Source organism: Octopus sinensis, linkage group LG19 (assembly GCF_006345805.1).
Source record: "Octopus sinensis linkage group LG19, ASM634580v1, whole genome shotgun sequence".
Lineage (NCBI taxonomy): Eukaryota > Metazoa > Mollusca > Cephalopoda > Octopoda > Octopodidae > Octopus > Octopus sinensis.
The window spans coordinates 28,585,117-28,657,205 of record NC_043015.1 but is presented as its reverse complement, the minus strand read 5'-3'; the positions used below and the strand labels follow the sequence as shown (position 1 = coordinate 28,657,205).

General features: G+C 36.4%; 7 protein-coding genes and 1 pseudogene across 10 annotated transcripts in view; all 8 read left to right on the top strand.

Moving 5' to 3' along the window:
* The window catches only part of LOC115221998 (leukocyte elastase inhibitor), a 42,151-nt gene extending 31,472 nt beyond the window's left edge, over positions 1 to 10,679 (top strand). Inside the window, exon 3 of the mRNA XM_029792109.2 lies at positions 9,025 to 10,679. Coding sequence (XP_029647969.1) covers positions 9,025 to 10,196 — 1,172 coding nt within the window. The 3' untranslated portion in view covers positions 10,197 to 10,679. The remainder of the gene's footprint in view (positions 1 to 9,024) is intronic.
* Positions 1,277 to 2,836, top strand: LOC115222002 (leukocyte elastase inhibitor-like). Its single transcript, XM_036511188.1, has one exon. It carries the CDS (start codon positions 1,294 to 1,296, stop codon positions 2,446 to 2,448), a length of 1,155 nt encoding a protein of 384 aa, XP_036367081.1. The 5' UTR covers positions 1,277 to 1,293; the 3' UTR covers positions 2,449 to 2,836.
* On the top strand, positions 3,660 to 5,795 carry LOC115222003 (leukocyte elastase inhibitor-like). Its single transcript, XM_029792113.2, has 2 exons — positions 3,660 to 3,872; positions 4,290 to 5,795. The coding sequence occupies exons 1-2, from the start codon at positions 3,807 to 3,809 to the stop codon at positions 5,457 to 5,459; spliced, it is 1,236 nt and encodes a 411-aa protein (XP_029647973.2). The 5' UTR covers positions 3,660 to 3,806; the 3' UTR covers positions 5,460 to 5,795.
* A 5,164-nt stretch (positions 10,680 to 15,843) lies between the features above and the next one.
* LOC115222000 (leukocyte elastase inhibitor-like) lies at positions 15,844 to 20,913 on the top strand. 2 transcript variants are annotated; one of them, XM_029792111.2, is made up of 2 exons: positions 15,844 to 16,024; positions 19,356 to 20,913. In XM_029792111.2, exon 2 carries the CDS (start codon positions 19,373 to 19,375, stop codon positions 20,534 to 20,536), a length of 1,164 nt encoding a protein of 387 aa, XP_029647971.1. In that variant the 5' UTR covers positions 15,844 to 16,024; positions 19,356 to 19,372; the 3' UTR covers positions 20,537 to 20,913. The 2 variants fall into 2 exon arrangements, with proteins under 2 accessions (XP_029647971.1, XP_029647972.1); XM_029792112.1 differs by lacking the exon at positions 15,844 to 16,024 and adding an exon at positions 17,987 to 18,005.
* Positions 20,914 to 32,119: 11,206 nt separating this feature from the next.
* Positions 32,120 to 41,203, top strand: LOC115222028 (leukocyte elastase inhibitor-like). Its single transcript, XM_036511189.1, has 2 exons — positions 32,120 to 32,659; positions 40,614 to 41,203. Exons 1-2 carry the CDS (start codon positions 32,158 to 32,160, stop codon positions 41,201 to 41,203), a joined length of 1,092 nt encoding a protein of 363 aa, XP_036367082.1. The 5' UTR covers positions 32,120 to 32,157.
* A 5,937-nt stretch (positions 41,204 to 47,140) lies between these two features.
* LOC118767122 lies at positions 47,141 to 54,202 on the top strand (annotated as a pseudogene).
* Positions 54,203 to 59,291: 5,089 nt separating this feature from the next.
* Positions 59,292 to 60,851, top strand: LOC115222027 (leukocyte elastase inhibitor-like). Its single transcript, XM_029792138.2, has one exon. It carries the CDS (start codon positions 59,307 to 59,309, stop codon positions 60,468 to 60,470), a length of 1,164 nt encoding a protein of 387 aa, XP_029647998.2. The 5' UTR covers positions 59,292 to 59,306; the 3' UTR covers positions 60,471 to 60,851.
* Positions 60,852 to 68,060: 7,209 nt separating this feature from the next.
* LOC115222373 (leukocyte elastase inhibitor-like) overlaps positions 68,061 to 72,089 on the top strand; it is a 5,056-nt gene continuing 1,027 nt past the window's right edge. The window contains exons 1-3 of one of the 3 annotated variants that reach the window (XM_036511184.1): positions 68,061 to 68,223; positions 70,049 to 70,206; positions 71,558 to 72,089. The exon at positions 71,558 to 72,089 is cut by the window's right edge and continues 1,027 nt beyond it. In XM_036511184.1, the coding sequence (XP_036367077.1) occupies positions 71,575 to 72,089 (515 nt within the window). In that variant the 5' untranslated portion in view covers positions 68,061 to 68,223; positions 70,049 to 70,206; positions 71,558 to 71,574. Of the gene's footprint in view, positions 68,224 to 70,048; positions 70,214 to 71,557 lie in introns of all 3 variants that reach the window. The other 2 variants (XM_029792581.2, XM_029792582.2) reach the window with 2 other exon arrangements.

Sequence of the window (72,089 nt, the reverse complement as noted above, 5' to 3'; positions counted from 1 at the left end):
ATGTACCATATTCATACCATGCATATGTGTGGTTACGTTACAAACTCTCTGATTAATTATGTATTAAGTTTGGCATTCTGAAGGTAGCAATGACAATGTCTGATATATTTTCCGAAATGTTATACCTTTAATTAGACCGAGAATCAGTAAAGAGATTTAATTTAATTGTAGGGGTAAATCAATTACAGCAACACAAGTGCTCAATTGGTACTTATTTTTCCAACCCCAAAAGAATGACAATGTCAACACCAGAATGTAAAGATGGACAAAGTGCTACTAAGTATTTTGCCCAGCATACTAACAATTCTAGCATCTCGTTGCCTTACAACATGGTAATTAATATTAATTCTTCCTTTTTCAATATTTGTCATGAAGTCTACCTTTTCAATATCCGAAAAGAAATATTTTGCAATAATGTTCTTTTAGTCTTCTGAAATACGAAATTTTTCATTGGCACTAAAACAATTAACTGAATTCAATGCAATAAGTTCATCTGAGTGTTTCAAAAGTGAAAAATATTCTTTAAAACCCCAAATTACAGGATCTGTATTTAAAGTTATTTTCAAATTGTTTGACAGAGTTTTGTCTTGCTCCAGAATAAACCATTGATAAAACGGTAGCAACATTGAATGGTGACATGAAAACATTTTCAATGGTTCCTATAGACAAAGCTTGAAAAAGAATGTTTGTACAGTAATCAACTGAAGAAGCGAGGTTACCGATGTCTTGTTTCTTTGCTGAGTCCATATTGTATTCCCTGGCATCTGAAGAATATACAATATGAAGAGATGAAATGCAGAAGAATTTCCTGAAAAACAGTTTCTGTTTAATATTTCAAGAGAGTGTAAAACACACTAATGTGATCTAAGAATTCTGTATGAAAATGGTCTGAAATGATTTATGCAAAAACCCAAATTTTATTGTTTCCTTACTGTATTCTAAATGTAATACATAATGTTCAAATCTATTTTGAAAATAATCACCGTATTTAAACTAAAACATTTCAACATCATTTTAAGGTATGTTCCAAATGCAAGATAAAGAATGGAAGGAAGAAATGGTTATATTATTAAATCTTATAAATTTTTTATTATTTTAAAATCTATTTAAATCATATTGAGTGTTACCGTACGAAATATGTTCATGTAAAAGTTAAATTTAAAGTTTGATCAGAAGAGATTTCAGACATTGCTTTCATAGATGTCTTCTACAATATACTGAAATGTTTGCCAGAATTTATTTTGTATATTTTCTCTTCATATTCTATATTCTCTAGACACTATCGTATACAATATGGACTCAGCAAAGAAACAAGACATTGGTAACCTTGCTGCTTCAATTGATTATTTTACAAACAGTCTTTATCAAGCTGTGGCTACAGGAACCAATGAAAATGTCTTCATGTCACCATTCAGTGTTGCTACAGTTTTATCAATGGTTTATTTGGGAGCAAGACAAAACTCTGCCAAACAGTTTGAAAATGTTTTGATGATAACATCAAATCCAGATTCTGTAGCTTTGGCTTTTAAAGAATATTTTTCACTTTTGAAAACATCAGATAAACTTGTCACATTCAATTCAGTGAATCGTTTGTATGCCAGTGAAATATTCCCTTTTTCAGAAGACTACAAGAACAACATGGTAAAATATTTCTTTTCAGATATTGAAAATGTAGACTTCATAACAAATGCTGAGAAGACAAGAAGAACTATTAATGATTGGGTAAAGAATAACACAAATAACAAAATTACCGATCTGTTACCAAGTGGAAGTTTGACACCTCAATCAATTCTAGTTCTTATTAATGCTGTATACTTCAAAGGAACGTGGGCTGAAAAATTCCCAGAACAAGCAACATCATCTAGAAAGTTTTATTTAAGCTCTGACAAGACTGTATCTCATGATTTTATGTATAAATCTGAAGATTTTAATACAAAAATAAGCGACAACTATAAAGTGGTTGAGTTACCTTATATAGGGAAAGCATTTAGTATGTTTGTAATTCTTCCCAATGACATCAATGGTCTTGCTGCTTTAGAGAAGGAGATTAATGCTGAATTTCTCAAAGATATTATAGACAGAAAAGGATTTCAAACGATGCTTCTAGAATTAAATATGCCAAAATTTCGTTTAGAGAGTAGTTTTCAGTTGGGTGATGTTTTGAAAAAGCTTGGACTCCCTGATATTTTTGATCCTCTAAAAGCTGATTTATCTGGAATGACTGGTGGTGAGAAGAATATTTATGCCAGTGAAATGTTTCATAAAGCATTTGTTGATGTTAATGAAGAAGGAACGGAAGCTGCTGCTGCAACTGGAATGGTCATGACGTTAATGTCAGCACAAATTGGTATGGATTTTGATGTCAATCACCCATTCACATTTTTAATTGTTGATAACCGAACTAAAATGATCCATTTCATTGGTAAAGTAACAAATCCTACAACATAAGATGATATTGCCCTGTCAAAGATTTCCCTCTTACGGAATACTACATTGTATTATGTGGAGAATGTAACTGAGCAAATATTTTTAGAATCGTTTTTTTAGTAAAATGACTGAGGACATTACAGTTGTAATCGTGTAGAACCAAGGTCATATCTATTCATTTATATATTATAATACCATATTAATCTAAATCAATATTATGAATTTGTACTTGCCATACATTGACAGAAAAATGTTTCACTTTTTAACGTGTCTTTTCTTAGCAAGCTTATTATTTTAAGAATATACTTATTGTTGCCTGTAAACATTATTTACTTGTTAAATAAAGTGAAATCAATGCTTGTATGTTTTTATTTCTGTTTATATTAATAAAGCATCTCAGAAAATATTCCATTTTAATGTATGTGTTAATTGCATCTGGCTTTTATTAGCTTTGTTTCAAATGTAGACATTTCAACTTCTTCAACCCTCTTGATAGTCTCTGGTATTTTAGTCTTGGATCCTCATTAAAAAATTACATTGATTCAATAATTTTGGTGTTACAAAACTTTTGAAAAGTTAACAGCCAATGTACCATATTCATACCATGCATATGTGTGGTTACGTTACAAACTCTCTGATTAATTATGTATTAAGTTTGGCATTCTGAAGGTAGCAATGACAATGTCTGATATATTTTCCGAAATGTTATACCTTTAATTAGACCGAGAATCAGTAAAGAGATTTAATTTAATTGTAGGGGTAAATCAATTACAGCAACACAAGTGCTCAATTGGTACTTATTTTTCCAACCCCAAAAGAATGACAATGTCAACACCAGAATGTAAAGATGGACAAAGTGCTACTAAGTATTTTGCCCAGCATACTAACAATTCTAGCATCTCGTTGCCTTACAACATGGTAATTAATATTAATTCTTCCTTTTTCAATATTTGTCATGAAGTCTACCTTTTCAATATCCGAAAAGAAATATTTTGCAATAATGTTCTTTTAGTCTTCTGAAATACGAAATTTTTCATTGGCACTAAAACAATTAACTGAATTCAATGCAATAAGTTCATCTGAGTGTTTCAAAAGTGAAAAATATTCTTTAAAACCCCAAATTACAGGATCTGTATTTAAAGTTATTTTCAAATTGTTTGACAGAGTTTTGTCTTGCTCCAGAATAAACCATTGATAAAACGGTAGCAACATTGAATGGTGACATGAAAACATTTTCAATGGTTCCTATAGACAAAGCTTGAAAAAGAATGTTTGTACAGTAATCAACTGAAGAAGCGAGGTTACCGATGTCTTGTTTCTTTGCTGAGTCCATATTGTATTCCCTGGCATCTGAAGAATATACAATATGAAGAGATGAAATGCAGAAGAATTTCCTGAAAAACAGTTTCTGTTTAATATTTCAAGAGAGTGTAAAACACACTAATGTGATCTAAGAATTCTGTATGAAAATGGTCTGAAATGATTTATGCAAAAACCCAAATTTTATTGTTTCCTTACTGTATTCTAAATGTAATACATAATGTTCAAATCTATTTTGAAAATAATCACCGTATTTAAACTAAAACATTTCAACATCATTTTAAGGTATGTTCCAAATGCAAGATAAAGAATGGAAGAAAGAAATGGTTATATTATTAAATCTTATAAATTTTTTATTATTTTAAAATCTATTTAAATCATATTGAGTGTTACCGTACGAAATATGTTCATGTAAAAGTTAAATTTAAAGTTTGATCAGAAGAGATTTCAGACATTGCTTTCATAGATGTCTTCTACAATATACTGAAATGTTTGCCAGAATTTATTTTGTATATTTTCTCTTCATATTCTATATTCTCTAGACACTATCGTATACAATATGGACTCAGCAAAGAAACAAGACATTGGTAACCTTGCTGCTTCAATTGATTATTTTACAAACAGTCTTTATCAAGCTGTGGCTACAGGAACCAATGAAAATGTCTTCATGTCACCATTCAGTGTTGCTACAGTTTTATCAATGGTTTATTTGGGAGCGACAAAACTCTTCCAAACAGTTTGAAAATGTTTTGAAGATAACATCAAATCCAGATTCTGTAGCTTTGGCTTTTAAAGAATATTTTTCACTTCTCAAAAACTCAGAGAAACTTGTCACATTAAATTCAGTGAATCGTTTGTGCGCCAATGAAAAATTCCCTATTTCAGAAGACTACAAGAACAACATGGTAAAATATTTCTTTTCAGATATTGAAAATGTAGACTTCATAACAAATGCTGAGAAGACAAGAATTACTATTAATGACTGGGTAAAGAATAACACAAATAACAAAATTACTGATCTGTTACCAAGTGGAAGTTTGACACCTCAATCGGTTCTAGTTCTTATTAATGCTGTGTACTTTAAAGGAATGTGGGCTGAAAAATTCCCAGAACAAGCAACATCATCTAGAAAGTTTTATTTAAGCTCTGACAAGACTGTATCTCATGATTTTATGTATATATCTGAAGATTTTAATACAAAAATAAGCGACAACTATAAAGTGGTTGAGTTACCTTATATAGGGAAAGCATTTAGTATGTTTGTAATTCTTCCCAATGACATCAATGGTCTTGCTGCTTTAGAGAAGGAGATTAATGCTCAATTTCTCAAAGACATTGTGGACAGAAAAGGATTTCAAACGATGCTTCTACAATTAAATATGCCAAAATTTCGTTTAGAGAGTAGTTTTCAGTTGGGTGATATTTTGAAAAAGCTTGGACTCCCTGATATTTTTGATCCTCTAAAAGCTGATTTATCTGGAATGACTGGTGGTGAGAAGAATATTTATGCCAGTGAAATGTTTCATAAAGCATTTGTTGATGTTAATGAAGAAGGAACGGAAGCTGCTGCTGCAACTGGAATGGTCGTGATGGCAGTTTCCGCACAAATTGGTATGGATTTTGAGGTCAATCACCCATTCACATTTTTAATTGTTGATAACCGAACCAAAATGATCCATTTCATTGGTAAAGTAACAAATCCTACAACATAAGATGATATTGCCCTGTCAAAGATTTCCCTCTTATGGAATACTACATTGTATTATGTGGAGAATGTAACTGAGCAAATTTATTTAGAATTGTTTTTAGTAAAATGACTTAGGACATTATAATTGTAACTATGTAGAACCAAGGTCATATTTATTCAATGATATATTATAATACCACATTAATCTAAATCAATATTATCAATTTGTACTTGCCATATATTGACAGAAAAATATTACACTTTTTAAAGTGTCTTTTCTTTGCAAGCTTATTATTTTAAGAATATACTTATTGTTGCCTGTAAACATTATTTACTGGTTAAATAAAGAGAAATCAATGCTTGTATGTTTTTATTTCTGTTTATATTAATAAAGCATCTCAGTAAATATTCCATTTTAATGTATGCGTTAATTGCATCTGGCTTTTAATAGCTTTGTTCCAAATATTGACGTTAAACCTTCTTCAGATCTCTTGATAGTCTCTGGTATTTTAGTCTTAGATCTTCATTAAAAAATTACATTTATTTAATAATTGTGGTGTTACAAAACTTTTGAAAAGTTATCAATCAACATACTATATATTCAAAATATTTTCAAACTGTTTGACAGAGTTTTATCTTGCTCCAGAATGAACCATCAATAAAATAGTAGTAACACTGAATGGTGACATGAAAACATTTTCCACGGTTCCTGTAGACACAGCTTGAAAAAGACTCTTTGTACAAAAATCAACTGAAGCAGCGAGGTTACCGATGTCTTCTTTCTTTGCTGAGTCCATATTATATTCCGTGGCATCTGAAGAATAAAGTGGTTGAACGATCTTAGAGTTTGACGTTCTAACTGGATCTCTTCATGTCAGGGTCCCAAATGAACCTACCTTTCGGCAGGAAACACAGATGCGGGCAGCGGCATCGAACTCCCTTGTTGATCAAGTGCCACGTATCAGAGGTGGTTTCACATGCTAGTGTAGCTTATTCAACGGTGGTGCCACAGCATGGCCGCAGCCTTCGAGCTGAAACATTTTTATGTAATTAAGGATTTACCATTTTACTTTTATCAACAAGGGAAGTAACTCGCCACACTAATTACTTCACATTCATTGCGACAACGGTCGAACTTACCAAACAAATTCTATCCACAATTCATGATCTTCCATGGTTTTGTCATGCTTTACTTGAAAATCAAATCACAACAAAACTTCTCCACAACAGATTAGAATATTTTTCACTTTCCCTTTTTACATAAAGTAAAACAAGTTATTCAAAAGAACGTTTTTCGTATGCAGTAAAACAATGGAAATTATTTATTAACAACGTGTTCAGTTTCGAATGCTTTCATTCTTTAAGAAAACTTGGCTGACATCAAAATCCAGATGTGAGTCAACGAGAGAAACCCTACGTTGTCAATAGACCAGTTAGAATAACAACTGAATCTCCCTAAAATCATATCCTACCTTCTTAAAAAAAAAGAAACCAATCTGTTGAATAAATTTCTGTATAAATTTCTCTTAGGAAAATAATCTGAATAGGAGTGTTCAGGATACTGTTGAGTCGAGGTTTACATGATCAGGTATAGGTAGATATTATACTAATCAGTTCAACATCACTTCCAGGCACACGGAAGCCTTGGATCTTTTCACTTTGACCAGCAGTTTTTTCAAGCGGTGTCATATGAAATTGTCACCTGTAATTATGACCCTAGTATCGATCTATTGCATTTCAATCTATTTTAGGGTAAGGGGTACGGGGGAAGGCTATCTTTTTTTCTTCAGAAATGTAAATAAACCCAATCTGTTTCTTAAACAAGGGACATATTCAAACGGCACAGAATGTTTTCACCTCAATAGACGTCATTGATTAGTTGAAATTGCAGAAATTGGAGGAAAAAAAACAACAAATTTCTCACAAACTATAGAATTTTCTCAATAAAGCCAAGAGAAAAAGATGTCTTATAAACTCATTCTACCAGTATAAGAAGTTTAAAAGTGTATAGTTACGTGGAAATTATTTTTAAAAACTGCCGGTCAAACCGAAAATATCCGAAGCCTTTTTTGAGGATGTTGCAATGTTTTAGCCAGGTTCCCAGCAGGTGGAGTATATCGTGGTATCTGATACATTATCTTACCATAGATGCTAAAAACTAAAACTAAACCTGCTCTATTCAAATTTCTCTCTGAAAGACATTCTAGATTCCACTCCCCCAACCACTCACCTCTGGAATCTCTTTGCACCACTTCCTCTACCCACCACCACACCAAATTCTTTCAACCCCTAAGAGTTTGTCAGTCATATCTCTGTAGTGACGTCATTCTTCAGTGTGCGTGTGCGGGGCTGGAACCTTCTGGAAAGGCCTAAGGAAGTTCCCTAATGCACATGCGCTAAAAACTGGGAACGAGAATTCTATGGCGTTCGTTGAAGAGAGAAGACGTGTTTAACGTGTTATCAGCCTATTCTCCTGTCCCAGACGCTTGGGATTTGACCGGCTCTGTTGCTGCTGGAGTTGTTGTGAGGTTCATCTTTACAAATGTTTAACTTCAGTCTTGCGGTACCTACACCAAGAGGCTACCAATTTACCAACGTGTCTTCTTTATGTAAATAACGAAATAAAGTGTCATATTTTTTAAGGTTGCTTTCTTGTTCCTGACGCCGATAGTTTTTGGAAATAAAGAAGGAAATTGTGTTGCACCCAAACAGTGCAAAAGACCCAACCCATCACAGACAGTTCTTTTACATCTCTTTGGTGCTTCTTATAATCCTTTGTGACTTCAATGCTTCGCAATTCTTCTTGGCTCTCATGTACATCCAGTACATGCCACTAACCACTTTGCTCTGCATGCCAAGAGTCATGTAAACATTAAAAAGCAATTGTCTTCTCATACTGCTAGCAAGAACCTCTGTGTGTTTAGGTCTGCTTCAGTGTATAGTCAGTATTAATCATTATTCCATTTATGTAATATTCCATTGTTCTCGGTTCATCTATTATCTGATAATTGTTTGGAGATTTTTAACATTCCTAAATCCAACAAGTTATTTTATTATTGTTTTCTGTTTCGTCTAATTTTTTTGAAGCAGAATTACTCAACGTCCTTCATACTAACTCAACATTTTGAAATATTTATACAGAACTCATAATAAAAATATGCATGCATGAGTGTGTGTGTGTGTGTGTGTACGTGTACATGCATGCATGTATTTATGTGTGTGTATATCTCTCCTATAACATCATGATTCTCTCTCACACACTGTCTTGCAACACAAAACACTTTAAGTCTTTGGTCCTCACGACACAGAACATTGACAAATTTTTTTCTTATCTGCTTCCCCTCTGACTAAGTAAACCTGTCTCCTAGTTTCCCTTCTGGCGATCTGATACATTTCCCTGCTACCACCGTTCTTCCAGTCTTTCCAAGCCTGTTTCTTTTCCCTAATGACCCTGTCAACTACATTGTTCCACCACCATGTTACCTTGGGATGAAAGGGGACTTTGCACCATCTAGAGATCTGGTCAGTAGCCTCAAATGTTTATAAGAATTTATTTTGTATATTTTCTCTTCATATTCTATATTCTCCAGATACGACAATATACGATATGGACTCAGCAAAGAAACAAGACATCGGTAACCTTGCTGCTTCAATTGATTATTTTACAAACAGTCTTTATCAAGCTGTGGCTACAGGAACCAATGAAAATGTCTTCATGTCACCATTCAGTGTTGCTACTGTTTTATCAATGGTTTATTTGGGAGCAAGACAAAACTCTGCCAAACAGTTTGAAAATGTTTTGAAGATAACTTCTAATCTAGATTCTGTCGCTTTGGCTTTTAAAGAATATTTTTCACTTTTGAAAACATCAGATAAACTTGTCACATTCAATTCAGTGAATCGTTTGTATGCCAGTGAAAAATTCCCTTTTTCTGAAGACTACAAGAACAACATGGTAAAATATTTCTTTTCAGATATTGAAAATGTAGACTTCATAACAAATGCTGAGAAGACAAGAATTACTATTAATGATTGGGTAAAGAATAACACAAATAACAAAATTACCGATCTGTTACCAAGTGGTAGTTTGACACCTCAATCAATTCTAGTTCTTATTAATGCTGTGTATTTTAAAGGAATGTGGGCTAAAAAATTCCCAGAACATGCAACAAAATCTAGAAAGTTTTATTTAAGTTCTGACAAGACTGTATCTCATGATTTTATGTATAAATCTGAAGATTTTAATACCAAAATAAGCGACAACTATAAAGTGGTTGAGTTACCTTATATAGGAAAAGCATTTAGTATGTTTGTAATTCTTCCCAATGAAATCAATGGTCTTGCTGCTTTAGAGAAGGAGATTAATGCTCAATTTCTCAAAGATATTATAGACAGAAAAGGATTTCAAATGATGCTTCTAGAATTAAATATGCCAAAATTTCGTTTAGAGAGTAGTTTTCAGTTGGGTGATGTTTTGAAAAAGCTTGGACTCTCTGATATTTTTGATCCTCAAAAAGCTGATTTATCTGGAATGACTGGTGGTGAGAAGAATATTTATGCCAGTGAAATGTTTCATAAAGCATTTGTTGATGTTAATGAAGAAGGAACGGAAGCTGCTGCTGCAAGTGGAATGGTGGTCTCAAATTATATGTCGAGAATTGGGATGCAATTTGATGTCAATCACCCATTCACGTTTTTAGTTGTTGATGACCGAACTAAAATGATCCATTTCATTGGTAAAGTAACAAACCCCACGATATAGATGATATTGTCTTGTCAAAGATTTTTCTCTTATGGGATACTAGATTGTATTATGTAGACAACGTAACTGAGCAAATCTATTTACAATATTTTTAAGTAGAATGACTTAAAGCATTATAGTTGTAATTGTGCAAGACCATGGACATATCTATGCAATGAAAGATTATAAGAATAGTTTTAATTTAGTTCTATATTTAAGAGATGAGGAATTAAATACATTATTTACAATTGATGGATATTTGTCCTCATCTTGTTTGTTATTAACACAATGTTTCGGCTGATATACCGTCCAACCTTCATCAGGTGTCTTGGGGAAATTTCGAACCTGGGCTCTCATACCTAAGGTATTTTGCGATTTTGTCGTTATTATTATTATTATTATTATTGAGTGAGAGAGCAGTGCATGCCATCATAGTGATACTGGGGTAAAATATACGAAGCCCAATATACCCATCATGACTACCTGTCTGATAAGGGTACACTAAGCACATGCATCACAACCATATGTGTGCGACATGGTGATCTCATATCAAGATAAACAGCACATGACCTTGCAGGTGGGGCCCACTTAGAATTTTCTTCTGGTCGAGTAGCCCATCCAGCTCAAAAGGTCCCTGAATAAGGGTTGTTTAAGGATGTTGAACGAAACACCCAAGTTTCCAGAGGTGAATTATTCAAACCCTGAAGAGTCCCTCTCAACACATGGCTATGATGCTCCCCCACTACTTCTGCTCGTAATCAGAGATGCACATATCATCAGCCACTAAGGGACATGATCAACTGGTTAAGGTCAAACAACTGACAAGCAAATCTGTGGTATTGAGCAGAATATTTTTGTAAGCCAATCTTTCATACCAAGACAAAACAATGTACATGATAACACTTCCAATCAGTTAAGATGAGAAGCCATGAGAGCCACTGCCTGGTACTGCATTATTATTATTATTATTATTATTATTATTATTATTATGATTATTATTATTATTATTACTATTATTATTATCATTATTTAGGTCACTGCCTGGAATCGAACTTGGAATCTTGGGATTAGTAGCCTGTGCTCTTAACGACTACGCCATATGCCCACGTTCAATTCCAGGCAGTGGCCTGAATAATGATGATGATGATGATGATGATGATGATAACAACAACAGCAACATCGAAAAATACCTTAGGAATGAGAACCCAGGTTCGAAATTTCCCCAAGACACCTGATGAATGCTAGATAGAATATCAGCTGAAATGTGTTAACAACAAACAAGATGAGGACAAATTCTTGTCAATTGTAAATAACGTAAATAAGTTTTAATTTTAATCAACATTATCAATTTGTATGTGTTGTACATTTACGGAAAAATATTACACTCTTGAACGTATCTTTTATTATTTTAACAATAAACTTATTGTTGCCTGTAAACGTTATTTACTTATTGAATAAAGTGAAATCAATGCTTGTAAGTTTTATTTCTGTTTATATTAATAAAGCATCTCAGTAAATATTTAATCATTATTCTCTTTTTTCTCTCTTTTACTCTTTTACTTGTTTCAGTCATTTGACTGCGGCCATGCTGGAGCACCGCCTTTAGTCAAGCAAATCGAACCCCGGCACTTATTCTTTGTAAGCCCAGTACTTATTCTATCGGTCTCTTTTACCGAACTGCTAGGTGACGGGGACGTAAACACACCATGCTAGGGGGACAAACACACAGACACACAAACACACACACACATACATACATATACATATATATACATATATACGACAAGCTTCTTTCAGTTTCCGTCTACCAAATCCACTCACAAGGTATTGGTCGGCCCGGGGCTATAGCAGAAGACACTTGCCCAAGATGCCAGCAGTGGGACTGAACCCGGAACCATGTGGCTGGTTAGCAAGCTACTTACCACACAGCCACTCCTGTGCCTATGTATGTGTTAATTGCATCTGGCTTTTTTCTTTTAAATATAGACATTTGAAATTCTTGAGCCCTCATATTAACCTCAGGGATTTTAGTCTTGGATCTTGATTGAAGAATTCCATTGATTCTGTAATTTTGATGTTACAAAACTTTTGAAAAGTTAACAGCCAACACACTATATACATATAAATACCATGCATATGTCTAATTAATGCACTGTCTAATTAATAATTATTTCAAATTTTTGCCACAAGTGCAGCTTGAGGAGTCGGTATCAAGTCGATTACACTGACCCCAGTGTACCACCGGTATTTATTTTATTGACCCCCAACAGAATGAAATGCAAAGTCGACCTCGGTGGAATTAGAACTCAGAATGTAGTGACAGGCGAAATACCAAACATTTCCCCTGGCACGTTAATGATTCTGCTAGCTCACTGCCTTAATTGCCGAATTAGTAATGTAGCAAAGTTGGCATTCTCAAAATAACAGAGAGAATGATTAATATATATTCTGGAGTGTTCTGTCTATAAGTGGAACAAGAATCATCATCATCATCGTTTAACGTCCACTTTCCATGCTAGCATGGATTGGACAATTTGACTGAGGTCTGGTGAACCAGATGGCTGCACGAGGCTCCAATCTGATCTGCCAAAGTTTCTACAGCTGGATGCCCTTCCTAATGCCAACCACTCCGAGAGTGTAGTGGGTACTCTTACATGCCACTGGCACAAGGGCCAGTCAAGTGGTACTGGCAACGGCCATGCTCAAATAGTGTTTTTTACGTGCCACCTACACAGGTGCCAGTCCAGCAGCACTGGTAACGACCTTGCTTGAATGTTTTTTCATGTGCCAGTAAGGCAACGCTGGCAACAATCACACTCAAAGGGTGCTTTTTACGTGCCGCCGGAACGGAAGGCAGTTTGCTGCTCTGGCAACGATCACACTTGGGTTCATTAATTATTTACTTAATTATTTACTTAATTAATTATTTACATGTGTTCATTAATTATTTACTTATTTCATGCATATATTGCTCCATATTATAAAAGAAGTTCGGGCGAGTATTAGTTAATGATTTTCCTTGCTAGTTGAAAAAAATATCTTTATTTATTACTAGCATTATGACCCATTATTGCCGGGTCATAGTGCTAGTGCATGTATATATGTGTATATATGTGTACATATTACATGTACATCTATATATATACATCTACACATAAAATACAAAATACAAAGTTATATCTTGATATCGCTAGTGATAACAACATTCAAAATATATAACAGACTGGAATTGTAGGCTTGTCTCTTGCAATTTCGATCAATTGTATCTTGTCCTCCCTCTTGTATAGAAGTGTGGCTACAATCCAGCCTACCTCTACTTCTGGGGGGACATTTTTAATTTTAATCCGGGACGTCCTACGTCCCAGATATAAAGGTAAAAATAAAATATTTCCACTTTGCAAGGTTCGAGTCAAGTACTCCCTTGCACGTTCCGTTGACTCGAACCTGGCTTCTATTGTGGTGAATTTATTGCCTCTGGTTAGATATCTTTCATAGTCGCACCAAGACACTTTACGATGGTGCTTTCCTCCAGGTGTTCAAATCTTTTTTTTCTCTACATTGTATACTTTATAGACAATAGTCTTTTCTTTAATTTAATTTTTTATTTCGTTTGGTGGTGTTATCCTAGATTCACCATCTTTGTCTGTGATCAATCCGAAATAGGTTTGTATTTCTTCCATTTTAATTTTAATGAGGTCGCGCCCGCCGACGGCTGCAGCGAAATTCATTTTTGGACTTTCTTCTATCGAAGGCATTCTAACAAAAATGCTTCTGTATAAACAGTGAAAATATTGTCAATTTCCCCAAACAGGGACACAATTCAATTTTTAAACAATAACCAAAGCCCTTTTCCCAAAGAAGGAGGGTTACAGTTTACAATTATTTAACAAATGTAACACAACAACGTTTCCCTTACTAGGAACCAACAAACGTGATAACAATAAACAATAATAATAATAATAACAACAATCCTTACGGTGAATCAAAAAGCAGTACGCAGTTGAAGCTATGGTCTTTTATGTATAAAAAAATAAACCAACAGCAGTACTCAGTAGTAGTGGCTGTTCGAGAAAACAGACATTACATGCAGCCAAACTTAATGCTAGCTAATTAGCAAATAATCTAATGTAAAAGCCGTGGTAAATGGTATGTGCACAGCTCCATCTGGGCTATTCCAATACTGCACACTAATTTTATTTTTGATTTATTCCCATTCATGTGAAATCACTTATTCAAGTTCAAGTCATTGATGCAGTTTTATACCAACTGCTATTTTTACTTTTGTTATGTTACGATTATATTATACTTTAGTTTGATTGTAATTATTACTTACTGCATATAATTCAATTGTTATTATTATCTCTAACTTTTATTGTTAAAGTGAAAGTATCTGACATAAAATAGAGAAATGTTTTTGTTTCACTTTTAACACGTAACACTGAAATAGTGGAGAAGATATGATATTGCTATGGGCTCGCTCTAGGCAAGAAGTTGAACATTTTTTTGCCCATGAAACTACATGGACCCTAAGTAAGGCATGTGTATAATTTGAATGAAATTGGTTATGTACTTTTCAAGTTTTAGGGAATCATAGTGGAGAAGATATGATATTGCTATGGGCTCGTCCGAGGCAAGAAGTTGAACATTTTTTTGCCCATTAAAAAAACATGGACCCTAAGTAAGGCATGTGTAAAATTTGAATGAAATTGGTTATGTAGTTCTCAACTTTTAGGGAAACACAGACAGACACACGTTCTCAGTTTTACATATAGAGAGATTATTATTTCTGGTTCATCACACATTATACGCCGAGATCGTTAATTAGTCTACCGTACACATTCTGGAGTCAACTGCAGTCTACGTGGTCGTCGGCAGAACTTCTTTTCTACTTTATGCTGCAGTTAACTTCTATTTTGCGCTATAGAAATTTTAAAACAAAAATGTTTCTCCCATTTTAACTCTATCAGCAAGGAACGAAACTCGACATACTAATTACTTCACATTCATTGCCACGTCGCTCGAACTTTCCTCGCAAAGTCTCTTCATTATCGACGACATTCCATAGTTTTGTCATGCATTATTTGAAAGTCAAATCACGGCAAAACTTCAACATGTAGCAGATTAAATTCTTTTTTTTTTTTCACTTCGTCTTTTTAGATAAAATAAGACAAGTTATTCACATTAACCGAATGTTTTTGTATGAAATAAAATAATGGAAATTATTTATTATTAGCGTGTTCATTTTCGAAAACTTTCATTCTTTAAAAAGCTTGGCTGACATCAAAATCTAGATATGAGTCAAAGAGAAAACCCCTACGTGGTCAATAGACCAGCCAAATCTTCCTAAAATCATATCCTACCTTAAAAAATAAGAAAACGGTTAAATTTCTGTATCAATCTAATAGGAGTGTCTGGGATACCTATTTCTTTATTGCCCACAAGGGGCTAAACACAGGGGGGACAAACAAGGACAGACATAGGTATTCAGTCCATTACATCGACTCCAGTGCGTAACTGGTACTTAATTTATCGACCCCGAAAGGATGAAAGGCAAACGCGACCTCGGCGGAATTTGAACTCACAACGTATCGCTGACGAAATACCGCTATGCATTTCGCCCGGCGTGCTAACTTTTCTGCCAGCGAATCGGTTACTACCTAGTTTTGTGGTGTTGGCAGTCGGTGTTATAGGATGTGATGAGCTAAGTGGTGCACTGGTGATAGATGAAGTGGGCGGAAGACTGCAGAATGCATGCGCAGCAGGAGTTTGTCAAGCAGGACAGTTCCAACATAGACGGGAAAGCGTTAAGACGTGTAGAATTCGTGAAAGAGACCGCTGATTTCGAAGAGGTAAGGCCTTTTGTATTTCTTTCTCCCGTTGCTTCTTTTTCTGTTGTCTTCTTCATCCATCACACTACATGTTTAATACCCGGCCACCAGAACAAGAAGAAAAAAGTTAACGAATCTGGAAAACAAAATTTGCGTAAACGAAACAGGGATGAGGAGAGGACTTTCGCAAAATTCACACAATCCTATTTTTTCCCTCATAACTTTCAGGAAAATGGATATCTTTTAGTGAAATTTTATATAAATACCTTCCAAACGGCATAGATTAAGATTATAAAGATATTTTTTTTGGAAAAAATTTTTAAGGGAGCAGGGAGAGGAGTTTCCGATCAAGAAGACCACATAAGTTGGAATTTCTCCCTTTTGGACAGGGTTTTCCCGATTGTTTTTCACCACAACCTTCGAAATGATGGGAAACATCTTGTTATGAAAAAATGGTTTGGAAAATTTACGATTTTTTTTTTTTACTCCTCATCCCCTTTAATGATGATACCAGTGGGCCACACGCGTGCTCCATTGGTTGGATACGAGCATCAACAAAAAAATGTTAATTTAAATGTTTACCCCACCTGAATTGAGGCGGCGTGTGTGTAAGAAAACAAAAGAGCAAGTTGTTGCGCTACATCCTGTTACAGGCACCACTACGGAATTAGCTGTCAGGAGGAAAGTGAAAAAAAGTGTGACGTCAATCTGACGTCACTTGTTTGTTTCCGTAGAATTTATCAAATTAAAAAACGCAAAGTTAATATATTTTCTGAAATTGCAAATTATTTAGAATATAAAAATATAATTTTCAACTGAGAGAATTTAACGAAATATAAAACAAATGCTTTGTAGATACTTCTTTTCTGTAAGGTTTCAAATGCATGGGTATAGATGTTGAATTTGTTCCAATAACTTTCCAAAGATTTCGTCCTTAAATTCATAATGCCACATGAATTCAATGAGATGGGATTGAAGTAAATTTCGGGCTGTTCCATTTTCTGTTTTGTTACGATTCTTTACATGCTTCCATAAACATTCTATGTGGTTGGTTGTGGCAAATGTTACCGGATCAACAAAATTTATTGCCGGTGTCACATAAAATACACCAATCTGACCGTGGCCGTTGCCAGCCTCGCCTGGCACCTGTGCAGGTGGCACGTAAAAAGCACCCACTACACTCACGGAGTGGTTGGCGTTAGGAAGGGCATCCAGCTGTAGAAACATTGCCAGATTAGACTGGAGCCTGGTGCAGCCTTCTGGCTTCCCAGAACCCCGGTCGAACCGTCCAACCCATGCTAGCATGGAGAACGGACGTTAAACGATGATGATGATGATGATGATGATTCACAGTCAAATGCCTATATCCTAGCTGATTGAGCGTATTATACGAACGCCAGAGGTCAGAAATTACAGTTGTACCAGGCTATATACGCTCTTGTATAATTTCTAAAAGAGTGTCCGCAGTCCGATCTTCCACTGCCACCAAATACCATCTTCTAGTATCCCTTTCCAAAGCACCAAAAACCCACTGCGTTTTAACCTGATGGCCAACATTATATTTTCTTCTAACAAACGCTCTTTCATCTATCTCTACAATTCGGTTTGGCCCTCCGAGCTTAATGTTTTGTGCAACATAATATTCTGCACATATATCACAGTAAAAATTTCTCCAATCTATACGGCATTCTTGGGCTATTCCCTTTGCTAAATCTTCTTTTGCTCAATAATATAAAATATCAATAATCTGGTCGCACTTTAACTTACTATTCTCTAGAAATGTTCCTTGAAGGATGTAGCCAAAAAAAGTTTGTCAGATGGCGTGATATGGTCATGTGGAAGGCCTTGCAGAAAAATGGTTTCAATTAGAAAAGGAGGATCTTTTTCTTTTGAACGGCAGTTTTCAACACAATTTCTAGTTAACTAAACACTTTTAAACTTCGTATTCTGGTAGAATGTGTCAAAATGAAACATTTGTTCTCTTGGCTCTCTTGAGAAAATTGTAATTTGTAAGTTTAACGTAGTTTAATTTTTCAGATTTTAACCAATCAATGGCCTCTACTCAACACTGTTCATGAATTATTTCACCATGGTTAACAGCAGATACAACCTGCGAGAACCTTCTGTACCAAGTAACCGGCTCTGCATAGTAGCCACAGCTTCACGCATGACACGTGCCTCAACTTGCTCTGCTTTGCATTCTTCTAACGTCCTATTATAGACTCTTTCAATGCTCTGTACTCATCGCACACGCATACATCCACGTTTCTGCACACACATTATGTATACATGACGGCCTGTCTATTATTATGTATACATGACACACATACAGACACACATGTTAACCTATCAATAAAATCTTTCTCTTCAACATTCGACTGGTTGTGTCTCTCTTTTCCTGCTGGCATTCATACTCATTCATCCTTTTTCCTATTTATTGTAATCGACCGTGCGGCGTACTAAAGGAGCCATTCTCGTCACCTCTCCTTCACACGGTCATGTGGTGTGTGCACGATTTGAATATAAAGGCACCTACCTTCTCTTCCTCATGATGGAGACACTTCTGTGGTAGCTAATCCTTCGACACAGCTCCAACCCGAACACTAAAGATAGCAGCTGCTCACCCAGACCCTTCGTGACCGTCCTCACACGTCTTGTCATTTGGACGACCCACGTTGGAAAGGCCCAATTGACCGCTGCCTGCGCACGCCTGACAGCAGCCCCTTCCGGTTGCCCCAGCTTCCGGTCAACGCACCCAGCTGCTGACGTCATCCCACAGGTCATTCTACAAACTAAATATTAACCATTGAGTCTAGGTTTACAGGATCCGGTCTAGCTTGGTATTACACTAATTAGTTCAACATCACCTCCAGGCACATTAAGGCCTTTTTTGAGGATGTCATTTTGTTGCAAGTATTTGACCAGGCTCTCAGCAGGTGGAGTATATCATTGTAATTGATACCTTATCTTACCATATATGCAAAAAATGAAAACTAAACCTGCTCCATTCAAATTTGTCTATGAAATGCTAACATGGACAAGTTCCAACATCATCTTATAAATGAAACTTTTAAGATATGTGCCAAATATCAGATAAATATTGGAGAAAAAATGGTTATATTAATTAATCATATAAATTTTTAATTATTTTAAAAACTGTTTAAAACACATTAACTCTGTGTTATGTTAAGAAATATGTTCATGTAAAAGTTAATATTAGAGTTTGATCAGAAGAGATTTCAGACTTTGCTTTTATAGATGTCTTTAATTACAGTAATGTCTAATAAAATATTTTGAAATGTTTGCAAGAATTTATTTCGTATATTTTCTCTTCATATTCTATATTCTCCAGACACTATCGTATACAATATGGACTCAGCAGAGAAACAAGACATCGGTAACCTTGCTGCTTCAATTGATTATTTTACAAACAGTCTTTACCAAGCTGTGGCTACAGGAACCAATGAAAATGTCTTCATGTCACCATTCAGTGTTGCTACTGTTTTATCAATGGTTTATTTGGGAGCAAGACAAAACTCTGCCAAACAGTTTGAAAATATTTTGAAGATAACATCAAATCCAGATTCTGTAGCTTTAGCTTTTAAAGAATATTTTTCACTTTTGAAAAACTCAGATAAACTCGTCACATCCAATTCAGTGAATCGTTTGTGCGCCAATGAAAAATTCCCTATTTCTGAAGACTACAAGAACAACATGGTAAAATATTTCTTTTCAGATATTGAAAATGTAGACTTCATAACAAATGCTGAGAAGACAAGAATTACTATTAATGATTGGGTTAAGAATAACACAAATAACAAAATTACTGATCTGTTACCAAGTGGAAGTTTGACACCTCAATCGGTTCTAGTTCTTATTAATGCTGTGTACTTTAAAGGAACGTGGGCTGAAATATTCTCAGAAGAAGCAACATCATCTAGAAAGTTTTATTTAAGCTCTGACAAGACTGTATCTCATGATTTTATGTATATATATGAAGGATTTAATACAAAAATAAGCGACAACTATAAAGTGGTTGAGTTACCCTATATAGGAGAAGCATTTAGTATGTTTGTAATTCTTCCCAATGAAATCAATGGTCTTGCTGCTTTAGAGAAGGAGATTAATGCTCAATTTCTCAAAGACATTGTTGACAGAAAAGGATTTGAAATGATGGGTCTAGTATTACATATGCCAAAATTTCGTTTCGAGAGTAGTTTTCAGTTGGGTGAAGTTTTGAAAAAGCTTGGACTCCCTGATATTTTTGATCCTCTAAAAGCTGATTTATCTGGAATGACTGGTGGTGAGAAGAATATTTATGCCAGTGAAATGTTTCATAAAGCATTTGTTGATGTTAATGAAGAAGGAACGGAAGCTGCTGCTGCAACTGGAATGGTCATGACCTTACTGTCAGCACGAATTTTTATAAATCGTATAGATTTTGATGTCAATCATCCATTCACATTTTTAATTGTTGACAACCAAACTAAAATTATCCATTTCATTGGTAAAGTAACAAATCCTACAACATAAGATGATATTGCCCTGTCAAAGATTTCCCTCTTATGGAATACTACATTGTATTATGTGGAGAATGTAACTGAACAAATTTATTTAGAATCGTTTTTTTAGTAAAATGACTTAGGACATTATAATTGTAATCGTGTAGAACCAAGGTCATATCTATTCAATGATATATTATACTACCACATTAATCCAAATCAATATTATGAATTTGTATATGCTATACATTGACAGAAAAATTTGACACTTTTTAAAGTATCCTTTCTTTGCAAGTTTACTATTTTAACAATATATCTACTGTTGCCTGTAAACGTTATTTTCTCGTTGAATAAAGTGAAATCAATATTTGTATGTTTCATGTTAATAAAGTATCTCAGTAAATATTCCATTATTATGTATGTGTTGATTGCATCTGGCTTTTATATTCTTTGTTTTAAATTTAGACATTCGAAATTTTTGAGCGCCCGTGTTCACCCTTCGTAATTATGTCTTGGATCTTGATAAAATAATTACATTGTTTCAATAATTGCGGCATTACAAAACTTTTGGAAAGTTAACAGCCAATGTACCATATACATATATATTCTCAAGGTAGCAAAGAGAATATATACTGTCTATTCTAGAATGTTCTATCTATAAGTAGAACAAGAATCAGTGAAGAAATTCCCATATACTTTTCTATTTTTGTTGCTGTTACTGAAATTCCAGTGATGGGGCTTCATTTAATATTTCCAAACCAACATTTCCATTTAAAAAAATATTTGAAAATATTAAGCAAGATGCAAACAAATCATCATCATCATCATCATCATCATGCGTCCGCTTTCCGTGCTAGCATGGGTTGGACGGTTCAAACTGGGGTCTGGGAAGCCAGAAGGCTGCACCAGGCCCAGTCTGATCTGGCAGTATTTCTACAGCTGGATGCCCTTCTTAACGCCAACCACTCCGTGAGTGTAGTGGGTACTTTTTACGTGCCACCGGCACAGGTGTCAGACAGGACTGGCAAACGGCCACCAGCACGAGGGCCAGGCGGGGCTGGCAACAGACTAAAAAATAAATGGTACAAGCCCACCCAGGAGCAGTCAAATTTTCTAGAGTACAGTTGTTGCTGTATAGTTAAGAAGCCCTTCCTAATGCCAACCACTCCGTGAGTGTAGTGGGTGCTTTTTCCGAGGCCAGACGGGGCGGCGCTGGCAATGGCCACGTTCGGATGGTTCTCTTACATACCACCGGCACTGGTATCACAGCTGCAATTTCCATTGATGTTGATCGATTTCGATTTTGATTTTCACTTGCCTCAACAAGTCTTCACAAGCAGAGTTTTCTGTCCCTAGAAGGAAAGGTATGCATAAGTGGATTGGCTACATCCCATGTAGAGGTCACGGCTTATGGTCTCACTTGTCCTGCCAGATCTTCTCATGCACAGCATACTTAAATATATATATATCTTTACTACCCACAAGGGGCTAAACACAGAATGGACAAACAAGGACAGACAAAGGGATTAAGTCGATTACATCGACCCCAGTACGTAACTGGTACTTAATTTATCGACCCCGAAAGGATGAAAGGCAAAGTCGACCTTGGCGGAATTTGAACTCGGAACGTAACGACAGACGAAATATGGTTACGTATTTCACCCAGTGTGCTAATGTTTCTGCCAGCTCGCCAGTATATATACATATCCATCTGGATATTATATGTAAAGTAAATACATCGCAAAAGGCAAACTTTCTGTAGTATTCATGCAGAAATAATATCTCATATGGACATGCTTGTTTAAAAACACAATTTATATCAGGCATATGAAGATTGTCCTAGCAGTGGTTGGTGAGAATGCTAAATGTGTTCATGTCCTGTTAGACATTGTTTTAATAATGGAAGGCAAGGTTTATGATATTGGAGGAATATCATCTCCTTCCATCATCTTTTTGTTCTTTATGTAGGTCAGGCTTCCAGCAGGTGAAGAGAAAAGACTTCAATTATAAATGCTATTTACAACTGGTTTATTTACAGGAAAGGTAATGAAGGGTGCTGCTCTCAGCTGCCATCTTAAGCTCCGATAATGCGGGTGCAAATTGCCTCCAGCAAGTGGTGTGTTCAGCAAGCGCTGCTGTGTAGCGGTGCCAAAGAAGAGAGATTTGAAAAGGGTTTTCCCTTTATATAGTTTTCTGTCACGAGCCTCGTTGTGATCTTACGCATGGCAAATGGATGCACGTGAGGTCTCGCTCCCGTCTCAGAGATGGCAATGGCTGCCGCGAGATCTCATCCAATATGGCGCTGACTGCTTGTGCTGCTACATTGTCAATGGCACATACTCATAGCCAAGGGAAAGGCAAAGGGGCCGATACAGCTTGGCACCTGTGACATCGCAACTCATTTCTACAGCTGAGTGAACTGGAGCAACGTGAAATAAAGTGTCTTGCTCAAGAACACAACACGCAGCCCGGTCCGGGATTCGAACTCACAACCTCACGATCGAAAGCTCGACGCCCTAACCACTGCGTGTTGTGTTCTTGAGCAAGACACTTTATATCACATTGCTCCAGTTCACTCAGCTGGAGAAATGAGTTACGACGACACAGGTTCCAAGCTGTATCGGTCCCTTTGCCTTTCGCTCAGATAACATCGGTGGTATGGAGAGGGGTGGCCGGTATGCATGGGCGACTGCTGGTCTTCCATAAACAAACTTGCCCGGACGTGTACCTGAGAGGGTGACTTTCTAGGTGCAATCCCATGGTCTGTGTTGTGACTGATGGGGGTCTCAGACATTAAGTATGATACACAATTGGTTCAATAATATCTTTTACCTTTACAAAATCAATGAAATAGATTAGCAGTCAAATACTAGTGTGATTATAGGGATATTCATTCTTATAATGAATGCATTGTGAATGTGAATAGAATTATAATAATACAAGGTCTGATCAAAAGGGATTGGGCTGTTGCTGAGTTATCTACAATGAAGCCACTTGGAAAATTCACCTTGAACCCTGTCCCGCATGCACACTTCTGTTGTTTATAACAATGCTTGGAAGTAAAGTGTGTAGAGTGTGGTCATCTCAAAAAAAAGGGTTAAGTTTCAAATGTGCAGGATCTCCTTGATTGTGTTGAGGAAGACGATAACTTTTGAAAACAGTTATAAGAGGTGATAAATCATGGGTCTTTTGGCTGTGACTCCAAAAGCAAGTCAAAAATCAAATTCCACTTGAACAAGATTTCAAGACATCATGGAAATCTAAGAGAATGCAATGCGGCAACTGCTCACTGTCCCCCCCCCCCCAAAAAAAAGTTCCAAGAATACTTCCATCAATGGAAATGGCACTGGATAAAGTGTGTGTCTTTAGAACAGGATTACTTTGAAGGCGATTAAATGCTGAATTGATTTGTGTTATAGTTTTCTTTTTATAGCACAAGTTCTGATATTTTTTGATCAGACCTCATAGATAAAGTGACATAATATACATCTTAACAACTAAAATAAATTCATAGAAAACATGGTCTGAGAATGTATTTTCAACTTAGCACCAAAATGCTCTTTGCTGATAGGAAAGTTTAAATGGCATAGATATTTTTGAAGAGAAGTAAGAATGGCTTTTATTTCTACATAAAAAATAATATAGAAATGGTTAATGGATGCCTTGTAAGTTAAAACAATATAAAGCAGCCATAAATTACTGTAATCAGTCAATCTTATAAGTTACACACATGTGTGTAACACGTGTGTATATACACACACACACACACGTGTCTGTATAGGTGCAGGAGTGGCTGTGTGGTAAGTAGCTTGCTAACCAACCACATGGTTCCGGGTTCAGTCCCACGGCGTGGCATCTTGGGTAAGTGTCTTCTGCTATAGCCTCGGGCCGACCAATGCCTAGTGAGTGGATTTGGTAGACGGAAACTGAATGGAGCCTGCCGTATATATGTGGTCGTCAGGATCTTCACTATCTCGGCCGGCAGCTTATTCCACGGATCCGCAACCAGGACAGAAAAAGCCCCTCTCCTTCGATTGAGATGAATTCGTCGCAGATAGAGCTTTTCGGAGTGACCCCGCAGCCGACACTCTGGTGCAGGAGTGAAGAACAGCTCTTTCGAGAGGTTACACTTTCTGCTTATGATGTTGTGAGCGAGAATGAGATCACCACGGCGGCGGCGTTTTTCTAGAGAATAAAGGTCGAGCGTCTTCAGCCTTTCGTCATAAGACAAATGCTTGAGACCAAGAACCATGTGGGTAGCCAGCTTCTGGACACTTTCGAGATGATGTATGTCTTTGGAAAAGAAGATTGTACCTTTTTAACCATTCAATAATTTGCTCGTGGTCTTTACACAACATTAAAAAAAATAAAAGAAAGGTTGATTGCTGTTGGAACCTCTTTAATCATAAGTCTGCTTGACCATGGCTAAATTGACTCTTAAAAATAACAACTAAATTTTTTTCTGACGCAAAGGATATTAGCATGCTAAGAGTTGCCTCCCTTATATTTGTTCATCAACTCATTCAAATTTGTTTTTTTAAGTCGAATTGAAAGAAAAGAGAGAAAAAAACATTAACAATATAAAAGATTAAAATTAGCAAAAGAAAAGAAAAACCAAAACAGGCGCAGGAGTGGCTGTGTGGTAAGTAGCTTGCTTACCAACCACATGGTTCCGGGCTCAGTCCCACTGCGAGGCCCCTTGGACAAGTGTCTTCTACTATAGCCCCGGGCCAACCAAAGCCTTGTGAGTGGATTTGGTAGACGGAAACCTGAAAGAAGCCCGTCGTATATATGTGTGTATATATATATATATATATATATATATATATATATATATATATATATATATATATATATATATATATGCATGTGTGTGTTTGTGTGTCTGTGTTTGTCCCCCTAGCATTGCTTGACAACCGATGCTGGTGTGTTTAGGTCTCCGTTACTTAGCGGTTCGGCAAAAGAGACCGATAGAATAAGTACTGGTCTTACAAAAAGAATAAGTCTCGGGGTCGAGTTACTTGATTAAAGGCGGTGCTCCAGCATGGCTGCAGTCAAATGACTGAAACAAGTAAAAGAGTAAAAGAGTAAAGAGAGAGTAACCTCACCGAGGAAACAAAGAAAAAGGGGGAATTAAGCAGCAAAAGATGGGGTGAGAAGGAGTAAGAGGTTTTACACCCCAGACCAAATGGCATGTTCAGCTGCACTCCACTGACATAACTGCAAAAGCATTATCACAGAGAATGGCCAACAATGCTCGCTACAATAGCCATACCACTTTGCTGGGTTCATTTTTCACACGGGCCACTGCTTTCCTAATTTAGTGGAAGGAATTAGCAGTGAGGGGCCCAAGAACACCGAAGGTCTTGATGGCAATCTGCACAAACAGACAGCAGCCAGTCAGGCTCATGCATTTGTTAAACTTCCTCTCTTCTGCGTTATGGGCAGTAACACTCATGTTTATGGGCCAGATGCAGCTAGAGAATGTAGCACATCATGTCCCAAATTAGGGATTTGGTTTTCCCCTATGGAAACCAATATACCATACCGTAAATCCTCAAGTATAATCCGCACTTTTTACCTAAAAATTTAGTGGTCAAAATCCCTAGTGCGTACTTTATACGAGATTAAAAATGAAAAATATTTTCTAAGCAATATCCGAATCTCTATTTGCTGTCCGGCAATGCTTATTCAGACACATTTTGTAATGTCGGGCACGAAAATACCTTAAGCTAAGCCTGAAAGCAATGAAGTCATAAAAGAATCATCCATAACTTGCAGTAAGCAACATTTATCAAAATAAAAGTATTTAGAACACAGAATAACATGTAATAAAAACAATTTGCAAACATATTTACATTCCCATATAACAGTTAAGAACATCACCATTATTGTATTACGCATGTGCAGAAGTATTTGTTCAACTACATGCTGCTGATTTAATTACTCATGACTCAAGTTAGAGAAGGAGTGCGTATTATACACAAGGTTTAGGTTTTTCAGAGGTACAGCCTCCTAAAAGTCCTCTGCATATTATACTCGAGGATTTACAGTATTCTGTTGGGGCACCTACCATCACCAGTCAAAACCTACTCTAGCTCCAGCAGTTGTGATGGAACAGTGAAGAGTCCTTCTGATTATATTCTCTATAATGGCATACCAGTAATTTCCAGATAAACTGGTTAGAGTCAATAACATTGATGCTCAAATGGCCCTAACGATCCATCATTCAAAGATAATGAATGTGGTTCTAGTCATCACTACACCCATCATCATCATCTCATCATTGCTGTCGTCGTCATCATCATCAACTTCTTCTTTCTTCTTCTCTCCTTCTCCTCCTCCTCCTTCTTCTCCATCTTCTTCTCTTCTCTCCTCTCTCTTCTTCTTCTCTTCTTCTTCTTCTTCTTCTTCTCCTTCTCTTCTTTCTTCTCCTTCTTCTTCTCCTTCTCCTTCTTCTTCTTCTTTTTCTTCTTCTCTTCTTTCTTCTTCTTCTTCTTTTCTTCTTCTTCTTTCTTTTCTTCTCTCTTTCTTTTTCTCTTCTCTTCTCTTTCTTCTTCTTCTTCTCTTCTTCTCCTTCTTCTTCTTCTTCTTCTTCTTCTCTTTTCTTTTCTTCTTTTTCTCTTCTCCTTCTCTTCTTCTTTTCTTCTTCTTCTCTTCTTTTCTTCTTCTTCTCTTCTTCTTCTTCTTCTTCTCTTCTCTTTCTTCTTCTTCTTCTTCTTCTTCCATTTTCTATCTTACGAAAGGTAAAATAAAGTGAAAGTATCTGACATAAAGTAGAGAAATGTTTTGTTTAATTGTTAACACGTAATACAGAAATAGTGGAGAAGATATGATATTGATATGGTCTCGCTCTAGGCAAGAAGTTGAACGTTTTTTTACCCATGAAACTATATGGACCCTAAGTAAGGCATGTGTAAAATTTGAATAAAATTGGTTTTGTAGTTCTCAAGTTTTAGGGAATCATAGTGGAGAAGATATGATATTGCTATGGGCTCGCCCTAGGCAAGAAGTTGAACATTTTTTTGCCCATGAAACTACATGGACCCTCAGTAAGGCATGTGTAAAATTCGAATGAAATTGGTTACGTAGTTCTCAAGTTTTAGGGAAACACAGACAGACACACGTTCTCAGTTTTATATATAGAGAGATTATTATTTCTGGTTCATCACACATTATACGCCGAGATCGTTAATTAGTCTACCGTACACATTCTGGAGTCAACTGCAGTCTACGTGGTCGTCGGCAGAACTTCTTTTCTACTTTATGCTGCAGTTAACTTCTATTTTGCGCTATAGAAATTTTAAAACAAAAAAGTTTCTCCCATTTTAACTCTCTATCAGCAAGGAACCTAACTCGACATACTAATTACTTCACATTCATTGCCAAGTCGCTCGAACTTTCCTCGCAAAGTCTCTTCAGTATCAACGACATTCCATAGTTTTGTCATGCATTATTTGAAAGACAAATCACGGCAAAATTTCACCGTGTAGCAGATTAGATTTTTTTTTTTTACTTCGTCTTTTTAGATAAATTAAGACAAGTTATTCACATTAACCGAATGTTTTTGTATGAAATAAAATAATGGAAATTATTTATTATTAACGTGTTCATTTTCGAAAACTTTCATTCTTTAAAAAGCTTGGCTGACATCAAAGTCTAGATATGAGTCAAAGAGAAAAACCCTACTTGGTCAATAGACCAGCCAAATCTTCCTAAAATCATATCCTACCTTAAAAAATAAGAAAACGGTTAAATTTCTGTATCAATCTAATAGGAGTGTCTGGGATACCTATTTCTTTATTACCCACAAGGGGCTAAACACAGAGGGGACAAACAAGGACAGACATAGGTATTCAGTCCATTACATCGACTCCAGTGCGTAACTGGTACTTAATTTATCGACCCCGAAAGGATGAAAGGCAAAGTCGACCTCGGCGGAATTTGAACTAACAACGTATCGCTGAGGAAATACCGCTAAGCATTTCGCCCGTCGTGCTAACTTTTCTGCCAGCGAATCGGTTACTACCTAGTTTTGTGGTGTTGGCAGTCGGTGTTATAGGATGTGATGAGCTAAGTGGTGCACTGGTGATAGATGAAGTGGGCGGAAGACTGCAGAATGCATGCGCAGCAGGAGTTTGTCAAGCAGGACAGTTCCAACATAGACGGGAAAGCGATAAGACGTGTAGAATTCGTGAAAGAGACCGCTGATTTCGAAAAGGTAAGGCCTTTAGTTATTCTTTCTCCCGTTGCTTCTTTTTCTGTTGTCTTCTTCATCCATCACACTACAAGTTTAATACCCGGCCACCAGAACAAGAAGAAAAAAGTTAACGAATCTGGAAAACAAAATTTGCGCAAACGAAACGGGGATGAGGAGAGGACTTTCGCAAAATTCACACAATCCGATTTTTTCCCTCATAACTTTCAGGAAAATGGATATCTTTTAGTGAAATTTTATATAAATACATTTCAAACGGCATGGATTAAGATTATAAAGAAATTTTTTGGGGAAAAAATTTTTAAGGAGCAGGGAGAGGAGTTTCCGATCAAGAAGACCACATAAGTTGGAATTTCTCCCTTTTGACAGGGTTTTCGCGATTGTTTTTCACCACAACCTTCGAAATGATGGGAAACATCTTGTTATGAAAAAATGGTTTGGAAAACTTATGATTTTTTTTTTTTACTCCTCATCCCCTTTAATGATGATACCAATGGGCCACATGCATGCTCCATTGGTGGGATACGAGCATCAACAAAAAAATGTTATTTTAAATGTTTACCCCACCTGAATTGAGGCGGCGTGTGTGTAAGAAAACAAAAGAGCACGTAGTTGCGCTACATCCTGTTACAGGCACCACTACGGAATTAGCTGTCAGGAGGAAAGTAAAAGAAAGTGTGACTTCAATCTGACGTCACTTGTTTGTTTCCGTAGAATTTATCAAATTAAAAAACGCAAAGTTAATATATTTTCTGAAATTGCAAATTATTTAGAATATAACAATATAATTTTCAACTGAAAGAATTTAACGAAATATAAAACAAATGCTTTGTAGATACTTCCATTCTGTAACGTTTCAAATGCATGGGTATAGATGTTGAATTTGTTCCAATAACTTTCCAAAGATTTCGTCCTTAAATTTATAACGCCACATGAATTCAATGAGATGGGATTGAAGTAAATTTCGGGCTGTTCCATTTTCTCTTTTGTTGCGATTCTTTACATGCTTCCATAAACATTCTATGTGGTTGGTTGTGGCAAATGTTACCGGATCAACAAAATTTATTGAATGATTCACAGTCAAATGCCTATATCCTAGGTGATTGAGCGTATTATACAAACGCCAGAGGTCAGAAATTACAGTTGTACCAGGCTATATACGCTCTTGTATAATTTCTAAAAGAGTGTCCGCAGTCTGATCATCCACTGCCACCAAAAACCATCTTCTAGTATCCCTTTCCAAAGCACCAAAAACCCACTGCATTTTAACCTGATGGCCAACGTTATATTTTCTTCTAACAAACGCGCTTTCATCTATCTCTACAATTTGGTTTGGCCCTCCGAGCTTAATGTTTTGTGCAACATAATATTCTGCACATATATCACAGCAAAAATTTCTCCAGTATATACAGCATTCCTGGGCTATTCCCTTTGCTAAATCTTCTTTTGCCCAATAATATAAAATATCAATAATCTGCTCACACTTCAACTTACTATTCTCTAGAAATGTTCCTTGAAGGATGTAGCCAAAAAAAATTTGTCGGATGGCATGATTTGGTCATGTGGAAGGCCTTGCAGAAAAATGGTTTCAATTAGAAAAGGAGGATCTTTTCCTTTTGAACGGCAGTTTTCAACACAATTTCTAGTTAACTAAACACTTTTAAACTTCGTATACTGGTAGAATGTGTCAAAATAAAACATTTTTTCTCTTGGCTTTCTTGAGAAAATTGTAATTTGTAAGTTTAACGTAGTTTAATTTTTCAGATTTTAACCAATCAATGGCCTCTACTCAACACTGTTCATGAATTATTTCACCATGGTTAACAGCAGATACAACCTGCGAGAACCTTCTGTACCAAGTAACCGGCTCTGCATAGTAGCCACAGCTTCACGCATGACACGTGCCTCAACTGGCTCTGCATTGCATTCTTCTAACGTCCTATTATAGACTCTTTCAATGCTCTGTACTTATCGCACACGCATACATCCACGTTTCTGCACACACATTATGTATACATAACGGCCTGTCTATTATTATGTATACATGACACACACACAGACACACATGTTAACCTATCACTAAAATCTTTCTCTTCAACATTCGACTGGTTGTGTCTCTCTTTTCCTGCTGGCATTCATACTCATTTATCCTTTTTCCTATTTATTGTAATTGACCGTGCGGCGTACTAAAGGAGCCATTCTCGTCACCTCTCCTTCACACGGTCATTCTACAAACTAAATATTGACCATTGAGTTTATGTTTACAGGATCCGGTCTAGCTTGGTATTACACTTGTAGTGACGTCATATTCCAATGTGCGCACACGCAACGTCATTCTTCAGTGTGCGTGTGCGGTACATCCTTCTTCAGTGTGCGTGTGCGGTACATCCTTATTCAGTGTGCGTGTGCGGTACATCCTTATTCAGTGTGCGTGTGCGGTACATCCTTCTTCAGGGTGCGTGTGCGGTACATCCTTCTTCAGTATGCGTGTGCGGGGTTGGAACCTTCTGGAAAGGCATAAGAACGTTTCCTCATGCACATGCGCTAGAGACTGGGAAAGGAATTCTATCGTGTTCCTTAATAGCGTCGTTGACTTGAGACACAGCGATAGAAGAGAAAGGATGTATTTTTAAACGTGTGATCAGCCTATTCTCCTGTCCCAGACGCTTAGGATTTGACCTGTTCTGTTGCTGCTGAATTGTAAGAATCTTACAAACGTTAGAATTCAGCTTTGCTGTGTTGAACTAGGGGGATACCAGTATACCATCGTACTTCATTTGTGAAGAAGAGAATAAAGAATTGTATATATTTTTAAAGTTGCGTTTTGTTACCGACTGGTATTTTCTAGAAACAAAAAAGAAAGGAAATTGTGTTGCACCCAAGTTGCACCCCAAAAGTGTAAAAAAGAACCAGTTCCCTTTACACACTAATTAGTTCAACATCACCTCCAGGCACATGGAGGCCTTTTTTGAAGATGTCATTTTGTTGTAAATATTTGGCCAGGCTCTCAGCAGGTGGAGTATATCATTGTACTTGATACCTAATCTTACCATATATGCAAAAAATGAAAACTAAACCTGCTCCATTCAAATTTGTCTCTGAAATGCAAACATGGATAAGTTCCAACATCATCTTATAAATGAAACTTTTAAGATATGTGCCAAATATCAGATAAATATTGGAGAAAAAATGGTATATATAAATTTTTAATTATTTTAAAAACTGTTTAAAACACATCAACTCTGTGTTATGTTAAGAAATATGTTCCTGTAAAAGTTAATATTAGAGTTTGATCAGAAGAGATTTCAGACTTTGCTTTCATATATGTCTTTAATTACAGTAATGTCTAAAAAAATATTTTGAAATGTTTGCAAGAATTTATTTCATATGTTTTCTCTTCATATTCTATATTCTCCAGACACTACAAATACAATATGGACTCAGCAAAGAAACAAGACATCGGTAACCTTGCTGCTTCAATTGATTATTTTACAAACAGTCTTTATCAAGCTGTGGCTACAGGAACCAATGAAAATGTCTTCATGTCACCATTCAGTGTTGCTACTGTTTTATCAATGGTTTATTTGGGAGCAAGACAAAACTCTGCCAAACAGTTTGAAAATGTTTTGAAGATAACTTCTAATCCAGATTCTGTAGCTTTGGCTTTTAAAGAATATTTTTCACTTTTGAAAAACTCAGATAAACTTGTCACATCCAATTTAGTGAATCGTTTGTGCACCAATGAAAAATTCCCTATTTCTGAAGACTACAAGAACAACATGGTAAAATATTTCTTTTCAGATATTGAAAATGTAGACTTCATAACAAATGCTGAGAAGACAAGAATTACTATTAATGACTGGGTAAAGAATAACACAAATAACAAAATTACTGATCTGTTACCAAGTGGAAGTTTGACACCTCAATCGGTTCTAGTTCTTATCAATGCTGTATACTTCAAAGGAACGTGGGCTGAAACATTCGGAAAAAAAGCAACATCATCTAGAAAGTTTTATTTAAGCTCTGACAAGACTGTATCTCATGATTTTATGTATAAATTTGAAGATTTTAATACAAAAATAAGCGACAACTATAAAGTGGTTGAGTTACCTTATATAGGGAAAGCATTTAGTATGTTTGTAATTCTTCCCAATGAAATCAATGGTCTTGCTGCTTTAGAGAAGGAGATTAATGCTCAATTTCTCAAAGATATTATAGATAGAAAAGGATTTAAAATGATGCTTCTAGTATTACATATGCCAAAATTTCGTTTAGAGAGTAGTTTTCAGTTGGGTGAAGTTTTGAAAAAGCTTGGACTCCCTGATATTTTTGATCCTCTAAAAGCTGATTTATCTGGAATGACTGGTGGTGAGAAGAATATTTATGCCAGTGAAATGTTTCATAAAGCATTTGTTGAAGTTAATGAAGAAGGAACGGAAGCTGCAGCTGCAACTAAGGCCCGCTTAGTGCCATGTAAAGGAAGACGTGTTATAAATCCCTTGGATTTTGATGTCAATCACCCCTTCACATTTTTAATTGTTGACAACCGAACTAAAATGATCCATTTCATTGGTAAAGTAACAAATCCTACAACATAAGATGATATTGCCCTGTCAAAGATTTCCCTCTTATGGAATACTACATTGTATTATGTGGAGAATGTAACTGAGCAAATTTATTTAGAATTGTTTTTAGTAAAATGACTTAGGACATTATAATTGTAACTATGTAGAACCAAGGTCATATCTATTCAATGATATATTATAATACCACATTAATCTAAATCAATATTATCAATTTGTACTTGCCATATATTGACAGAAAAATATGACACTTTTTAAAGTATCCTTTCTTTGCAAGTTTATTATTTTAACAATATACTTATTGTTGCCTGTAAACATTATTTACTGGTTAAATAAAATGAAATCAATGCTTGTATGTTTTTATTTCTGTTTATATTAATAAAGCATCTCAGTAAATATTCCATTTTAATGTATGTGTTAATTGCAACTGGCTTTTAATAGCTTTGTTACAAATGTAGACATTTCAACTTCTTCAGCCCTCTTGATAGTCTCTGGTATTTTAGTCTTAGATCTTCATTAAAAAATTACATTGATTCAATACAGTATTCATACAGAGATAAAAGCTCACAATGATATGCTGTGTTTGAAAATGCTATTTATATCAGGCATATGAAGATTGTCCTAGCAGTGGTTGGTTGGTTGGTTGGTGAGGATACTAGATGCATTCAGGTCCTGTTGGATGTTATCAATAGCATATACTCATAGGCAACCAGCTGCTTAGATGAGGCAGAAATACATCTAACACACTCACCAGCTGCAGCTAGAAACTAGCATACTTGCAACTAGAACAATTTTCATCTGCCTTCGATATATATCGTATTTTTATATGCAGCATGTTCTTAAAGGATATTATCTGGAGATATATACTGCAGTAAATTGAAATTTTGTGATGTATTTATACTGTGTATGGTACATAAAGCATCCATGAATGGAAACAATGTTGGGTCATTTGTGTAGCTTCAGAATGGGACTACTTCAAAGAGGATTAAATGCTGAATTAATATGTGTTGTAGTTTTTTTTTATAGCATAAGGCCGGATAATTTTTGATCAGACCTCATAGATAAAGTGACATAATATACATCTTAACAACTTAAATAAATTATTAGAAAATATGATTTGAGAATATATTTTCAACACAAAAATACTTTTTGCTGAGAGGGAAATTTAAATGGCACAAATATTGTTGTAGAGAAAAGAAGAAAGCCTTTTCTTTCTACATAAAGTAATATGGAAATGGATAATGGATACCGCATAAGTTAAAACCTTATGAAGCAGACTCAAATCCGTGGGATCAGTTGATCTGATGAAAACTGCGGCAGGATGGAATGCCCAGTAGAGGAAAAGAGCAAATGAGACACATAAGCCTAGAGTCTGGGAGAGTAAACATGTATACGTTATATATATATACACCCGTTTGTGTGTATACATATATAAGAATGAGTGAACAAGAGAAAGTATCACCCAATATATTCAGTTTAATAAAACTTTGACTATGGCACATCATTTAAAACTTTCGAAATTGCAAACATTTTCACATCATCCGATATTTAAGGAGAGAGTTAAGAGAATCTTTATATATAAAAGTGAGGTTGTGTGCTGTCTGTCTCCTACGATTTAGATTCCTAACTACTCCCACATTTTGCAGTACAGTTTAACCAAAACCGGGTATCTTATAGTCGTGATTCATATCGAGCCCTTCTGGGTAATGGCGCGCATCTACGATGAGTCTACGATTTTAAAAATAATTTACCATCAATTTTCCCCATTTTTAATGCATTTTTGGCATATATAAGGGAAGTAACTCTCTAAAAATGTATTATTAAATTTCAGAACATAAAAAGCTACAGTAACACCCTCCCTTTGTGGTTAGCCATATTGAGATGGCTATTATACTTTACATCTCTAAAAATGCTTATATAGTTATTTCCCTTACAAACCCGAGCAACGCCGGGCGATACTGCTAGTTTAAAATAAATCTGGAGTGGCTTAAGGGCTGATGTATTTAAATCTCCAATGATCAGTTTGAGTCATCTGGTTGTTATTGCTCTCATAGCGACATCAATTCATTTATGGGAAACAAACATAATGTTGGTGCCAAGTGAATGACATTCTTAAGTGTATGATATTTCAGCAACAACTGCTTCTTGTAACAGATGCTACACGAGGGATGAGGGGCAAGTTGTGAAGAGGGTGCTAGAGTCTGAGGGAAATGGACGGCAAAAGCGAAATAGACTGTGGAACAGGTGGAGGGAACAAGTGGAGGAGGTGATTGGGATGGTTGGCTTAAGAAGGGAGGATTGCCGAAAAATGTGTGAGATGGTGTGAGGGCAATTGCTATGGCATTGAAGTAGATCCGGCCACCGTCGTTAATGAGGACAAAACCCGGATTCAAAATGATGGATGATGATGATGATGGCATGTGGTGAAGCAGGCAAGATGGTTGTGTCACTTGGCCAGCATTTAGCAGGATGTGGTATTTCAAGGACAACACTTGCCTGTGATGAGTAATCAGGCATCGTGGTGTCAGGTTACATATGAATTTGCCTCGGTTTGCATTTCAGTAGTGAGTGATTTGAAAATATTTCAGAGGGTGTGCCATAGGTGGAAACAGTAAGAAAGATCAGTTTTCCTATAGTTGGATTGAGCAGATTGTAGGGTTTCAAAACATCACCCAACTGTAAACTACTCTCTAAACGAAATTTTGGCATATTTAATTCTAGAAGCATCATTTCAAATCCCTTTTCTGTCTACAATATCTTTGAGAAATTGAGCATTAATCTCCTTCACTAAAGCATTAAGGCCATTGATTTCATTGGGAAGAATTACAAACATACTAAATGCTTTTCCTATATAAGGTAACTCAACAACTGTAGAGCTGTTGCTTATTTTTGTGCTAAAATTGTCTTTCTAGATGATGTTGCTTTTTATAGGAATATTTTATGCCATATTCTTTTCAAGTACACAGCATTAATAAGAACTAGAACCGACTGAGGTGTCAACTTCAAATTGTTAAGAGATCGGTAATTATGTTATTTGTGTTATTTTCAGCACAATCATTAAAACTGCTTTCAAATTTTGGTGCAAGGCCAGCAATTTAATTGTAGGGGTAAATCAATTACAGCAACACAAGTGCTCAATTGGTACTTATTTTGTCAAACCCTAAAGGATGACAATGTCAACTCCAGAATGTCAAGATGGACAAATTGCTACTAAGTATTTTGCCCAGCATACTAACAATTCGAGCATCTTGTTGTCTTACAACATTGTAATTAATATTAATTCTTCCTTTTCCAATATTTGTCATGAAGTCTACATTTTCAATATCTGAAAAGAAATTTTTTGCAATAATGTTCTTTTAGTCTCCTGAAATACGAAATTTTTCATTGGCACTAAAACAATTGACTGAATTCAATGCAATAAGTTCATCTGAGTGTTTCAAAAGTGAAAAATATTCTTTAAAACCTCAAATTACAGGATCTGTATTTAAAGTTATTTTCAAAATATTTTCAATTGTTTGGCAGAGTTTTGTCTTGCTCCAGAATAAACCATTGATAAAACGGTAGCAACATTGAATGGTGACATGAAAACATTTTCAACGGTTCCTGTAGACACAGCTTGAAAAAGACTCTTTGTACAATAATCAACTGAAGCAGCGAGGTTACCGAAGTCTTGTTTCTTTGCTTAGTCCATATTATTTCCGTGGCATCTAAAGAATATACAATATGAAGAGATGAAATGCAAAAGAATTTCCTGAAAAACAGTTCCTGTTCAATATTTCAAGAGAGTGTAAAACACACTAATGTGATCTAAGAATTCTGTATGAAAATGGTCTGAAATGATTTATGCAAAAACCCAAATTTTATTGTTTCCTAACTGTATTCTAAATGTGATACATAATGTTCAAATCTATTTTGTAAATAATCACCGTATTTAAGCTAAAACATTTCAACATCATTTTAAGGTATGTGCCAAATGCCACATAAAGAATGGAAGAAAGAAATGGTTATATTATTAAATCTTATAAATTTTTAATTATTTTAAAATCTATTTAAATCATATTGAGTGTTACCGTACAAAATATGTTCATGTAAAAGTTAAATTTAAAGTTTGAACAGAAGAGATTTCAGACATTGCTTTCATAGATGTCTTCTACAATATACTGAAATGTTTGCCAGAATTTATTTTGTATATTTTCTTTTCATATTCTATATTCTCTAGACACTATCGTATACGATATGGACTCAGCAGAGAAACAAGACATCGGTAACCTTGCTGCTTCAATTGATTATTTTACAAACAGTCTTTATCAAGCTGTGGCTACAGGAACCAATGAAAATGTCTTCATGTCACCATTCAGTGTTGCTACTGTTTTATCAATGGTTTATTTGGGAGCAAGACAAAACTCTGCCAAACAGTTTGAAAATGTTTTGAAGATAACATCAAATCCAGATTCTGTAGCTTTGGCTTTTAAAGAATATTTTTCACTTTTGAAAAACTCAGATAAACTTGTCACATTCAATTCAGTGAATCGTTTGTATGCCAGTGAAAAATTCCCTATTTCAGAAGACTACAAGAACAACATGGTAAAATATTTCTTTTCAGATATTGAAAATGTAGACTTCATAACAAATGCTGAGAAGACAAGAATTACTATTAATGATTGGGTTAAGAATAACACAAATAACAAAATTACCGATCTGTTACCAAGTGGAAGTTTGACACCTCAGTCAGTTCTAGTTCTTATTAATGCTGTATACTTCAAAGGAATGTGAGCTGAAAAATTCCCAGAACAAGCAACATCATCTAGAAAGTTTTATTTAAGCTCTGACAAGACTGTATCTCATGATTTTATGTATATATCTGAAGATTTTAATACAAAAATACGCAACAACTATAAAGTTGTTGAGTTACTTTATATAGGAAAAGCATTTAGTATGTTTGTAATTCTTCCCAATGAAATCAATGGTCTTGCTGCTTTAGAGAAGGAGATTAATGCTCAATTTCTCAAAGACATTGTTGACAGAAAAGGATTTAAAATGATGCTTCTAGAATTAAATATGCCAAAATTTCATTAGAGAGTAGTTTTAAGTTGGGTGATGTTTTGAAAAAGCTTGGACTCCCTGATATTTTTGATCCTCTAAAAGCTGATTTATCTGGGATGACTGGTGGTGAGAAGAATATTTATGCCAGTGAAATGTTTCATAAAGCATTTGTTGATGTTAATGAAGAAGGAACGGAAGCTGCTGCTGCAAGTGGAATGGTGGTCTCAAATTATATGTCGAGAATTGGGATGCAATTTGATGTCAATCACCCATTCAGGTTTTTAGTTGTTGATGACCGAACTAAAATGATCCATTTCATTGGTAAAGTAACAGATCCTACAACATGAGATGATATTGCCCTGTCAAAGATTTCCCTCTTAGGGAATACTACATTGTATTATGTGGAGAATGTAACTGAACAAATTTATTTAGAATGGTTTTTTTAGTAAAATGACTTAGGACATTATAATTGTAACTGTGTAGAACCAAGGTCATATCTATTCAATGATATATTATAATACCACATTAATCTAAATCAATATTATGAATTTGTATATGCCATACATTGACAGAAAATTTTGACACTTTTTAAAGTATCCTTTCTTTGCAAGTTTACTATTTTAACAATATATCTACTGTTGCCTGTAAACGTTATTTTCTGGTTGAATGAAGTGAAATCAATATTTGTATGCTTCATATTAATAAAGTATCTCAGTAAATATTCCATTATTTTGCATGTGTTGATTGCATCTGGCTTTTATATTCTTTGTTTTAAATTTAGACATTCGAAATTTTTAAGCCCCCGTGTTCACCCTTCGTAATTATGTCTTGGATCTTGATAAAATAATTACATTGTTTCAATAATTGTGGCATTACAAAACTTTTACACACCAGCATCGGTTGTCAAGCAATGCTAGGGGGACAAACACAGACACACAAACACACACATACATATATATATACGACAGGCTTCTTTCAGTTTCCGTCTACCAAATCCACTCACACAGCATTGGTCGGCCCGGGGCTATAGCAGAAGACATTTGCCCAAGATGCCACACAGTGGGATGAACCCGGAACCATGTGGTTGGTTAACAAGCTACTTACCACACAGCCACTCCTACGCCTAATATTCCATTGTTCTCAGTTCATCTATTATCTGATAATTGTTTGGAGATTTTTAACATTCCTAAATCCAACAAGTTATTTTATTATTGTTTTCTGTTTCGTCTAATTTTTTTGAAGCAGAATTACTCAATGTCCTTCATACTAACTCAACATTTTGAAATATTTATACAGAACTCATAATAAAAATATGCATGCATGAGTGTGTGTGTGTGTGTGTGTACGTGTACATGCATGCATGTATTTGTGTGTGTGTATATCTCTCCTATAACATCATGATTCTCTCTCACACACTGTCTTGCAACACAAAACACTTTAAGTCTTTGGTCCTCACGACACAGAACATTGACAAATTTTTTTCTTATCTGCTTCCCCTCTGACTAAGTAAACCTGTCTCCTAGTTTCCCTTCTGGCGATCTGATACATTTCCCTGCTACCACCGTTCTTCCAGTCTTTCCAAGCCTGTTTCATTTCCCTAATGACCCTGTCAACTACATTGTTCCACCACCATGTTACCTTGGGATGAAAGGGGACTTTGCACCATCTAGAGATCTGGTCAGTAGCCTCAAATGTTTATAAGAATTTATTTTGTATATTTTCTCTTCATATTCTATATTCTCCAGATACGACAATATACGATATGGACTCAGCAAAGAAACAAGACATCGGTAACCTTGCTGCTTCAATTGATTATTTTACAAACAGTCTTTATCAAGCTGTGGCTACAGGAACCAATGAAAATGTCTTCATGTCACCATTCAGTGTTGCTACTGTTTTATCAATGGTTTATTTGGGAGCAAGACAAAACTCTGCCAAACAGTTTGAAAATGTTTTGAAGATAACTTCTAATCCAGATTCTGTCGCTTTGGCTTTTAAAGAATATTTTTCACTTTTGAAAACATCAGATAAACTTGTCACATTCAATTCAGTGAATCGTTTGTATGCCAGTGAAAAATTCCCTTTTTCTGAAGACTACAAGAACAACATGGTAAAATATTTCTTTTCAGATATTGAAAATGTAGACTTCATAACAAATGCTGAGAAGACAAGAATTACTATTAATGATTGGGTAAAGAATAACACAAATAACAAAATTACCGATCTGTTACCAAGTGGTAGTTTGACACCTCAATCAATTCTAGTTCTTATTAATGCTGTGTATTTTAAAGGAATGTGGGCTGAAAAATTCCCAGAACATGCAACAAAATCTAGAAAGTTTTATTTAAGTTCTGACAAGACTGTATCTCATGATTTTATGTATAAATCTGAAGATTTTAATACCAAAATAAGCGACAACTATAAAGTGGTTGAGTTACCTTATATAGGAAAAGCATTTAGTATGTTTGTAATTCTTCCCAATGAAATCAATGGTCTTGCTGCTTTAGAGAAGGAGATTAATGCTCAATTTCTCAAAGATATTATAGACAGAAAAGGATTTCAAATGATGCTTCTAGAATTAAATATGCCAAAATTTCGTTTAGAGAGTAGTTTTCAGTTGGGTGATGTTTTGAAAAAGCTTGGACTCTCTGATATTTTTGATCCTCAAAAAGCTGATTTATCTGGAATGACTGGTGGTGAGAAGAATATTTATGCCAGTGAAATGTTTCATAAAGCATTTGTTGATGTTAATGAAGAAGGAACGGAAGCTGCTGCTGCAAGTGGAATGGTGGTCTCAAATTATATGTCGAGAATTGGGATGCAATTGATGTCAATCACCCATTCACGTTTTTAGTTGTTGATGACCGAACTAAAATGATCCATTTCATTGGTAAAGTAACAAACCCACGATATAGATGATATTGTCTTGTCAAAGATTTTTCTCTTATGGGATACTAGATTGTATTATGTAGACAACGTAACTGAGCAAATCTATTTACAATATTTTTGAGTAGAATGACTTAAAGCATTATAGTTGTAATTGTGCAAGACCATGGACATATCTATGCAATGAAAGATTATAAGAATAGTTTTAATTTAGTTCTATATTTAAGAGATGAGGAATTAAATACATTATTTACAATTGATGGATATTTGTCCTCATCTTGTTTGTTATTAACACAATGTTTCAGCTGATATACCGTCCAACCTTCATCAGGTGTCTTGGGGAAATTTTGAACCTGGGCTCTCATACCTAAGGTATTTTGCGATATTGTCGTTATTATTATTATTATTATTATTGAGTGAGAGAGCAGTGCATGCCATCATAGTGATACTGGGGTAAAATATACGAAGCCCAATATACCCATCATGACTACCTGTCTGATAAGGGTACACTAAGCACATGCATCACAACCATATGTGTGCGACATGGTGATCTCATATCAAGATAAACAGCACATGACCTTGCAGGTGGGGCCCACTTAGAATTTTCTTCTGGTCGAGTAGCCCATCCAGCTCAAAAGGTCCCTGAATAAGGGTTGTTTAAGGATGTTGAACGAAACACCCAAGTTTCCAGAGGTGAATTATTCAAACCCTGAAGAGTCCCTCTCAACACATGGCTATGATGCTCCCCCACTACTTCTGCTCGTAATCAGAGATGCACATATCATCAGCCACTAAGGGACATGATCAACTGGTTGAGGTCAAACAACTGACAAGCAAATCTGTGGTATTGAGCAGAATATTTTTGTAAGCCAATCTTTCATACCAAGACAAAACAATGTACATGATAACACTTCCAATCAGTTAAGATGAGAAGCCATGAGAGCCACTGCCTGGTACTGCAATTATTATTATTATTATTATTATTATTATTATTATTATATGATTATTATTATTATTATTACTATTATTATTATCATTATTTAGGTCACTGCCTGGAATCGAACTTGGAATCTTGGGATTAGTAGCCTGTGCTCTTAACGACTACGCCATATGCCCACGTTCAATTCCAGGCAGTGGCCTGAATAATGATGATGATGATGATGATGATGATAACAACAACAGCAACATCGAAAAATACCTTAGGAATGAGAACCCAGGTTCGAAATTTCCCAAGACACCTGATGAATGCTAGATAGAATATCAGCTGAAATGTGTTAACAACAACAAGATGAGGACAAATTCTTGTCAATTGTAAATAACGTAAATAAGTTTTAATTTTAATCAACATTATCAATTTGTATGTGTTGTACATTTACGGAAAATATTACACTCTTGAACGTATCTTTTATTATTTTAACAATAAACTTATTGTTGCCTGTAAACGTTATTTACTTATTGAATAAAGTGAAATCAATGCTTGTAAGTTTTATTTCTGTTTATATTAATAAAGCATCTCAGTAAATATTTAATCATTATTCTCTTTTTTTCTCTCTTTTACTCTTTTACTTGTTTCAGTCATTTGACTGCGGCCATGCTGGAGCACCGCCTTTAGTCGAGCAAATCGAACCCCGGCACTTATTCTTTGTAAGCCCAGTACTTATTCTATCGGTCTCTTTTACCGAACCGCTAAGTGACGGGGACGTAACACACCATGCTAGGGGGACAAACACACAGACACACAAACACACCACACACACACATACATACATATACATATATATACATATATACGACAGGCTTCTTTCAGAGGCCGGGGGCTATAGCAGAAGACACTTGCCCAAGATGCCAGCAGTGGGACTGAACCCGGAACCATGTGGCTGGTTAGCAAGCTACTTACCACACAGCCACTCCTGCGCCTATGTATGTGTTAATTGCATCTGGCTTTATTTTCTTTTAAATATAGACATTTGAAATTCTTGAGCCCTCATATTACCTCAGGGATTTTAGTCTTGGATCTTGATTGAAGAATTCCATTGATTCTGTAATTTTGATGTTACAAAACTTTTGAAAAGTTAACAGCCAACACACTATATACATATAAATACCATGCATATGTCTAATTAATGCACTGTCTAATTAATAATTATTTCACAATTTTTGCCACAAGTGCAGCTTGAGGAGTCGGTATCAAGTCGATTACACTGACCCCAGTGTACCACCGGGTTATTTTTATTGACCCCCAACAGAATGAAATGCAAAGTCGACCTCGGTGGAATTAGAACTCAGAATGTAGTGACAGGCGAAATACCAAACATTCCCCTGGCACGTTAATGATTCTGCTAGCTCACTGCCTTAATTGCCGAATTAGTAATGTAGCAAAGTTGGCATTCTCAAAATAACAGAGAGAATGATTAATATATATTCTGGGAGTGTTCTGTCTATAAGTGGAACAAGAATCATCATCATCATCGTTTAACGTCCACTTTCCATGCTAGCATGGATTGGACAATTTGACTGAGGTCTGGTGAACCAGATGGCTGCACGAGGCTCCAATCTGATCTGCCAAAGTTTCTACAGCTGGATGCCCTTCCTAATGCCAACCACTCCGAGAGTGTAGTGGGTACTTTACATGCCACTGGCACAAGGGCCAGTCAAGTGGTACTGGCAACGGCCATGCTCAAATAGTGTTTTTACGTGCCACCTACACAGGTGCCAGTCCAGCAGCACTGGTAACGACCTTGCTTGAATGTTTTTTCATGTGCCAGTAGGGCAACGCTGGCAACAATCACACTCAAAGGGTGCTTTTTACGTGCCGCCGGAACGGAAGGCAGTTTGCTGCTCTGGCAACGATCACACTTGTGTTCATTAATTATTTACTTAATTATTTTCTTAATTATTATTTACATGTGTTCATTATATTTACTTATTTCATGCATATATTGCTCCATATTATAAAAGAAGTTCGGGCGAGTATTAGTTAATGATTTTCCTTGCTAGTTGAAAAAATATCTATTTATTACTAGCATTATGACCCATTATTGCCGGGTCATAGTGCTAGTGCATGTATATATGTGTATATATGTGTACATATTACATGTACATCTATATATACATCTACACATAAAATACAAAATACAAAGTTATATCTTGATATCGCTAGTGATAACAACATTCAAAATATATAACAGACTGGAATTGTAGGCTTGTCTCTTGCAATTTCGATCAATTGTATCTTGTCCTCCCTCTTGTATAGCAGTGTGGCTACAATCCAGCCTACCTCTACTTCTGGGGGGAGACATTTTTAATTTTCATCTGGGACGTCCTACGTCCCAGATATAAAGGTAAAAATAAAATATTTCCACTTTGCAAGGTTCGAGTCAAGTACTCCCTTGCATGCTCCGTTGACTCGAACCTGCTTCTATTGTGTGATTTACTGCCTCTGGTTAGATATCTTTCATAGTCGCACCAAGACACTTACGATGGTGCTTTCTCAGGTGTTCAAATCTTTTTTTTCTCTACATTGTATACTTTATAGACAATAGTCTTTTCTTTAATTTAATTTTATTTCGTTGGTGGTGTTATCCTAGATTCACCATCTTTGTCTGTGATCAATCCGAAATAGGTTGTATTTTCCATTTTTTTTAATGAGGTCGGCCCGCCGACGGCTGCAGCGAAATTCATTTTTGGACTTCTTCTATCGAGGCATTCTAACAAAAGTTCCCCGTATAAACAGTGAAAATATTGTCAATTTCCAAACAGGGACAAAATTCAATTTTAAACATAACAACACATTCAAAATATATAACAGACTGGAATTGTAGGCTTGTCTCTTGCAATTTCGATCAATTGTATCTTGTCCTCCCTCTTGTATAGCAGTGTGGCTACAATCCAGCCTACCTCTACTTCTGGGGGGACATTTTTAATTTTCATCTGGGACGTCCTACGTCCCAGATATAAAGGTAAAAATAAAATATTTCCACTTTGCAAGGTTCGAGTCAAGTACTCCCTTGCATGCTCCGTTGACTCGAACCTTGCTTCTATTGTTGTGAATTTACTGCCTCTGGTTAGATATCTTTCATAGTCGCACCAAGACACTTTACGATGGTGCTTTCCTCCAGGTGTTCAAATCTTTTTTTTCTCTACATTGTATACTTTATAGACAATAGTCTTTTCTTTAATTTAATTTTTTATTTCGTTTGGTGGTGTTATCCTAGATTCACCATCTTTGTCTGTGATCAATCCGAAATAGGTTTGTATTTCTTCCATTTTAATTTAATGAGGTCGCGCCCGCCGACGGCTGCAGCGAAATTCATTTTTGGACTTTCTTCTATCGAAGGCATTCTAACAAAAATGCTTCCGTATAAACAGTGAAAATATTGTCAATTTCCCCAAACAGGGACACAATTCAATTTTAAACAATAACCAAAGCCCCTTTTCCCAAAGAAGGAGGGTTACAGTTTACAATTATTTAACAAATGTAACACAACAACGTTTCCCTTACTAGGAACCAACAAACGTGATAACAATAAACAATAATAATAATAATAACAACAATCCTTACGGTGAATCAAAAAGCAGTACGCAGTTGAAGCTATGGTCTTTTATATATAAAAAAATAAACCAACAGCAGTACTCAGTAGTAGTGGCTGTTCGAGAAAACAGACATTACATGCAGCCAAACTTAATGCTAGCTAATTAGCAAATAATCTAATGTAAAAGCCGTGGTAAATGGTATGTGCACAGCTCCATCTGGGCTATTCCAATACTGCACACTAATTTTATTTTTGAGTTATTCCCATTCATGTGAAATCACTTATTCAAGTTCAAGTCATTGATGCAGTTTTATACCAACTGCTATTTTTACTTTTGTTATGTTACGATTATATTATACTTTAGTTTGATTGTAATTATTACTTACTGCATATAATTCAATTGTTATTATTATCTCTAACTTTTATTGTTAAAGTGAAAGTATCTGACATAAAATAGAGAAATGTTTTTGTTTCACTTTTAACACGTAACACTGAAATAGTGGAGAAGATATGATATTGCTATGGGCTCGCTCTAGGCAAGAAGTTGAACATTTTTTTGCCCATGAAACTACATGGACCCTAAGTAAGGCATGTGTATAATTTGAATGAAATTGGTTATGTACTTTTCAAGTTTAGGGAATCATAGTGGAGAAGATATGATATTGCTATGGGCTCGCCCGAGGCAAGAAGTTGAACATTTTTTTGCCCATTAAAAAAACATGGACCCTGATTAAGGCATGTGTAAAATTTGAATGAAATTGGTTATGTAGTTCTCAAGTTTTAGGGAATCATAGTGGAGAACATATGATATTGCTATGGGCTCGCCCAAGGCAAGAAGTTGAACATTTTTTTTGCCCATTAAAAAAACATGGACCCTAAGTAAGGCATGTGTAAAATTTGAATGAAATTGGTTATGTAGTTCTCAACTTTTAGGGAAACACAGACAGACACACGTTCTCAGTTTTATATAGAGAGAGATTATTATTTCTGGTTCATCACACATTATACGCCGAGATCGTTAATTAGTCTACCGTACACATTCTGGAGTCAACTGCAGTCTACGTGGTCGTCGGCAGAACTTCTTTTCTACTTTATGCTGCAGTTAACTTCTATTTTGCGCTATAGAAATTTTAAAACAAAAATGTTTCTCCCATTTTAACTCTATCAGCAAGGAACGAAACTCGACATACTAATTACTTCACATTCATTGCCACGTCGCTCGAACTTTCCTCGCAAAGTCTTCATTATCGACGACATTCCATAGTTTTGTCATGCATTATTTGAAAGTCAAATCACGGCAAAACTTCACCATGTAGCAGATTAAATTCTTTTTTTTTTTTCACTTCGTCTTTTTAGATAAAATAAGACAAGTTATTCACATTAACCGAATGTTTTGTGTATGAAATAAAATAATGGAAATTATTTATTATTAGCGTGTTCATTTTCGAAAACTTTCATTCTTTAAAAAACTTGGCTGACATCAAAATCTAGATATGAGTCAAAGAGAAAACCCCTACGTGGTCAATAGACCAGCCAAATCTTCCTAAAATCATATCCTACCTTGAAAAATAAGAAAACGGTTAATTTCTGTATCAATCTAATAGGAGTGTCTGGGATAGCTATTTCTTTATTACCCACAAGGGGCTAAACACAGAGGGGACAAACAAGGACAGACATAGGTATTCAGTCCATTACATCGACACCAGTGCGTAACTGGTACTTAATTTATCGACCCCGAAAGGATAAAAGGCAAAGTCGACCTTGGCGGAATTTGAACCCAGAACGTATCGCTGACGAAATACCGCTAAGCATTTCGCCCGTCGTGCTAACTTTTCTGCCAGCGAATCGGTTACTCCCTAGTTTTGTGGTGTTGGCAGTCGGTGTTATAGGATGTGATGAGCTAAGTGGTGCACTGGTGATAGATGAAGTGGGCGGAAGACTGCAGAATGCATGCGCAGCAGGAGTTTGTCAAGCAGGACAGTTCCAACATAGACGGGAAAGCGATAAGACGTGTAGAATTCGTGAAAGAGACCGCTGATTTCGAAGAGGTAAGGCCTTTTGTATTTCTTTCTCCCGTTGCTTCTTTTTCTGTTGTCTTCTTCATCCATCACACTACAAGTTTAATACCCGGCCACCAGAACAAGAAGAAAAAAGTTAACGAATCTGGAAAACAAAATTTGCGTAAACGAAACGGAGAGGAGGAGAGGACTTTCGGAAAATTCACACAATCCTATTTTTTCCCTCATAACTTTCAGGAGCCAATGGGGCAATGTTTCGTTGTAGTAGCAAAAATTTCAGTTACTCTCTCTTTCACACTTACTCTCTCTGTCTCTTCAACACACTAACAGAAGCACTTCACTTACACAACATACTGTCTGTCTCCCACACCCCATCAAACACACACACACACGTAATCAATGCTTTCATAGTCAAAAGAAATTCCTCGTCATAAAATCGCTTCATCTTGTCTCTTTCGCTCTCATTACTTCAAATGTTCCCGCAAAGCCATATTGTAAAAAAATAAAAGTTTTTTACAGAAATCGACGGAAACGTGCTACAAGCGTGTACTACAAACGAAACATTGCCATGGGGCAATGTTTCATTTGTAGTAGCACGCTTGTAGCACGTTTCCGTCGATTTCCTCCGTCGATTTCCGTAAAAAAACATTTGAAGTAATGAGAACGAAAGAGACGAAGAGGAAGCGATTTTATGACGAGGAAATTTCTTTTGAAGCTATGAAAGCATTGATGTACACGTGTGTGTGTGTTTGATGCGGTGTGGGAGACAGACAGTATGTTGTGTAAGTGAAGTGCTTCTGTTAGTGTGTGTGAAGAGACAGAGAGAGAGTAATGTGTGAAAGAGAGAGATAACTGAAATTTTTTACTCGATGTATGTATATATGTATGTATGTATGTATGTATGGCCGATTCAGTGTAATTTTTTACACATACTTACACACACACACACATACATAGATACATACACACACATACATACATGCAGACATACATATACACATACACCGAGTAAAAAATTACTGAATCGGCCATACATACACACACAATACATACACACACACATACATAGATACATACACACACACACATACATGCAGCCATAAATCGAGTAAAAAATTTCAGTTATCTCTCTCTTTCACACATTACTCTCTCTGTCTCTTCACACACACTAACAGAAGCACTTCACTTACACAACATACTGTCTGTCTCCCACACCCCATCAAACACACACACACACGTACATCAATGCTTTCATAGCTTCAAAAGAAATTTCCTCGTCATAAAATCGCTTCCTCTTAGTCTCTTTCGCTCTCATTACTTCAAATGTTCCCGCAAAGCCATATGTAAAAAAAATAAAAGTTTTTTACAGAAATCGACGGAAACGTGCTACAAGCGTGCTACTACAAACGACACATTGCCGAAAAGGGATATTTTAATCAATTTTATATAAATACCTTTCAAACAGCATAGATTAAGATTATAAAGAAATTTCTCGTGGAAAAATTTTTTAAGGAGCAGGGAGAGGAGTTTCCGATCAAGAAGACCACATAAGTTTGAATTTCTCCCTTTTGACTGGGTTTTCCCGATTGTTTTTCACCACAACCTTCGAAATGATGGGAAACATTGTTATGATGAAAAAATGGTTTGGAAAATTTATGATTTTTTTTTTTTTACTCCTCATCCCCTTTAATGATTATACCAGTGGGCCACACGTGTGCTCCATTGGTGGGATGTGAGCATCAACAAAAAAATGTTAATTTAAATGTTTACCCCACCTGAATTGAGGCGGCGTGTGTGTAAGAAAACAAAAGAGCACGTAGTTGCGCTACATCCTGTTACAGGCACCACTACGGAATTAGCTGTCAGGAGGAAAGTAAAAGAAAGTGTGACTTCAATCTGACGTCACTTGTTGTTTCCGTAGAACTTATCAAATTAAAAAATGCAAAGTTAATATATTTTCTGAAATTGCAAATTATTTAGAATATAAAAAATAATTTTCAACTGAGAGAATTTAATGAAATATAAAACAAATGCTTGTGTGTAAGGCGGCGTGTGTGTAAGAAAACAAAAGAGCACGTAGTTGCGCTACATCCTGTTACAGGCACCACTACGGAATTAGCTGTCAGAGGAAAGTAAAAGAAAGTGTGACTTCAATCTGACGTCACTTGTTTGTTTCCGTAGAACTTATCAAATTAAAAAATGCAAAGTTAATATATTTTCTGAAATTGCAAATTATTTAGAATATAAAAATAATTTTCAACTGAGAGAATTTAATGAAATATAAAACAAATGCTTGGTGTAGGCGGCGTGTGTGTGTAAGAAACAAAGAGCACGTAGTTGCGCTACATCCTGTTACAGGCACCACTACGGAATTAGCTGTCAGGAGGAAAGTAAAAGAAAGTGTGACTTCAATCTGACGTCACTTGTTTGTTTCCGTAGAACTTATCAAATTAAAAATGCAAAGTTAATATATTTTCTGAAATTGCAAATTATTTAGAATTAAAAATATAATTTTCAACTGAGAGAATTTAATGAAATATAAAACAAATGCTTTGTAGATACTTCTATTCTGTAACGTTTCAAATGCATGGGTATAGATGTTGAATTTGTTCCAATAACTTTCCAAAGATTTCGTCCTTAAATCATAATGCCACATGAATTCAATGAGATGGGATTGAAGTAAATTTCGGGCTGTTCCATTTTCTCTTTTGTTACGATTCTTACATGCTTCCATAAACATTCTATGTGGTTGGTTGTGGCAAATGTTACCGGATCAACAAAATTTATTGCCGGTGGCACATAAAAACACCAATCTGACCGTGGCCGTTGCCAGCCTCGCCTGGCACCTGTGCAGGTGGCACGTAAAAAGCACCCACTACACTCACGGAGTGGTTGGCGTTAGGAAGGGCATCCAGCTGTAGAAACATTGCCAGATTAGACTGGAGCCTGGTGCAGCCTTCTGGCTTCCCAGAACCCCGGTCGAACCGTCCAACCCATGCTAGCATGGAGAACGGACGTTAAACGATGATGATGATGATGATGATGATTCACAGTCAAATGCCTATATCCTAGCTGATTGAGCGTATTATACGAACGCCAGAGGTTAGAAATTACAGTTGTACCAGGCTATATACGCTCTTGTATAATTTCTAAAAGAGTGTCCGCAGTCCGATCTTCCACTGCCACCAAATACCATCTTCTAGTATCCCTTTCCAAAGCACCAAAACCCACTGCGTTTTAACCTGATGGCCAACATTATATTTTCTTCTAACAAACGCTCTTTCATCTATCTCTACAATTCAGTTTGGCCCTCCGAGCTTAATGTTTTGTGCAACATAATATTCTGCACATATATCACAGCAAAAATTTCTCCAATCTATACGGCATTCCTGGGCTATTCCCTTTGCTAAATCTTCTTTTGCCCAATAATATAAAATATCAATAATCTGCTCGCACTTTAACTTACTATTCTCTAGAAATGTTCCTTGAAGGATGTAGCCAAAAAAAATTTGTCGGATGGCGTGATATGGTCATGTGGAAGGCCTTGCAGAAAAATGGTTTCAATTAGAAAAGGAGGATCTATTTCTTTGAACGGCAGTTTTCAACACAATTTCTGGCTCTCTTGAGAAAATTGTAATTGTGTAAGTTTAACGTAGTTTAATTTTTCAGATTTTAACCAATCAATGGCCTCTACTCAACACTGTTCATGAATTATTTCACCATGGTTAACAGCAGATACAACCTGCGAGAACCTTCTGTACCAAGTAACCGGCTCTGCATAGTAGCCACAGCTTCACGCATGACATGTGCCTCAACTGGCTCTGCATTGCATTCTTCTAACGTCTATTAGACTCTTTCAATGCTCTTTCATCTGTACTTATCGCACACGCATACATCACGTTTCTGCACACACATTATGTATACATGACGGCCTGTCTATTATTATATATACATGACACACACACACAGACACACATGTTAACCTATCAATAAAATCTTTCTCTTAAACATTCTACTGGTTGTGTCTCTCTTTTCCTGCTGGCATTCATACTCATTCATCCTTTTTCCTATTTATTGTAATCGACCGTGCGGCGTACTAAAGGAGACATTCTCGTCACCTCTCCTTCACACGGTCATGTGTGTGTGTGCACGATTTGAATATAAAGGCACCTACCTTCTCTTCCTCGTGATGGAGACCCTTCTGTGGTAGCTAATCCTTCGACACAGCTCCAACCCGAACACTAAAGATAGCAGCTGCTCACCCAGACCTTCGCCACCATCCTCACACGTCTTGTCATTTGGACGACCCACGTTGGAAAGGCCCAATGGAAAGGCCAATTGACTGCTGCCTGCGCACGCCTGACAGCAGCCCTTCCGGTTGCCCCAGCTTCCGGTCAACGCACCCAGCTGCTGACGTCATCCCACAGGTCATTCTACAAACTAAATATTAACCATTGAGTCTAGGTTTACAGGATCCGGTCTAGCTTGGTATTACACTAATTAGTTCAACATCACCTCCAGGCACATTAAGGCCTTTTTTGAGGATGTCATTTTGTTGCAAGTATTTGACCAGGCTCTCAGCAGGTGGAGTATATCATTGTACTTGATACCTTATCTTACCATATATGCAAAAAATGAAAACTAAACCTGCTCCATTCAAATTTGTCTCTGAAATGCAAACATGGTTAAGTTCCAACATCATCTTATAAATGAAACTTTTAAGATATGTGCCAAATATCAGATAAATATTGGAGAAAAAAATGGTTATATTAATTAATCATATAAATTTTTAATTATTTTAAAAACTGTTTAAAACACATTAACTCTGTGTTATGTTAAAATATGTTCATGTAAAGTTAAAATTAGAGTTTGATCAGAAGAGATTTCAGACTTTGCTTTTATAGATGTCTCTAATTACAGTAATGTCTAATAAATATTTTGAAATGTTTGCAAGAATTTATTCTGTATATTTTCTCTTCATATTCTATATTCTCCAGATACTATCGTATACAATATGGACTCAGCAAAGAAACAAGACATCAGTAACCTTGCTGCTTCAATTGATTATTTACAAACAGTCTTTATCAAGCTGTGGCTACAGGAATCAATGAAAATGTCTTCATGTCACCATTCAGTGTTGCTACTGTTTTATCAATGGTTATTTGGGAGCAAGACAAAACTCTGCCAAACAGTTTGAAAATGTTTTGAAGATAACATCAAATCCAGATTCTGTAGCTTTAGCTTTTAAAGAATATTTTTCACTTTTGAAAAACTCAGATAAACGCGTCACATCCAATTTAGTGAATCGTTGTGTGCCAATGAAAAATTCCCTATTTCAGAAGACTACAAGAACAACATGGTAAAATATTTCTTTTCAGATATTGAAAATGTAGACTTTATAACAAATGCTGAGAAGACAAGAATAACTATTAATGATTGGGTTAAGAATACCACAAATAACAAAATTACTGATCTGTTACCAAGTGGAAGTTTGACACCTCAATCGGTTCTAGTTCTTATTAATGCTGTATACTTCAAAGGAACGTGGGCTGAAATATTCTCAGAAAGAGCAACATCATCTAGAAAGTTTTATTTAAGCTCTGACAAGACTGTATCTCATGATTTTATGTATCTATCTGAAGGTTTTTAATTCAAAAATAAGTGACAACTATAAAGTGGTTGAGTTACGTTATATAGGAAAGCATTTAGTATGTTTGTAATTCTTCCCAATGAAATCAATGGTCTTGCTGCTTTAGAGAAGGAGATCAATGCTCAATTTCTCAAAGATATTATAGACAGAAAAGGATTTGAAGGGTTGTTTCTAGAATTACGTATGCCAAAATTTCGTTTAGAGAGTAGTTTTCAGTTAGGTGAAGTTTTGATAAAGCTTGGACTCTCTGATATTTTTGATCCTCAAAAAGCTGATTTATCTGGAATGACTGGTGGTGAGAAGAATATTTATGCCAGTGAAATGTTTCATAAGCATTTGTTGAAGTTAATGAAGAAGGGACGGAAGCTGCAGCTGCAACTGGAATGTTCGCGATGGATTTGTCAGGCTATTTTGGTATGCCTATGGATTTTGATGTCAATCACCCATTCACATTTTTAATTGTTGACAACCAAACTAAAATGATCCATTTCATTGGTAAAGTAACAAATCCTACAACATGAGATGATATTGCCCTGTCAAAGATTTCCCTCTTATGGAATACTACATTGTATTATGTGGAGAATGTAACTGAACAAATTTATTTAGAATCGTTTTTTAGTAAAATGACTTAGGACATTATAATTGTAATTGTGTAGAACCAAGGTCATATCTATTCAATGATATATTATAATACCACATTAATCTAAATCAATATTATGAATTTGTATATGCCATACATTGACAGAAAAATTTGACACTTTTTAAAGTATCCTTCTTTGCAAGTTTACTATTTTAACAATATATCTACTGTTGCCTGTAAACGTTATTTTCTGGTTGAATAAAGTGAAATCAATATTGTATGTTTCATATTAATAAAGTATCTCAGTAAAATTCCATTACTATGTATGTGTTGATTGCATCTGGCTTTTATATTCTTTGTTTTAAATTTAGACATTCGAAATTTTTGAGCGCCCGTGTTCACCCTTCGTAATTATGTCTTGGATCTTGAAACTAATTACATTGTTTCAATAATTGCGGCATTACAAAACTTTTGGAAAGTTAACAGCCAATGTACCATATACATATATATTCTCAAGGTAGCAAAGAGAATATATACCGTCTATTCTAGAATGTTCTATCTATAAGTAGAACAAGAATCAGTGAAGAAATTCCATCTACTTTTCTATTTTTGTTTGCTGTTACTGAAATTCCAGTGATGGGGCTTCATTTAATATTTACAAACCCAACATTTCCATTTAAAAAATATTTGAAAATATTAAGCAAGATGCAAACAAATCATCATCATCATGATCATCATCATCATCATGCGTCCGCTTCGTGCTAGCATGGGTTGGACGGTTCAAACTGGGGTCTGGAAAGCGCGAGGCGATCAGGCCCAGTCTGATCTGGCAGTTTTTTCTATGCTGGAATGCCTTTTAACGCAACCACTCCGTGAGTGTAGTGGGTGCTTTTTTACGTGCCACCAGCATTATGTCTCTCTTTCACACATTACTCTCTCTGTCTCTTCACACACACTAACAGAAGCACTTCACTTACACAACATACTGTCTGTCTCCCACACCCCATCAAACACACACACACACGTACATCAATGCTTTCATAGCTTCAAAAGAAATTTCCTCGTCATAAAATCGCTTCCTCTTAGTCTCTTTCGCTCTCATTACTTCAAATGTTCCCGCAAAGCCATATGTAAAAAAATAAAAGTTTTTTACGGAAATCGACGGAAACGTGCTACAAGCGTGCTACTACAAACGAAACATTGCCATTTCGGCAATGTTTCGTTTGTAGTAGCACGCTTGTAGCACGTTTCCGTCGATTTCCTCCGTCGATTGTCGATTTCCTCCGTCGATTTCCGTAAAAAAACATTTGAAGTAATGAGAACGAAAGAGACGAAGAGGAAGCGATTTTATGACGAGGAAATTTCTTTTGAAGCTATGAAACGATTTTATGACGAGGAAATTTCTTTTGAAGCTATGAAAGCATTGATGTACACGTGTGTGTGTGTTTGATGCGGTGTGGGAGACAGACAGTATGTTGTTGTAAGTGAAGTGCTTCTGTTAGTGTGTGTGAAAGACAGAGAGAGAGTAATGTGTGAAAGAGAGAGATAACTGAAATTTTTTACTCGATGTATGTATATATGTATGTGTGTGTGTATGTATCTATGTATGTATGTGTAAGTATGTATGTATGTATGTATGGCCGATTCAGTGTAATTTTTTACACATACTTACACACACACACACATACATAGATACATACACACACATACATACATGCAGACATACATATACACATACACCGAGTAAAAAATTAGACTGAATCGGCCATAAATACATACATACATACACATACACAGATACATAGATACATACACACATACATACATACATTCAGACATACATATACACATACACCGAGTAAAAAATTACTGAATCGGCCATACATACACACACACATACATAGATACATGCGCACATACATACACACACACATACATACACACACACATACATAGATACATACACACACACACATACATGCAGCCATAAATCGAGTAAAAAATTTCAGTTATCTCTCTCTTCACACATTACTCTCTCTGTCTCTTCACACACACTAACAGAAGCACTTCACTTACACAACATACTGTCTGTCTCCCACACCCCATCAAACACACACACACACGTACATCAATGCTTTCATAGCTTCAAAAGAAATTTCCTCGTCATAAAATCGCTTCCTCTTAGTCTCTTTCGCTCTCATTACTTCAAATGTTCCCGCAAAGCCATATGTAAAAAAAATAAAAGTTTTTTACAGAAATCGACGGAAACGTGCTACAAGCGTGCTACTACAAACGAAACATTGCCTTTCTGGTGGAAAAATTTTTTAGGGAGCAGGGAGAGGAGTTTCCGATCAAGAAGACCACATAAGTTGGAATTTCTCCTTTTGACTGGGTTTTCCCGATTGTTTTTCACCGCAACCTTCGAAATGATGGGAAACATCTTGTTATGAAAAAATGGTTTGGAAAATTTATGATTTTTTTTTTTTTTTACTCCTCATCCCCTTTAATGATTATACCAGTGGGCCACACGTGTGCTCCATTGGTGGGATATGAGCATCAACAAAAAAATGTTAATTTAAATGTTTACCCCACCTGAATTGAGGCGGCGGCGTGTGTGTAAGAAAACAAAAGAGCACGTAGTTGCGCTACATCCTGTTACAGGCACCACTACGGAATTAGCTGTCAGGAGGAAAGTAAAAGAAAGTGTGACTTCAATCTGACGTCACTTGTTTGTTTCCGTAGAACTTATCAAATTAAAAATGCAAAGTTAATATATTTTCTGAAATTGCAAATTATTTAGAAGATAAAAATATAATTTTCAACTGAGAGAATTTAATGAAATATAAAACAAATGCTTTGTAGATACTTCTATTCTGTAACGTTTCAAATGCATGGGTATAGATGTTGAATTTGTTCCAATAACTTTCCAAAGATTTCGTCCTTAAATTCATAATGCCACATGAATTCAATGAGATGGGATTGAAGTAAATTTCGGGCTGTTCCATTTTCTCTTTTGTTACGATTCTTTACATGCTTCCATAAACATTCTATGTGGTTGGTTGTGGCAAATGTTACCGGATCAACAAAATTTATTGCCGGTGGCACATAAAATACACCAATCTGACCGTGGCCGTTGCCAGCCTCGCCTGGCACCTGTGCAGGTGGCACGTAAAAAGCACCCACTACACTCACGGAGTGGTTGGCGTTAGGAAGGGCATCCAGCTGTAGAAACATTGCCAGATTAGACTGGAGCCTGGTGCAGCCTTCTGGCTTCCCAGAACCCCGGTCGAACCGTCCAACCCATGCTAGCATGGAGAACGGACGTTAAACGATGATGATGATGATGATGATGATTCACAGTCAAATGCCTATATCCTAGCTGATTGAGCGTATTATACGAACGCCAGAGGTTAGAAATTACAGTTGTACCAGGCTATATACGCTCTTGTATAATTTCTAAAAGAGTGTCCGCAGTCCGATCTTCCACTGCCACCAAATACCATCTTCTAGTATCCCTTTCCAAAGCACCAAAAACCCACTGCGTTTTAACCTGATGGCCAACATTATATTTTCTTCTAACAAACGCTCTTTCATCTATCTCTACAATTCAGTTTGGCCCTCCGAGCTTAATGTTTTGTGCAACATAATATTCTGCACATATATCACAGCAAAAATTTCTCCAATCTATACGGCATTCCTGGGCTATTCCCTTTGCTAAATCTTCTTTTGCCCAATAATATAAAATATCAATAATCTGCTCGCACTTTAACTTACTATTCTCTAGAAATGTTCCTTGAAGGATGTAGCCAAAAAAAATTTGTCGGATGGCGTGATATGGTCATGTGGAAGGCCTTGCAGAAAAAGAGGATCTTTTCCTTTTGAACGGCAGTTTTCAACACAATTTCTGGCTCTCTTGAGAAAATTGTAATTTGTAAGTTTAACGTAGTTTAATTTTTCAGATTTTAACCAATCAATGGCCTCTACTCAACACTGTTCATGAATTATTTCACCATGGTTAACAGCAGATACAACCTGCGAGAACCTTCTGTACCAAGTAACCGGCTCTGCATAGTAGCCACAGCTTCACGCATGACATGTGCCTCAACTGGCTCTGCATTGCATTCTTCTAACGTCCTATTATAGACTCTTTCAATGCTCTGTACTTATCGCACACGCATACATCCACGTTTCTGCACACACATTATGTATACATGACGGCCTGTCTATTATTATATATACATGACACACACACAGACACACATGTTAACTATCAATAAAATCTTTCTCTTAAACATTCTACTGGTTGTGTCTCTCTTTTCCTGCTGGCATTCATACTCATTCATCCTTTTTCCTATTTATTGTAATCGACCGTGCGGCGTACTAAAGGAGACATTCTCGTCACCTCTCCTTCACACGGTCATGTGGTGTGTGCACGATTTGAATATAAAGGCACCTACCTTCTCTTCCTCGTGATGGAGACCCTTCTGTGGTAGCTAATCCTTCGACACAGCTCCAACCCGAACACTAAAGATAGCAGCTGCTCACCCAGACCCTTCGCCACCATCCTCACACGTCTTGTCATTTGGACGACCCACGTTGGAAAGGCCCAATTGACTGCTGCCTGCGCACGCCTGACAGCAGCCCCTTCCGGTTGCCCCAGCTTCCGGTCAACGCACCCAGCTGCTGACGTCATCCCACAGGTCATTCTACAAACTAAATATTAACCATTGAGTCTAGGTTTACAGGATCCGGTCTAGCTTGGTATTACACTAATTAGTTCAACATCACCTCCAGGCACATTTAGGCCTTTTTTGAGGATGTCATTTTGTTGCAAGTATTTGACCAGGCTCTCAGCAGGTGGAGTATATCATTGTACTTGATACCTTATCTTACCATATATGCAAAAAATGAAAACTAAACCTGCTCCATTCAAATTTGTCTCTGAAATGCAAACATGGTTAAGTTCCAACATCATCTTATAAATGAAACTTTTAAGATATGTGCCAAATATCAGATAAATATTGGAGAAAAAAATGGTTATATTAATTAATCATATAAATTTTTAATTGTTTTAAAAACTGTTTAAAACACATTAACTCTGTGTTATGTTAAGAAATATGTTCATGTAAAAGTTAAAATTAGAGTTTGTTCAGAAGAGATTTCAGACTTTGCTTTTATAGATGTCTCTAATTACAGTAATGTCTAATAAAATATTTTGAAATGTTTGCAAGAATTTATTCTGTATATTTTCTCTTCATATTCTATATTCTCCAGATACTATCGTATACAATATGGACTCAGCAAAGAAACAAGACATCAGTAACCTTGCCGCTTCAATTGATTATTTTACAAACAGTCTTTATCAAGCTGTGGCTACAGGAATCAATGAAAATGTCTTCATGTCACCATTCAGTGTTGCTACTGTTTTATCAATGGTTTATTTGGGAGCAAGACAAAACTCTTCCAAACAGTTTGAAAATGTTTTGAAGATAACATCAAATCCAGATTCTGTAGCTTTAGCTTTTAAAGAATATTTTTCACTTTTGAAAAACTCAGATAAACTCGTCACATCCAATTTAGTGAATCGTTTGTGTGCCAATGAAAAATTCCCTATTTCAGAAGACTACAAGAACAACATGGTAAAATATTTCTTTTCAGATATTGAAAATGTAGACTTTATAACAAATGCTGAGAAGACAAGAATAACTATTAATGATTGGGTTAAGAATAACACAAATAACAAAATTACTGATCTGTTACCAAGTGGAAGTTTGACACCTCAATCGGTTCTAGTTCTTATTAATGCTGTATACTTCAAAGGAACGTGGGCTGAAACATTCGGAAAAAAAGCAACATCATCTAGAAAGTTTTATTTAAGCTCTGACAAGACTGTATCTCATGATTTTATGTATCTATCTGAAGGTTTTAATACAAAAATAAGTGACAACTATAAAGTGGTTGAGTTACCTTATATAGGGAAAGCATTTAGTATGTTTGTAATTCTTCCCAATGAAATCAATGGTCTTGCTGCTTTAGAGAAGGAGATTAATGCTCAATTTCTCAAAGACATTGTTGACAGAAAAGGATTTCAAATGATGTGTCTAAAATTACATATGCCAAAATTTTGTTTAGAGAGTAGTTTTCAGTTGGGTGATGTTTTGAAAAAGCTTGGACTCTCTGATATTTTTGATCCTCTAAAAGCTGATTTATCTGGAATGACTGGTGCTGAGAAGAATATTTATGCCAGTGAAATGTTTCATAAAGCATTTGTTGATGTTAATGAAGAAGGAACGGAAGCTGCAGCTGCAACTGGAATAGTCATGACCTTCGCGTCAGCACAAATTTTTATAAATCGTATAGATTTTGATGTCAATCATCCATTCACATTTTTAATTGTTGACAACCGAACTAAAATGATCCATTTCATTGGTAAAGTAACAAATCCTTCAACATAAGCTGATATTGCCCTGTCAAAGATTTCCCTCTTATGGAATACTACATTGTATTATGTGGAGAATGTAACTGAGCAAATTTATTTAGAATTGTTTTTAGTAAAATGACTGAGGTCATTACAGTTGTAATCGTGTAGAACCAAGGTCATATCTATTCAATGATATATTATAATACCACATTAATCTAAATCAATATTATGAATTTGTATATGCCATACATTGACAGAAAAATTTGACACTTTTTAAAGTATCCTTTCTTAGCAAGTTTACTATTTTAACAATATATCTACTGTTGCCTGTAAACGTTATTTTCTGGTTGAATAAAGTGAAATCAATATTTGTATGTTTCATATTAATAAAGTATCTCAGTAAATATTCCATTATTATGTATGTGTTGATTGCATCTGGCTTTTATATTCTTTGTTTTAAATTTAGACATTTGAAATTTTTGAGCGCCCGTGTTCACCCTTTGTAATTATGTCTTGGATCTTGATAAACTAATTACATTGTTTCAATAATTGCGGCATTACAAAACTTTTGGAAGGTTAACAGCCAATGTACCATATACATATATATTCTCAAGGTAGCAAAGAGAATATATACTGTCTATTCTAGAATGTTCTATCTATAAGTAGTGTTGCTGTATAGTTAAGAAGCCCTTCCTAATGCCAACCACTCTGTGAGTGTAGTGGGTGCTTTTTACGAGGGCAGTCGGGGCGGCGCTGCCAACGGCCACGTTCAGATGGTTCTCTTACATACCACCGGCACTGGTATCACAGCTGCAATTTCCATTGATGTTCATCGATTTCGATTTTGATTTTCACTTGCCTCAACAGGTCTTCGCAAGCAGAGTTTTGTGTCCCTAGAAGGAAAGATATGCATAAGTGGACTGGCTACATCCCATGTAGAGGTCACAGCTTATGGTCCCACTTGTCCTGCCAGGTCTTCTCATGCACAGCATACTTAAATATATATACATATCCATCTGGATATTATATGTAAAGTAAATACATCAGAAAAGGCAAACTTTCTGTAGTATTCATGCAGAAATAATATCTCATATGGACATGCTTGTTTAAAAACACAATTTATATCAGGCACATGAAGATTGTCCTAGCAGTGGTTGGTGAGAATGCTAAATGTGTTCATGTCCTGTTAGACATTGTTTTAATAATGGAAGGCAAGGTTTATGATATTGGAGGAATATCATCTCCTTCCATCATCTTTTTGTTCTTTATGTAGTTCAGGCTTCCAGCAGGTGAAGAGAAAAGACTTCAATTATAAATGCTATTTACAACTGGTTTATTTACAGGAAAGGTAATGAAGGGTGCTGCTCTCAGCTGCCATCTTAAGCTCCGATAATGCGGGTGCAAATTGCCTCCAGCCAGTGGTGTGTTCAGCAAGCGCTGGTGTGTAGCGGCGCCAAAGAAGAGAGATTTGAAGAGGGTTTTCCCTTTATATAGTTTTCTATCACGAGCCTCGTTGTGATCTTACGCATGGCAAATGGATGCAGGTGAGGTCTCGCTCCCGTCTCGGAGATGGCAATGGCTGCCGTGAGATCTCATCCAATATGGCGCTGACTGCTTGTGCTGCTACATTGTCAATGGCACATACTCATAGCCAAGGGAAAGGCAAAGGCGCCGATACAGCTTGGCACCTGTGACGTCGCAACTCATTTCTACAGCTGAGTGAACTGGAGCAACGTGAAATTAAGTGTCTTGCTCAAGAACACAACACACAGCCCGATCCGGGATTCGAACTCACAACCTCACGATTGAAAGCTCGACGCCCTAACCACTGAGCCATGCACCTTCTTAAATGAGGCAGAAATGCATCTAGCATACTTACCACTTTGCAACTAGAACAATTTTCGTCTGCCTTCGATATATATATTGTATTTTTTAATGCAGCATGTTCTTATGAGATAAAATAATTTGAGATATACACAGCAGTAAATCAACCTTTTGTGATGTATTTACATTAAGTATGTGAAGGTGCATGGCTCATTGGTTAGAGCGTAGAGCTTACGATCGTGATGTTGTGAGCTCAAATCCCGGACCGGGCTGCGTGTTGTGTTCTTGAGCAAGACACTTTATTTCATGTTGCTCCAGTTCACTCAGCTGGAGAAATGAGTTGCGATGTCACAGGTGCCAAGCTGTATTGGCCCCTTTGCCTTTCCCTTGGATAACATCAGTGGTGTGGAGAGGGGAGGCTGGTATGCATGGGTGACTGCTGGTCTTCCATAAGCAAACTTTCCCGGACTTGTGCCTGGGAGAGTAACTTTCTTGGTGCAATCTCATGGTCTGTGTCGTGACTGAAGGGGGTCTCAGACATTAAGTATGATACACAATTGGTTCAATAATATCTTTTACCTTTACAAAATCAATGAAATAGATTAGCAGTCAAATACTGGTGTGATTATAGGGATATTCATTCTTATAATGAATGCATTGTGAATGTGAATAGAATTATTATAATACAAGGTCTGATTAAAAAGGATTGGGCTGTTGCTGAGTTATCTACAATGAAGCCACTTGGAAAATTCACCTTGAACCCTGTCCCGCATGCACACTTCTGTTGTTTATAACAATGCTTGGAAGTAAAGTGTGTAGAGTGTGGTCATCTCAAAAAAAAGGGTCAAGTTTCAAATGTGCAGGATCTCCTTGATTGTGTTGAGGAAGACGAAAACTTTTGAAAACAGTTACAAGAGGTGATAAATCATGGGTCTTTGGCTGTGACTCCAAAAACAAGTCAAAAATCAAATTCCACTTGAACAAGATTTCAAGACATCATGGAAATCTAAGAGAATGCAATGCGGCAACTGCTCACTGTCCCCCCCCCCCAAAAAAGTTGCAAGAATACTTCCATTAATGGAAACGGCACTGGATAAAGTGTGTGTCTTTAGAACAGGATTACTTTGAAGGCGATTAAATGCTGAATTGATTTGTGTTATAGTTTTCTTTTTATAGCACAAGTTCTGATATTTTTTGATCAGACCTCATAGATAAAGTGACATAATATACATCTTAACAACTAAAATAAATTCATAGAAAACATGGTCTGAGAATGTATTTTCAACTTAGCACCAAAATGCTCTTTGCTGACAGGAAAGTTTAAATGGCATAGATATTTTTGAAGAGAAGGAAGAATGGCTTTTATTTCTACATAAAAAATAATATAGAAATGGTTAATGGATGCCTTGTAAGTTAAAACAATATAAAGCAGCCATAAATTACTGTAATCAGTCAATCTTATACATGTGTGTAACACGTGTGTATATACACACACACACACACGTGTCTGTATAGGTGCAGGAGTGGCTGTATGGTAAGTAGCTTGCTAACCAACCACATGGTTCCAGGTTCAGTCCCACGGCGTGGCATCTTGGGTAAGTGTCTTCTGCTATAGCCTCGGGCCGACCAATGCCTTGTGAGTGGATTTGGTAGACGGAAACTGAATGGAGCCTGCCGTATATATGTGGTCGTCAGAATCTTCACTATCTCGTCCGGCAGCTTATTCCACGGATCCGCAACCAGGACAGAGAAAGCCCCTCTCCTTCGATTGAGATGAATTCGTCGCAGATAGAGCTTTTCGGAGTGACCCCGCAGCCGACACTCTGGTGCAGGAGTGTAGAACAGCTCTTTCGAGAGGTTACACTTTCTGCTTATGATGTTGTGAGCGAGAATGAGATCACCACGGCGGCGGCGTTTTTCTAGAGAATAAAGGTCGAGCGTCTTCAGCCTTTCGTCATAAGACAAATGCTTGAGACCAAGAACCATGTGGGTAGCCAGCTTCTGGACACTTTCGAGATGATGTATGTCTTTGGAAAAGAAGATTGTACCTTTTTAACCATTCAATAATTTGCTCGTGGTCTTTACACAACATTAAAAAAAATAAAAGAAAGGTTGATTGCTGTTGGAACCTCTTTAATCATAAGTCTGCTTGACCATGGCTAAATTGACTCTTAAAAATAACAACTAAATTTTTTTCTGACGCAAAGGATATTAGCATGCTAAGAGTTGCCTCCCTTATATTTGTTCATCAACTCATTCAAATTTGTTTTTTTAAGTCGAATTGAAAGAAAAGAGAGAAAAAAACATTAACAATATAAAAGATTAAAATTAGCAAAAGAAAAGAAAAACCAAAACAGGCGCAGGAGTGGCTGTGTGGTAAGTAGCTTGCTTACCAACCACATGGTTCCGGGCTCAGTCCTACTGCGTGGCCCCTTGGACAAGTGTCTTCTACTATAGCCCCGGGCCAACCTAAGCCTTGTGAGTGGAGTTGGTAGACGGAAACTGAAAGAAGCCTGTCGTATATATGTATATATATATATATATATATATATATATATATGCATGTGTGTGTTTGTGTGTCTGTGTTTGTCCCCCTAGCATTGCTTGACGACCGATGCTGGTGTGTTTAGGTCCCCGTTACTTAGCGGTTCGGCAAAATAGACCGATAGAATAAGTACTGGGCTTACAAAAAGAATAAGTCCCGGGGTCGAGTTGCTCGATTAAAGGTGGTGCTCCAGCATGGCTGCAGTCAAATGACTGAAACAAGTAAAAGAGTAAAAGAGTAAAGAGAGAGTAACCTCACTGAGGAAACAAAGAAAAAAGGGGGAATTAAACAGCAAAAGATGGGGTGAGAAGGAGTAAGAGGTTTTACACCCCAGACCAAATGGCATGTTCAGCTGCACTCCACTGACATAACTGCAAAAGCATTGTCACAGAGAATGGCCAACAATGCTCGCTACAACAGCCATACCACTTTGCTGGGTTCATTTTTCAGACGGGCCACTGCTTTCCTAATTTAGTGGAAGGAATTAGCAGTGAGGGGCCCAAGAACACCGAAGGTCTTGATGGCAATCTGCACAAACAGACAGCAGCCAGTCAGGCTCATGCATTTGTTAAACTTCCTCTCTTCTGCGTTATGGGCCAGATGCAGCTAGAGAATGTAGCACATCATGTCCCAAATTAGGGATTTGCTTTTCCCCTATGGAAACCAATATACCATACCGTAAATCCTCAAGTATAATCTGCACTTTTTACCCAAAAATTTAATGGTCAAGATCACTAGTGCATACTTTATACGAGATTAAAAATGAAAAATATTTTCTAAGCAATGTCCGAGTCTCTATTTGCTGTCCGGCAATGTTTATTCAGACACATTTTGTGATGTCAGGCACGAAAATACCTTAAGCTAAGCCTGAAAGCAATGAAGTCATAAAAGAATCATCCATAACTTGCAGTAAGCAACATTTATCGAAATAAAAGTATTTAGAACACAGAATAACATGTAATAAAAACAATTTGCAAACATATTAACATTCCCATATAACAGTTAAGAACATCACCATTATTGTATTACGCATGTGCAGAAGTGTCTGTTCGACTAGGTGCTGCTGGTTTAATTATGCACGACTCAAGTTAGAGAAGGAGTGCGTATTATACACAAGGTTTAGGTTTTTCAGAGGTAGAGCCTCCTAAAAATCCCCTGCGTATTATACTCAAGGGCAGACTATACTCGAGGATTTACAGTATTCTGTTGGGGCACCTACCATCACCAGTCAAAACCTACTCTAGCTCCAGCAGTTGTGATGGAACAGTGAAGGCTCCTTCTGATAATATTCTCTATAATGGCATACCAGCAATTTCCAGAGAAACTGGTTAGAGTCAATAACATTGATGCTCAAATGGCCCTAATGATCCATCATTCAAAGATAATGAATGTGGTTCTAGTCATCACTACACCCATCATCATCTTCATCATTGTTGTCGTCGTCATTATCATCAACTTCTTCTTCTTCTTCTTCTCCCCCTCCTCCTTCTCTGCCGCCTCCTCCTCCTTCTTCTTCTTCTTCTTCTTCTTCTTCTTCTTCTCTTTCTTCTTATTCTCCTTCTTCTTCTTCTTCTCCATCTTCTTCTTTTTCTCCTTCTCCATCTTCTTCTTCTTCATCTTCTTCTCCTTCTTCTTCTCCTTCTTCTTCTTCTTCTCCTTCTTCTTCTTCTCCTTCTTCTTCTTCTTCTTATTCTCCTTCTTCTTCTTCTCCTTCTTCTTCTTCCCCTTCTTCTTCTTCTTCTTCTTCTCCTTCTTCTTCTTCTTCTTCTCCTTCTTCTTCTTCCCTTCTTCTTCTTCTTCTTCTCCTTCTTCTTCTTCTCCTTCTTCTTCTTCTCCTTCTTCTTCTCTTCTTCTTCTTCTTCTTCTTCTTCTTCTTCTTCTTCTTCTTCTTCTTCTTCTTCTTCTTCTTCTTCTTCTTCCATTTTCTATCTTACAAAAGGTAAGAAAATGTGAAAGTATCTGACATAAAATAGAGAAATGTTTTTGTTTCACTTTTAACACGTAATACAGAAATAGTGGAGAAGATATGATATTGCTATGGGCTCGCTCTAGGCAAGAAGTTGAACATTTTTTTCCCCCTTGAAACTACATGGACCCTAAGTAAGGCATGTGTAAAATTTGAATGAAATTGGTTATGTAGTTCTCAAGTTTTAGCGAATCATAGTGGAGAAGATATGATATTGCTATGGGCTCGCCCAAGGCAAGAAGTTGAATGTTTTTTTTGCCCATTAAAAAAACATGGACTCTAAGTAAGGCATGTGTAAAATTTGAATGAAATTGGTTATGTAGTTCTCAACTTTTAGGGAAACACAGACAGACACACGTTCTCAGTTTTACATATAGAGAGATTATTATTTCTGGTTCATCACACATTATACGCCGAGATCGTTAATTAGTCTACCGTACACATTCTGGAGTCAACTGCAGTCTACGTGGTCGTCGGCAGAACTTCTTTTCTACTTTATGCTGCAGTTAACTTCTATTTTGCGCTATAGAAATTTTAAAACAAAAATGTTTCTCCCATTTTAACTCTATCAGCAAGGAACGAAACTCGACATACTAATTACTTCACATTCATTGCCACGTCGCTCAAACTTTCCTCGCAAAGTCTCTTCATTATCGACGACATTCCATAGTTTTGTCATGCATTATTTGAAAGTCAAATCACGGCAAAACTTCACCATGTAGCAGATTAAATTCTTTTTTTTTTTCACTTCGTCTTTTTAGATAAAATAAGACAAGTTATTCACATTAACCGAATGTTTTTGTATGAAATAAAATAATGGAAATTATTTATTATTAGCGTGTTCATTTTCGAAAACTTTCATTCTTTAAAAAACTTGGCTGACATCAAAATCTAGATATGAGTCAAAGAGAAAACCCCTACGTGGTCAATAGACCAGCCAAATCTTCCTAAAATCATATCCTACCTTGAAAAATAAGAAAACGGTTAATTTCTGTATCAATCTAATAGGAGTGTCTGGGATACCTATTTCTTTATTACCCACAAGGGGCTAAACACAGAGGGGACAAACAAGGACAGACATAGGTATTCAGTCCATTACATCGACACCAGTGCGTAACTGGTACTTAATTTATCGACCCCGAAAGGATAAAAGGCAAAGTCGACCTTGGCGGAATTTGAACCCAGAACGTATCGCTGACGAAATACCGCTAAGCATTTCGCCCGTCGTGCTAACTTTTCTGCCAGCGAATCGGTTACTCCCTAGTTTTGTGGTGTTGGCAGTCGGTGTTATAGGATGTGATGAGCTAAGTGGTGCACTGGTGATAGATGAAGTGGGCGGAAGACTGCAGAATGCATGCGCAGCAGGAGTTTGTCAAGCAGGACAGTTCCAACATAGACGGGAAAGCGTTAAGACGTGTAGAATTCGTGAAAGAGACCGCTGATTTCGAAGAGGTAAGGCCTTTTGTATTTCTTTCTCCCGTTGATTCTTTTTCTGTTGTCTTCTTCATCCATCACACTACAAGTTTAATACCCGGCCACCAGAACAAGAAGAAAAAAGTTAACGAATCTGGAAAACAAAATTTGCGTAAACGAAACGGAGAGGAGGAGAGGACTTTCGGAAAATTCACACAATCCTATTTTTTCCCTCATAACTTTCAGGAGCCAATGGGGCAATGTTTCGTTTGTAGTAGCAAAAAATTTCAGTTATCTCTCTCTTTCACACATTACTCTCTCTGTCTCTTCACACACACTAACAGAAGCACTTCACTTACACAACATACTGTCTGTCTCCCACACCCCATCAAACACACACACACACGTACATCAATGCTTTCATAGCTTCAAAAGAAATTTCCTCGTCATAAAATCGCTTCCTCTTAGTCTCTTTCGCTCTCATTACTTCAAATGTTCCCGCAAAGCCATATGTAAAAAAAATTAAAGTTTTTTACAGAAATTGACGGAAACGTGCTACAAGCGTGCTACTACAAACGAAACATTGCAATGATGAAACCAATGGGCCACATGCGTGCTCCATTGGTGGGATACAAGCATCAACAAAAAAATGTTATTTTAAATGTTTACCCCACCTGAATTGAGGCGGCGTGTGTGTAAGAAAACAAAAGAGCACGTAGTTGCGCTACATCCTGTTACAGGCACCACTACGGAATTAGCTGTCAGGAGGAAAGTAAAAGAAAGTGTAACTTCAATCTGACGTAACTTGTTTGTTTCCGTAGAACTTATCAAATTAAAAAATGCAAAGTTAATATATTTTCTGAAATTGCAAATTATTTAGAATATAAAAATATAATTTTCAACTGAGAGAATTTAATGAAATATAAAACAAATGCTTTGTAGATACTTCTATTCTGTAACGTTTCAAATGCATGGGTATAGATGTTGAATTTGTTCCAATAACTTTCCAAAGATTTCGTCCTTAAATTCATAATGCCACATGAATTCAATGAGATGGGATTGAAGTAAATTTCGGGCTGTTCCATTTTCTCTTTTGTTACGATTCTTTACATGCTTCCATAAACATTCTATGTGGTTGGTTGTGGCAAATGTTACCGGATCAACAAAATTTATTGCCGGTGGCACATAAAATACACCAATCTGACCGTGGGCGTTGCCAGCCTCGCCTGGCACCTGTGCAGGTGGCACGTAAAAAGCACCCACTACACTCACGGAGTGGTTAGCGTTAGGAAGGGCATCCAGCTGTAGAAACATTGCCAGATTAGACTGGAGCCTGGTGCAGCCTTCTGGCTTCCCAGAACCCCGGTCGAACCGTCCAACCCATGCTAGCATGGAGAACGGACGTTAAACGATGATGATGATGATGATGATGATTCACAGTCAAATGCCTATATCCTAGCTGATTGAGCGTATTATACGAACGCCAGAGGTTAGAAATTACAGTTGTACCAGGCTATATACGCTCTTGTATAATTTCTAAAAGAGTGTCCGCAGTCCGATCTTCCACTGCCACCAAATACCATCTTCTAGTATCCCTTTCCAAAGCACCAAAAACCCACTGCGTTTTAACCTGATGGCCAACATTATATTTTCTTCTAACAAACGCTCTTTCATCTATCTCTACAATTCAGTTTGGCCCTCCGAGCTTAATGTTTTGTGCAACATAATATTCTGCACATATATCACAGCAAAAATTTCTCCAATCTATACGGCATTCCTGGGCTATTCCCTTTGCTAAATCTTCTTTTGCCCAATAATATAAAATATCAATAATCTGGTTGCACTTTAACTTACTATTCTCTAGAAATGTTCCTTGAAGGATGTAGCCAAAAAAAATTTGTCGGATGGCGTGATATGGTCATGTGGAAGGCCTTGCAGAAAAATGGTTTCAATTAGAAAAGGAGGATCTATTCCTTTTGAACGGCAGTTTTCAACACAATTTCTGGCTCTCTTGAGAAAATTGTAATTTGTAAGTTTAACGTAGTTTAATTTTTCAGATTTTAACCAATCAATGGCCTCTACTCAACACTGTTCATGAATTATTTCACCATGGTTAACAGCAGATACAACCTGCGAGAACCTTCTGTACCAAGTAACCGGCTCTGCATAGTAGCCACAGCTTCACGCATGACATGTGCCTCAACTGGCTCTGCATTGCATTCTTCTAACGTCCTATTATAGACTCTTTCAATGCTCTGTACTTATCGCACATGCATACATCCACGTTTCTGCACACACATTATGTATACATGACGGCCTGTCTATTATTATATATACATGACACACACACAGACACACATGTTAACCTATCAATAAAATCTTTCTCTTAAACATTCTACTGGTTGTGTCTCTCTTTTCCTGCTGGCATTCATACTCATTCATCCTTTTTCCTATTTATTGTAATCGACCGTGCGGCGTACTAAAGGAGACATTCTCGTCACCTCTCCTTCACACGGTCATGTGGTGTGTGCACGATTTGAATATAAAGGCACCTACCTTCTCTTCCTCGTGATGGAGACCCTTCTGTGGTAGCTAATCCTTCGACACAGCTCCAACCCGAACACTAAAGATAGCAGCTGCTCACCCAGACCCTTCGCCACCATCCTCACACGTCTTGTCATTTGGACGGCCCACGTTGGAAAGGCCCAATTGACTGCTGCCTGCGCACGCCTGACAGCAGCCCCTTCCGGTTGCCCCAGCTTCCGGTCAACGCACCCAGCTGCTGACGTCATCCCACAGGTCATTCTACAAACTAAATATTAACCATTGAGTCTAGGTTTACAGGATCCGGTCTAGCTTGGTATTACACTAATTAGTTCAACATCACCTCCAGGCACATTAAGGCCTTTTTTGAGGATGTCATTTTGTTGCAAGTATTTGACCAGGCTCTCAGCAGGTGGAGTATATCATTGTACTTGATACCTTATCTTACCATATATGCAAAAAATGAAAACTAAACCTGCTCCATTCAAATTTGTCTCTGAAATGCAAACATGGTTAAGTTCCAACATCATCTTATAAATGAAACTTTTAAGATATGTGCCAAATATCAGATAAATATTGGAGAGAAAAATGGTTATATTAATTAATCATATAAATTTTTAATTATTTTAAAAACTGTTTAAAACACATTAACTCTGTGTTATGTTAAGAAATATGTTCATGTAAAAGTTAAAATTAGAGTTTGATCAGAAGAGATTTCAGACTTTGCTTTTATAGATGTCTCTAATTACAGTAATGTCTAATATAATATTTTGAAATGTTTGCAAGAATTTATTCTGTATATTTTCTCTTCATATTCTATATTCTCCAGATACTATCGTATACAATATGGACTCAGCAAAGAAACAAGACATCAGTAACCTTGCTGCTTCAATTGATTATTTTACAAACAGTCTTTATCAAGCTGTGGCTACAGGAATCAATGAAAATGTCTTCATGTCACCATTCAGTGTTGCTACTGTTTTATCAATGGTTTATTTGGGAGCAAGACAAAACTCTTCCAAACAGTTTGAAAATGTTTTGAAGATAACATCAAATCCAGATTCTGTAGCTTTAGCTTTTAAAGAATATTTTTCACTTTTGAAAAACTCAGATAAACTCGTCACATCCAATTTAGTGAATCGTTTGTGTGCCAATGAAAAATTCCCTATTTCAGAAGACTACAAGAACAACATGGTAAAATATTTCTTTTCAGATATTGAAAATGTAGACTTTATAACAAATGCTGAGAAGACAAGAATAACTATTAATGATTGGGTTAAGAATAACACAAATAACAAAATTACTGATCTGTTACCAAGTGGAAGTTTGACACCTCAATCGGTTCTAGTTCTTATTAATGC

Bases quoted from the DNA above. Each gene is read 5' to 3' on its own strand.
- LOC115222002 (XM_036511188.1), top strand. From the start codon at position 1,294: ATGGACTCAGCAAAGAAACAAGACATTGGTAACCTTGCTGCTTCAATT.
- LOC115222003 (XM_029792113.2), top strand. From the start codon at position 3,807: ATGCAGAAGAATTTCCTGAAAAACAGTTTCTGTTTAATATTTCAAGAG. The intron at 3,873-4,289 runs GTGATCTAAGAA...TATATTCTCTAG, and splicing joins AGAGTGTAAAACACACTAAT to ACACTATCGTATACAATATG.
- LOC115222000 (XM_029792111.2), top strand. From the start codon at position 19,373: ATGGACTCAGCAGAGAAACAAGACATCGGTAACCTTGCTGCTTCAATT.
- LOC115222028 (XM_036511189.1), top strand. From the start codon at position 32,158: ATGGACTCAGCAAAGAAACAAGACATCGGTAACCTTGCTGCTTCAATT. The intron at 32,660-40,613 runs TTCTTATCAATG...AATCAATTCTAG, and splicing joins GACACCTCAATCGGTTCTAG to TTCTTATTAATGCTGTGTAT.
- LOC115222027 (XM_029792138.2), top strand. From the start codon at position 59,307: ATGGACTCAGCAAAGAAACAAGACATCAGTAACCTTGCCGCTTCAATT.